The sequence below is a fragment of the Lotus japonicus genome, chromosome 3, assembly GCF_012489685.1.
Source record: "Lotus japonicus ecotype B-129 chromosome 3, LjGifu_v1.2".
NCBI lineage: Eukaryota > Viridiplantae > Streptophyta > Magnoliopsida > Fabales > Fabaceae > Lotus > Lotus japonicus.
Genome location: NC_080043.1, coordinates 79,746,773 through 79,818,861, shown reverse-complemented (window position 1 = coordinate 79,818,861; position 72,089 = coordinate 79,746,773). Strand labels below are relative to the sequence as shown.

At 37.7% G+C, this 72,089-nt stretch overlaps 4 protein-coding genes across 4 annotated transcripts in view; all 4 read right to left on the bottom strand.

Moving 5' to 3' along the window:
- Positions 1–2,435, bottom strand: part of LOC130746284 (exportin-2) — a 5,272-nt gene extending 2,837 nt beyond the window's left edge. The window contains exon 1 of the mRNA XM_057598854.1: positions 1–2,435. This exon is cut by the window's left edge and continues 605 nt beyond it. Within this exon, the coding sequence (XP_057454837.1) occupies positions 1–2,329 (2,329 nt within the window). The 5' untranslated portion in view covers positions 2,330–2,435.
- A 12,364-nt stretch (positions 2,436–14,799) lies between these two features.
- LOC130744800 (uncharacterized) lies at positions 14,800–15,894 on the bottom strand. The gene has a single exon (XM_057596952.1). It carries the CDS (start codon positions 15,892–15,894, stop codon positions 14,800–14,802), a length of 1,095 nt encoding a protein of 364 aa, XP_057452935.1.
- A 17,057-nt stretch (positions 15,895–32,951) lies between these two features.
- LOC130746283 (ethylene-responsive transcription factor ERF023-like) lies at positions 32,952–33,779 on the bottom strand. Its single transcript, XM_057598853.1, has one exon. The coding sequence runs from the start codon at positions 33,663–33,665 to the stop codon at positions 33,096–33,098; it is 570 nt and encodes a 189-aa protein (XP_057454836.1). The 5' UTR covers positions 33,666–33,779; the 3' UTR covers positions 32,952–33,095.
- A 4,072-nt stretch (positions 33,780–37,851) lies between these two features.
- Positions 37,852–54,215, bottom strand: LOC130746282 (beta-glucosidase 12-like). The gene is made up of 10 exons (XM_057598852.1): positions 54,140–54,215; positions 53,882–53,959; positions 53,660–53,747; positions 53,245–53,494; positions 39,537–39,652; positions 39,246–39,460; positions 39,105–39,136; positions 38,712–38,814; positions 38,515–38,611; positions 37,852–38,311 (listed from the first exon to the last, which is right to left on the bottom strand). The coding sequence occupies exons 1-10, from the start codon at positions 54,198–54,200 to the stop codon at positions 38,128–38,130; spliced, it is 1,224 nt and encodes a 407-aa protein (XP_057454835.1). The 5' UTR covers positions 54,201–54,215; the 3' UTR covers positions 37,852–38,127.
- Between the last annotated feature and the right edge of the window lie 17,874 nt (positions 54,216–72,089).

The window sequence follows — 72,089 nt, the reverse complement described above, 5'->3', positions numbered from 1 at the left end:
CAGCCCAAATGTGAGAAATATAAGGCTTAATAGCATCATACTCAAGACTTTCAATGACAGTGTTAAGCACGTAAAATCCTTGTTCAGATGTGCTTGAAGCTTGTATTAGAGTGTCAAATATGCCAAGCACTTTGGTCAGTCTATCCCCTTGGCAGATCTGATTTGGTGCCTTCTGAAGGAAGGCCTGGAGTAGACGCACAAGGGCAGGAACATTTGAGGCTCTTTTCCATGACTCAGGTGACAAAAGAATCTCAAATATTTGCATGTAGAGTGGTGGGATGGGGGGTCTGTTTAACTCAACAAGCTGGGCAAGCAACTGAAATGTGTATGGGAAAAACTCAGTTACATCATTGGATAATATTATTTGAAGTCTAGGAAAAAGGCTTGTCTCGAAAACAGATACAAGAGATGAGTCCCTCTCACAAGCCCGCCTCACAAGAATGGCCACTGACTCAAAGAGATAGTGATTGAAGATGGGATTTTTTGGATTTTTGCAAACTTCGGAAAGAAGAGAAGCCAGCCCCTCGATGCAAAATCGAGCAACATCAACCGTTATATCTGCAACCCCAAGAACCCTCATAATACATTTCATCACATATTGATTCTCTTCAGACTCTGGTAGCTTGAAGGTGCCGAAAAGATTGATCATCAGCATTTCGAAAAATGGATTGATATCTGCTGAAGTATAACGCGCTCTGCCACCTTCATCCTTCACCAACAAGAGTTTTTCAATGCAGCTTGCAGCATATGAATGAACAACATTGGACTCTGCAGCAAGGAAATTAACCAAATTTGGAAAGAACTTCAACGCCACATGCTTGGATATTTGAGTCCGGAACATAGTAAAAAATTTGAGTGCACCAGCCTTAAGCATAGGATGCTTATTCACATCTCTTTGCTGCTCAGGGGCAATCACAAGCTCAGGGACAATCACAGCTTCGAAAAAACTGGGAACATCAACAAGTTCTGTGGAGACATAACTGGTTCCAGCCTTTTTGGTTGCAAGAGACACTACCAAGTATATAGCACAATCCTTGTCCTTCCAATTTGCCACAGGGTTTGCATTAAAGGAACTTAATAAACTTTGTATCTGTGCAGAAACAATGCTTCTGACAGCATCTCCATAATGGGTTGCAATACCCTTAAGCAGCTCACAAGCAATCCTCCTCCGGGTATCAAGATCACTGCCTTCCATATCTCTCCTAATAAACTCAATATAATTCATCTCAAACAGCTCCTCATCATCTTCCCTCAACCTCACATTTGGGATCACAATCCCCTGGCAAATCTGTGGTATAACCCCATCACCAGCAAACAAAGCATGGTGAACACTGGTACTAACCGTGGTCAGAAACCTGATCGCTGTGATGGCGAGACGATCACGGCTGCTCGACTGGGACACATTCCCCAGCAAAGTCCACACAGCAAGAGCAAAATCATTGAGGAAGCCCTGGAACTCCTCCTCATTCTTTTCCATGTACAGATTAATATTCTCACAAACAGCAGCCCTAAGATCATCCACAAGCGCAACACCATCAGGACCACTTCCCTCAAGGGCAGGGTAGCTAGTAGTGAGGTATTTTCGGAACTGATTCATCCACTCACCCATGTGATCCTCAAAAAACTCAGGGAGCTCCTGAAAATTCAGCGAGTAAAATATCCTACAGCACAACCTCTGCGACTCGAAAAGGGGTCGCAAATTCGCCGCGGCCGTAGCCGGGTTCGCGGCAGCAGCATCGATCAACGAAGCGGTTTTAAGGAAAATCTCAAGTAAAGGCCGAGCAAAATTATCCAAACACGTCTTCAAATCAAGCAAGAGATCATTGGTTTTGTACTGGAATCGAAACTTCTTGAAAATAGAATTAGCAGTACGGAGAATACCGTTAATGGAAGCATAATCGGAGGCCTGCGACGCAGTCTGGAGGCTGGAGATGAGTTCCGGTAGAAGCTGCGGCCACGATTTGGGGAAATCGTGGTTGCTGATGATGGCTAGGGCTTCACTGAGCTGCGCCTGGATTTTGGGAGTAGCGGAGAGCATGAGCGGGACGATTAGGGTTTTGATCTGCTCCTTCTCAGGCTCGAGGATCGGGGCGTCGTCGGTGGACCAGCGGAGGCGGAGGTGGTTCTTGAAGGTGACGGCGGCGGCTTGGCGGATCTGCTCGTCGATGGAAGGTTCGGTGACGAGGCGGATGACGGCGAGGGCGAAGTTGGGTTGGGCAGCGGCATCGGCGAGTGAGGATTCGGCGCGGCGGCGAGGCTCCGGTGCCGGAGAGAGAGTGTGGAGGAAGCATTCGGAGAGGAATTGGAGAGTTTGAGGGTTCCACTCCATGGTTTCGTAGCTAGGGTTTGAGGTTCGAAACCTCGTTGATTTTAAAACGAAGAGTGAGTGAGAGAATGAAAGAGAGAGCGTTTGGGCAAGAGGGAAAGTGAAGAGTGATGAGGGCTTTTGAATCGGGGTTTAACTGTGACTGTGACCCAAATACAAAAAAAAAAAAAAAAATAGTAGTGGAAAATGGGATGGCAAAACAAGTTGGATGTAGATGAATCAAAATATTTCCTCAATTTTGTTTTAGAATAAAGGCATTTTAGTTTGGGGTATACATGATTTTGATACTTTAGTCCCTTTCCAAAAGACTTTTTTAGTAAATTTAGTTTTTCTCTTCATTTTTATATATCTAAAGAGTAACTGGTCCATAGGAATAATTGATTGTTTGGTATGATATCAAAGTCTCTATAACGAAGCATTCTAAAGTTAGATGATTATAACTTTTGATTCTTCTAATGAAAAGTTAAGTATTAGCATATAATATATGAGTTTGTGCATTTTCCACGCTTCAAGTTCAAACAAGCAAGTCTAAACGAGCTCTTGAATAAGAGAGTGTGTTAGAAATAATAATATAAAATCATTTATATGTCTCTTGTGCAATAACTTAAACTTTTGGAATAATTGGTTGCTTATAAAGAATTCATATTCCTTGCTAAGATTCAATGCAAATTCAGTTGTAAACTATAAAAAAAAATGATGAAAATCATCTATTATGTTAGCTTATTAAAATTTGGGAGGTCTAACTCAGTGAAAAACTAGCTCATTAGTTGAGAATTATCTTCTTGTATGGATATCTTTATTAGACCAAATACAATGGTTTGTTGAATTTACTTACTCTCAACACCACTTTTTCTCTTCCCAACACTCCACATCATCTTCTCTCTCCAATTCAACACTCATTCAACTTTTACCCACTCCAATGGTTTTTCATTCAACACCCTACCCCACCACTCACCCTACCCCACCACTTTTTATTTCATATTTTATTTAATTTTATATTTTTGTTTTTATGATTACATAAAATTACAATTATCGATTTAAATTAAATTAAAACAATAAACACTTAACAATTTAATTTTTTTAATATAGACTATAATTTATTTTATTTTCTTAACTTAAAATGCAAGATAACAAACTAAAAGCACACAACACACAAATAACGTAATTAGTACGATACAAATCATCTTCAATCACGAAACATTCCAAACTTTGCTCATATGTGCTTCACTAGATCTGCTTGTAGTTCGTGATGAACATTTGGATCACGCAACTCGGATCTAGCACGCACATGATTTGCAAAAGCGGGTAACACCTCAGTCGAGTATGGTTGCGGTGTATTAGATCCACTTTCCCCAGATTGCACAAAATCGGTCCAACGTTGAGAATATGCATCTCGTTCATCCTCAACAATCATATTATGTAATATGATGCATGACCTCATAATGATACCCAAATCAGCTATGTCCCACAAGCGAGCTGGTTCACGAATGATTTTAAAACGAGCTTGAAGCACTCCAAATGCACGTTCGATGTCCTTCCGACATCCCTCCTAATATTTTGCAAATAACTTATCGGGTTCACTTTGAGGAAGTCTAATCGATTTGACGAAAGTTGGATAAGAAGGGTAGATACCATCAGCTAGATAGTATGCCATATTATAGGGATGTTGATTCACAAAGAAATTCACAGTTGGAGCCTTTCCCTGTTCCACGTCATCAAACACTGGTGACCGATCTAGAACGTTTATGTCGTTCAACGTTCCCGGACATCCAAAAAAGGCATTCTAGATCCATAGATCATGAGATGCAACTGCTTCAAGAATAACTGTTGTGGTTCCCTTATCCCCTCTAGTAAATTGACCTTCCCATGCTTTAGGACAATTTTTCCACTCCTAGTGCATGCAGTCAATACTCCCGAACATGCCTGAGAACCCCCGCATTTCACTAACATGTAGTATTCTTTGCAGGTCATCTTGGGTTGGTGCTCTCAGGTACTCTTGCTCATACAATCGTATGATTCTTTTACAGAATCTACGTAAACACTCCAATGTTGTAGTACCTCCTATTTTGATGTACTCATCGACCGCATCTGCTGCCACACCATATGCTAACATTCGCATTGTTGTGGTACATTTTGCTAAGGGTGATATACATTCTTTATTGGCTGCATCAACTCGCTGGGTGAAGTAGTTATCACTACTTGAAAGGTTCCCAACGATTCGAAGGAAAACATGTTTTTGCATCCGGTACCGACGACGAAACATTGCATCGTCATATGTAGGCTCATTGGCAAAGTAGTCGTAAATTAGCCTTTGGTTTGCCGCTGCATGATCTCTATTGAGATATTTTCTACTACGAGGTGCACTATCTTCCAATATTTTGTTTCGACGCTCTCTAAATTGGTTGACTATATAAGTTTCTTCATCTTCACAATTTTGAACGTATGTTGCGAGATCAAAAGGATTTTCTGATGGATCCATTTGTTGTGAAATTTGAAGTAGATTGGAAGAGATTTGGGATATTGGTACATCAATGGATCTATGAGTCCATAAATATAAGTACATTGAATGGTGGACACTGACGGATTCGAAATAAGTTATCACCTAGAGTTAATTATCGGAAAAGGACTAGATTCGAATTGGGTGGTACATATCCAAACACAGTTACCCATACATTAAAGCCAAACACTACTGACTTGACACCACTGACAAATTATTAAAGCAAACACTACAGACTTGACACCACTGGCAGATTCGAAATAAGTTATCAACTAGAGTTAATTATCGGAAAAGGACTAGATTCAAATTGAGTGATATATATTCAAACACAGTTACCCATACATTAAAGCCAAACACTACTGATTTGACACCACTGACAAATTATTAAAGCAAACACTACAGACTTGACACCACTGACAAATTATTAAAGCAAACACTACAGACTTGACACCACTGACAAACTATTAAAGAAAACACTACAGACTTGACACCACTGGCGGATTCGAAATAAGTTATCAACTAGAGTTAATTATCGGAAAAGGACTAGATTCGAATTGAGTCAAACACAATTACCCATACATTAAAGCCAAAGACTACTGACTTGACACCACTGACAAATTATTAAAGCTAACACTACGGACTTGACATCACTGACAAATTATTAAAGCAAACACTACAGACTTGACACCACTGACAAGTTTGACCGAATACAGACAAATATTCGATTGAAATTAATTTCCAAATAGCTCTTGGGACAACTGCTTCAACAGCTCTTTCTTACGGTCATCGAGATACTATTCGGAACTTAGCTTTAGATACAAATTGATTTTCTTAGTATGAGTCTTGTCTTTCATCAATTGGTTAGCCTCTTGTTGCACTGATGCTATCTTCTCCAATCGTTCAAGCTTTTTCTCCTTGAATTGTTAGAATTCAGCCCACTCTTTGTCCACCTCCTCCAAGGCAGCTTCTCTACTTTTCTTTTTACTCTTTTTTTTAGCTGCCTCCCTACCCATTGGACGAGGAATTGATCCAATAGAGTCTGAGTCACATGCATCACTCTTGCGAGATCTCTTATATCCACTACTTCCTGAGCCACCATTTCCTCCTACTTGACTACAAAAACGTGGTTGATCACGGAGAGCGTGCCATTCTTCCATCAAAGTAAATTGAACATTCTTCCCACTTGCGAATAATTCATGCGCTTTTGCCAAAACAGCATTCTCCGACCAACCGCTTCCTTGCTCACGCTTAGCGCCATCATAAGCGCTGATCCATTTACCCAGTATTTTGTTCATATAATTCCAACGGTTTCGGCATGCAACTCCATCGCGCGGAGGATCGAATGAGCAATGCTCATTACAATACTCAGCAATATCTCTCCAAAATGTTTATCCTTTATGGTTTCTCCCAACAACACTGTTTGTTCCATATTTAATCCACCCATTAATTAGCACCAAATTTTGTGCAGTGTTTCATGCTGGTGACGGGGTTTTCTTGCTCTTAGGAGTTGAATCCTCTTGATTTGGAGTGACTTCATTAACAGCTGTCATGCCACCAAGAGTTATTTGTGTTGAAAATTCGTGAAATTCAAGTGCATCAACACTCGGAAAATTTTCATTCACCATTGGCATATAACCACTAAACGAGGGTGTTTGAGATGGATATCTCATAGATCCATAAGATGGATGAAAGTTTGGAACAAAGGATGACTGGTTGAAATTTGGTGCAAAACCAAAATTATGTATGTTTTGAGGACGTTGGTTGGAAAATTGATTTGGATCTTGATAATTGTTAGGATTTTGAGGACGTTGGTTGGAAAATTGATTTGGAACTTGATAATTGTTGAGATTTTGGTAGTTAAATGGATAGTTAGAAGAATTCTGGGTGTTGAAATGGTAATTGTTGGGATCAATTTCAAAACAAAGGCTAATAGAAAGATAATAAGATGATGAGAAAGATAATAAGATGGTGAAAAACTTGGTTTTTTTTTTCTGTGTCCAAATCAAACGAACCAAGTCTCTATTTATAGAGGGAAAAAAATCATGAATTTTGGTTAAAAAAGAATTTCCATTAAAAAAAAATTTCGATGAAATAATTGAGTTCAAAAGATAAAGATGATAAAAATCCAGCGACCCAATCAAAGCCAGCCACGTGTCCTGATCAAAGATTTCCGTCAAATTTTCTCTCTCCTCCAGTAGGCTCTCACGCGCCTTGTGTGCGCGTGGAGAGCACGCGCCTGGCGCGACCAATCTCAAAACGTCACGTGGCAGCCGGCTGCAGTCTCAACATTGTTGACTCCTCTCAACACTTCTCTCCTCCACCTCATCTTCAACAAACCTCAACCAACCACTACACACCCTTAACAAAATTCAACCTCCCTCTTAACAAATCATTGTATTTGGTCTTATATGTCAAATTAATATGAGACTTCTCAACAGCGTAGGTTTACAATATATGAAGTATATATGAACATAACAAAATACACACTTACTGGTCTCAATGCTAGTGAAACAAGGACCTTGGTCTTTGATCTGATATACACATGGTTTAGCTTAGCGTCTCCCTTTTGAGTCTCTCTCCCTTTTAGATTCTCTTCCATTTCAAAGAACAAACACTTGGAAGGAACACCTGGAGGAAGTAAAATCAAAAGCTTACACACCCAAAGGCAATGCAAACCAAATCCAAGTCAGAAGCATGTAGGCACTCGGACACTTCCATTAGGGGTGAGCGTGTGGTTAGTGGTTGGGCCGAGAGGCCCAGTTTGTAGGTTATCAAATTTTTGTTTTGGGCTTAGTTTAGGTTAATATGTCAACGCTGGTGGAAAACAGGTGAGCACGGCCCATATGCTTTAGAGTAAATAATTTGTGATTTTAGTGTGAAAAAACAGAAAAACTATAACAATCAATTTAAAAAGAAAGAAGCAATGATTTAAATGATGGTTACATATAGGGGATGATATATTTATATATATATATAAAATCTTTAACCTCTTTAACCTAGTTTCAAAAAATATATATCTTTAATCTCATATTATTTATAAGGATTTACGAATCATTGGAGGATGATAAAAATTATGTGCGAGTGGTCTAACCACAAAACTTCAAGGTCAAAATCAGTTTTAAGTTTTTAGAATTTCATGTTCAGTGGATATGTATGCCAGAATCAATTTTCGTTAGACACCCCTAAATTAAAATTAAAATTAAAATTAAGTTATCTTAAAATCAAGCTTCCTTAAGCAAATCAAGTCATCCACATCGCATTTCAAGGATCAGCCCTCAGGTAGTCCTTGTGACTGAACTCAATTCCCAAGTTCCACTATAACAATTTTTGCTTTTGATAACATTGGTTTAAGTGACACGCAAAAAGTGTTACTTAAAAATGCACCAAGAATCAGTTCGTGAATGTTGTCATAGAGGACTCATTTTAGGTAATATATTTTTTACAACACTAAATAAGTCTTTTGTATCTAATAATAGGGAATAATTATTACGTGATAATCATTGCATTTTTCACGCAATAGTTACCTTTTCTCACCGTATTATCATCGAGTATGAGAAACTGTTCCAAAGAAAAAGAAAATAAGTCACGCCAGAACAAGACCATCAAGAACTATTGCTTAAAGTTTTTCAGGGCACATTTTTCGTGTGTACGACTACACTTTTAAACAAATGCGTAAAGTAGGGGTGCACATGGGCCGGGTAGATCCAATGCACCCACCCGATCCAACTCAATCCAATGACAAAAATGCGGGTTAGATTGGGCAAACGGGTCAATCAGACGGATTTTATTACGATCCAATCAAATTTGGATCGGATATCGGATTTAATAACAATCCACTCAATCCAACCCGAAATCCAAACAAATAATAATAATATATTATTAATATATATTTTTAATAGTTTTACCTAACATACATGTAAATTTGAAAACCCTTATTTTATTTCACAATTTCACTTTTCACATTCTTTACTTTTTGTTTCAATTTTATTTGGCATGTCGGAGAATAGCGACATTTAAATTCCAAGTGTCATGCCATTGTCGTATGGATTAACTTGATTCCATTGCCGCAGTTGTTTTTCATGGTATTTGGCTCTATGTCATTTATGTAAATACTATTTCATGCTATTTAGTACAACGTTTTGTGTTTTTTTTATGCTATTTGGTACTATAACATATTTACCAATATTTTCTTTTTTCTTTTTTAAGTTTTAATATTTTTTTTCAACATTCCAAATTTATTATTATTTTAATATAGTGATCCAATCAACCCATCCGAACCAACCCGAAGATCGTCGGATTGGGTTGGTTCGGATCCGTAGGTGAAAACTCGCAAAATCCAACTCAATCCAAACAATTTTGATTGGTTCGGATCCTGATTAGCCTATAAATTCATCCAACCCAACCCATCTGCACCCCGCGTAAAGCAAACAAAAATGTTATAGTGCTCAAAAAGTTTATCGAGGTGGCTTAAGAGCCTTTAGCATCAAGAACCTACCCGAAAGAACCACCAGTGTTGTAGCATACTTATTTGATGATTTCATAGCAAAGCTTGAAGACTTTTGCTTTATTTGGAAGAACTTATCTTATACCTTATATACACAAGTTTTTGACAGAGCTTACCTAAAGAACTTATAACATGTCATAAGTTAATTTGAGCTTTATTTTCATAAACTGCTCTAATTAGCTTGTAAACTAGCGGAATTACCCGTGCCCTGCACGGGTGACTTTTGTTATTTATAATTTAAATTTCGTGTAATATTATATTTTGTATCTTTTTAGTAAATATATCTTAATAATTGTTTCAACTATATGTTCTTAATATTGATAATTGTGTATTAATCTACCATAAAATTTTACTTATTTAAATATAAAAAAATTGAAAATTTTTAACTTATAAGACTTAGATTCACTAAAATTTTTGTATATACATTAAATCAGTATTTTTAATTTTTTAATACATGTTTAATTATTAATATTCGATTGATCATTTTTCATATCAATATTTCTATTTATAATAACAATATAAATAATAATAATAATATATATTTTGATTTAAAAATTTAATTTCAAAGAGAAATCAATATGTAACAAAAAAATGAAACCCCACTTCTAATAAAACGCAAATCAAATCATAGGAATAAATCACCAGATTAAATAAACCAAAATAATAGATAATTTACCAAAATGATTTAGATCCAAAGACTTCTCTTATTTTTGAATAAAGTCTCACGTGACTATTACTTTTAAGTTTGAATCCGTTCCCCTTTTTTGTCTTTGGCTCTTTTTTTTTTTTTGAAAAGTTGTCTTTGACTCTTTGATCATACCTTTGGTAACAACCGGCTACCAGGGACGATGGAGGAAAAATCCATTTTATCAATCCAAGCAGATAAATGGAAGGATTTCCGTTTTTCCCATTCATGATTTAAAAAAGGGATGAACAATATATAATTGTGAATCGACAATAGAAGAATGAGTAAATAATAGAATCATGAAATAGAGATTTTCATAACGGAACTTTACCAATTAAAATCGCTCAAACCGGTCCAAAAAATCAAAACCAAAAAAGCTGAAAACTGCAAAAATCGATATTTTCTTCCCATGTTCAAAATCGAACCGATCCAAACCAAACTGAAAGTATTTATTTACTTAAATTTTGGCATACATACTTAACCATTTAACCATACTTATAATGTTTTTTTTATCTTTTTAGTAAATATATTTTTAACAAATGTTTTAAATATATATTCTTAATAGTGAATATTTTGTATTAATTAACCTAAATTTTTAGTTAAATAATTATGAAAGAAATTAAGAATTTTTTAAAATACTTAAATTCACTCAACGTTTAAAGTCAAAATCTTTTTTCAATTCATTTGAATTTTAAACTATAAAGTTGTGAAATAAAATAAAAGAGGAATAACTTTTTTTTGTTAAATAAATAAGAGAGAGATAATTTTATTTCGAAAGGTAGAAGATATAATATTAAGACTGCCAAATGTTTTTTTGAAATTAAATTTTTTTTTTTTTTTTGAAAGATGATATGAATATTATTATAAATAGCCCGAGTGAAAAACCAACTCAAGGCAAGAAACAGATACAGACTGAGGTTCACAAAGACATAAACATCGGATACAAACTGAGCTGAAAAGAACCCACCACCAACCCGCAAAACGGCATAGAGAAAATCCCAAGAAAGAGCCTCATTAAAACCTTACTTGGAAAAACCCAATGGGATAAAAACCAAGCAAGGAAAAAGAGTACCACAATCTTGAGATAGCCATTCTACAACTGACCCAAAAAATAGATGTAAAAAAATTAATGATGCTCAGCCCAAGGAACCGATCAGCAAATCCAAATTGCGAAACGTCAAACACGTTGTATTTTCGTACAGGAACATCAGCTCCAGGAAAGGCAGTAAAAACAGCAACTGCAAACACCAGCGTTTTATTTCAGCAACAATAGCAACAGAAAAACCAACAACAGCATCAGAAATGACAGCAATAGCAACCAGCAGCAAAGCAGCAACAACAACAAAACCGCCCCATCAAGCTTATTATTTTCGGACTTCAGCAACAGCAGCAGCACCAGCAATGGTATTATTTTCGCATTTCAGCAACAGGCAACAGCAACAGCAACAGCGCCAGCCAGCATCAACAGCAACAGCAACAGCAACAGCCAACAGCAACAGCAACAGCACCAGGAATTTCAACAGCAACAGTAAAAGAGAAACAACAGCAATAGTGATAACAGCCAGCAAAACAGCAAAAACAGCAACATCGTTGGTTACGTCAACAACGACATCAATTACAAAAATTCCATTTGTGACACATCCGGCAATCTATAACTCAACATCAATTTCAGCACCCAAGAATTTACAGCAACTACCAAGTGCACCAACTTGCTCATCAGCTTTTATTAGATTTCCTGCAGCAAAAAGAAAACTAAAACAGTGAATTGCACCAATGTATCTAGCACCCTGAGAATAGCCAAACCGGTTCCATACAAAAGCAACCCTGCTTGGCCAACTCATCTGCCTCCGCATTCCCTTCCCGTAATATATGATTCACTCCAATGCACTTGACCAGTGGCATCAAGTAATCAATCATGTTCAACTCATTTGTCAGCTTCCAAGGTCGCTGCTTTTCCCCTCTCACCCAACCAACTGCAAGAATAGAATCACTCTCCACTTCCACTGAAAGAATCATGTATTGCTGACAAAATAGGAGAGCATACAAAATGGCCAACACCTCAGCCTCATCCGCTCTCTGAACCTCAACTTTCCTTGAGAATTTACCTATCACACTTCCCCCACTATTCCTTAAAATTCCTCCAATTCCAGCACTACCAGATTGAAAAGACCCATCAACATTAAACTTTAAATTCATATCGTGAGGGGGTTTCCAAGGTACCACTTGACGAACCCCAACCTTCCCTTGAATATCAATTTTTGTAAAACCTCTAGCAAATTGATCTGCCCCATATGGACACTCCTTCCACCAAGCTTTTAGCCAGGTGAACAACAGAAATATATGAGACTCCCATGCTTCGTCTGCATCAAAAACTTTGTCATTAAAAATCACATTATTTCTAGCCAACCATAATACCCAACAAAGCGCATAGGGAATCAAATCCCACAAAACTCTTGAGGTTGTTCTCCGCATTGATACCCAAGCTTCCAACAGATCCGAAATCGATTCTGGCATCACCCCCCAGACTCCTTCCCTAAATAACACTGCTGTCCATAAAGGCCAAACCTTAGGACAATGCATAAAAAGATGTGGCAACGTCTCAGGTGCAATCATGCAAAAAACACACTCCACCCCCCCCTCCAAAACTACACCACGACGCTGCAAATTCTCTTTGGTAGCAATTCTGTTCTTCTGGACCTGCCACAAAAATAAAGCAATTTTTGAAGGTAAAATAGGCCTTAATACTTTAGGAATTGACCAACCATCCTCTGTGAACCATCGTGCCTCAACTACAGAGCATAGAGATTTAACAGTAAACATCCCCATATTGTCATGCTTCCATATCATGATGTCTGCTTCTGCTCGGGCTCCCTGTTTTGGAACCAACTGATTCAGGACACAATGTAACTCTTCATACTGTTGCCGTTCCCAGCCAAAAAATTCCCTCAAAAAAGCTAAATTCCATACCCACTGAGACCCTGTAACCACCCCACACTCCCTGATCGTAGCTCTCTTGTTCGCTGCTAGAGCAAATACACGAGGGAACACAAGCCTGAAAGGACCTGATGCCGCCCAATGATCTATCCAGAATAAAACACCTGCCCCCCTTCCAACTTGACAAGCTAAGCCATCTCTGAACACACTCCCAACCAGCCCACTTTCGCGCCAAACTGCACACACATCAGCTAGAGGGATAGACATATTTGTAGATGCTAAAATATCCAAATTAAAAGATATTAATTCCATAGGCAACCCATATTTCCCACAGAGCACCCTCCGCCACAAGGCATTCTTTTCCCTCCCAAAACGCCATATCCATTTCAATAACATTGCTTTATTTTTCCACTCTAAAAACCCCACCCCAAGACCACCATATCGAGATCCCTTACACAAATCCTCCCATGCTATCCACATAATTTTACTTTCGCCTAAAACACCTCCCCACAGGAAACGACGCATAATCCTCTCTATTCTCACTATAATCCCCTTTGGTGCTCTATAAAGTGCCATGTAATACAAGGGGATGGCATTCAAAACAGATTTAACAAGTACTAACCTGCCGCTTAGTGACAAATAACGTGAATTCCAAGTGCCAAGCTTGGCCGCCAATCTGTCCAGAACTGGGTTCCAAAACGACAATCTCCTAGGACTACCTCCTAGAGGCGAACCAAGGTACATAAAAGGTAATGATCCAACCTTGAAATTCCACCAATTTGCTGCTGATTGTACCAGTGTTGGGGGCGCTTTCACTCCATAAACTTCTGATTTTCTGAAATTTATTTTTAAACCTGAAACAAACAAAAAAGTTTCTACCACCAAAGCCAACTCCTCATACTGGTTCTGATCGCAATCTGTAAAAAGCAATGAATCATCAGCAAACTGTAAATGATTGAGACGAAGCCCTGGAGCTATTTCCACCCCACATGGGATTTCCCTTCCTGCTAGCTGATTTAACATGCAAGACATCCCATTTGCTACGATGTTAAAAAGAAGAGGAGAAAGAGGATCACCCTGCCTCAAGCCCTTTTCAATTGAGAAGAAATCAGACGGTGAACCATTTACCAAAACCGCCAAAGTAGCTGAAGAAATACAGCAGTGCATCCACCTAATCCATCTTTCCCCAAACCCCATCTCTTGTAAGAGCTCCAACAGAAAATCCCATTCAACACTATCATAAGCCTTTGCAAAATCAATTTTAAATAACAAACCTCCTTGCGTCCTCGAACTCATAGAATGGACAATCTCATTTGCAATCAACGAACAATCAGCAATCTGGCGCCCTGCTATGAAAGCAAACTGATTCTGACTTAGCAGCCTGGGAAGGATTGAACTCAGACGTACAGATAACACCTTAGATAACAGTTTGTACACACTGCCAATCAAGCTGATGGGTCTGTAATCAGAAATATGTTCCTGATGATCACCTTTTGGAATAAGCGCAATGAAAGTCGAGTTCAATCCCTTAACAAGATGCCCTGTATGGTGAAAATCATTAAAAAATTTAATCAAATCTTCCTTCACTAGATTCCAGAATTTTTTAAAAAAATCCATGCTAAATCCATCAGGTCCAGGAGCTCTATTTCCATCACAATTTTTTATAGCCTCCCATATCTCATCAAGTGAAAAATCAGCTTCTAAGAATTGATTTTCTGATTCAGACACCTTTTTCAAGTTCTGATTCTGAAAACAAGGTCTAGTAACAGCTGCCATCCTGAAAAAATTCTGAAAGTGATCCCGCATAGCCTCTTTAATTTCCCCTGGGGTAGTTAAGTCTCTTCCCTGATAATTTAACTGGGTGATATTTTTTTTACTGTTCTTGCTTTACAGATGCGATGAAAGTACTTTGTATTCCGATCACCCTCCTTCAACCACCGCACCCTTGATTTCTGACGCCAAGTTCTTTCCTCCTCGCGGTATGCTTTCCATAAAGCTTCCAAAATCTCCCTCCTCTCCTTAGACAAAGCCTCCGCCCCCCCTTGCTCCTCCATTGCCCCCATCACTTCCTGCAATTTATTCTCTAAGCACATAATTTTTTCCACCCCCCACACCCCTTTCCCCTTGCGCCACTCTCTTATTTTCCCCTTCAAACCCTTTAATTTTTGCTGCAAAATATATCCTGACCAACCTTGGTAAACTGCAGACCTCCACCAGGTTTCGACCACCTCATAAAATCCATCATCATCCACCCAATGATTAAAATAGTGGAAAGGTTTAGGGCCAGAATCAGGTTCACCAAACACCAAACCTACTGCTCTATGATCAGAAACATTCCATGCATACACAGATTGTGAAATATTCGAAAAAGATAACATCACCTCGTCCGACACAAGCCATCTGTCCAATCGACTCCATAGGCCATCGTTACGACTTGAGTACCACGTGAACTTGCCATTTAGCAGGGGCAGGTCTGATAAGTTGGTTTCAGTGGCAAATTGTTGAAAAACCACATCGCCTACATCAAGAACTCCTCCTGAAGACCTCTCCGATCCTAGTAAAACAGCGTTAAAATCGCCCCCAAGAAACACCATTCCTGTATGACTTAGTACATGTACTTTCAAAGCCTCAAAACATACTCTACGTTCCGCCAAAGAATGGGGGCCATAAACATTCCCCACCAGAATTGGGAGCTCATAATTTGGTATTTTTACAGACAAAAAAATAAAATTAGTGTCTGTCACCACTGACTGAACTTGAAAGCTGCTTTCCTTCCACAGACACATGAGGCCACCTGCTGCTCCCACTGACTGAACCTCGACATGATTCATCTGCAAACTTTGAGTCCACTGTTCAACTGTCCGTTTCCTCTGTTCATTCAATTTTGTTTCTTGTAATAGAATCAATTCTGGTTTCAATTGCTGAAGTGCTTTTTTGACAGCCTCCATTTTCGTAGTTCCACCTAGCCCACGCACATTCCATGTGAGCCAAGGCCCCGGCATATCAATTGAGGTGGGGGTGATTTTCACGGACTTGAGCTTCTAAACCTCTCAACATCAAAGCTTCTGATCCGCGTGGTTTTAGTCCCAACTCCTTTCCGATCAACCATGCTCTCTGCGAACGCGTTGTCACCCCATCTTCACCAGGAATTGGCTCGAGAAAACCTTTCGGCAATGCTATGGGTTTATTCTTACTCCCTTTTGGACGACCCCTCTGCGAACTTTTTTGAGATGAATTTGTATTTGGAGAATTGAGGGGAGTTGGAGCGCTTGATACTGTGGGTATGATCGACAAGGATTTCTTTGGCGTCTGAGGTTCCTTGCTCTCACGTGGCATCACCTTACTTGATGAGGGGGAAGAAACTCGCCGAACAATTTGATGAGAAGAGGTTCTGATAAAAGTTTCACGTGTTACGTGATTTTCATCTTCTAGTGCAGAAGTTGGCGTGTTTGTGTTGGCTGTACAAAGTCCCAATAAGTTGTTTTTGCTGCTTAGGAAGGGAGCCAAACATGACCTTCTTGTTTGTTGGTGCTGAATAAGTTGTGGGTCCCAATAAGTTGCATAAAAAGGCCAACTATAATTCTGACCCAAATCCTGTGAGTTAAAAGAGTATCCTGTAACAGAAAATTTGTTATTAATATTAGTAACAGAATTTTGAAAATCATTAATACAGATTTGATTTTCTTTTAACAGGATTCCTTCTGAATTTAAGTTGCTCCTCCATCCCTTTAACTCCTTCAGCGTATAACCTGATGCCAATAAAACCTGTAACTCCTCCTTGACTTTCTCTTCTGAATTGAATGGATCATTGATGGCTTTTGAATTTGAATTCACGGCTGTTCCTCCTTGCTGTTCTGTTTCCGGCCGCTGCTGCTCAGCCACCGCCACCGCCGATGAAGAAGGTTGAAAATTCCCCTTCGCCGCGCCAACACCTTGTTGAGAAAATTGCTCTTCATCGTCCAGTTCTGCACCCATACCTGCGTACCTTGTTTGAAGCCCTTCCAATTTGTCTTGCCTATAGACTTCATCTTCTTCATCTGTTTCAACTTTTTGAGCAGATTCAAAGTTTTTTTCTGGCGAGAATTGAGGGTCAATTGCTTCAAAAGCGTCTCTATCACCATCATCCACAGGATCCTCTTCTGAACTCAGATCGTCCTCCAAATTATATATCTTCACCGGCATAGATGGCATGCCCTCAACCATTCCATAATCATAAGCAACCTCATCCTTCTCTATCAGGATAATGCTCGAAGTGCCATCCACATCTACTGTCATAGTAAAACATTGCAGTAACGGGTGGTGCATTCGGATTAGTATACGTGCGAAATCAACCCGATGATGCAATTTTGTTGATGTATCCTGATTAACATAAGTTCCCAATCTGTTACCCACTGCTGCAAAAAAATTCTCAGACCATAGCCCCATCGGAACTTGCCATAAACGAACCCATACCATATGTTCCACACCAAAAGTGGACTTGGTGCATGGTTTTAAGTCCCTTAATTTCTGTTCGAGGAAGAATCTGCACTCTGTTAACGTATCCTCCATCTCTGCCTTATTTTCAAATTCTAACAGGACTTCATTGGCTCCAAGCGGAATGAAGCGAAAATTGTACATACCGATCTGTGCAAGTTCGTCTTGTATAATGTCAATTGGCTTTGTTTCTAGTGTGCGAGCATGAGCACAGCGTTGATACCATAGATCTTTTAATTCAGCAGCCGTCAAACGCAATTGACATCCTCCTATGGTACGTGCAACCTCCTCTGTTTCACCAACATCAACCTTCTTGACCTGTATTTCCCCATGCTCAACATTCTGGACCTGTTCTTCATTATCCTGGTTGATTTGCTTCAACTTAGGCCGCCAAACTTTGCGTTTTTTCTGCAGTAGCTGATCTCTATCCTTCGTGGGGGCTTTCCGTATGTTGGCACCTTTCACCACAAGATAATTTCCATCAAGTCGCATCCCATTGAACCTGCGTATAGCCTCCCTTGCCTCATCGTCAGTTTGAAATCGGACAAAACCGTAATGGAAACGCTGTTGAAATTTTTTCTTGAATTGCAGAAAGACATCTCTCACTTGCCCTGCCCTTCCAAAAATTGATTTCAATTTTAGCAAGGTGATCCTGTCATTCAATCCACCAACATAAACCGAAAATGACAGCCCCTTTGATTTCAAATTCTGTTGATCTTGAGATGTCTGGTAACGTTTTTTTTGTTCCTGTTCCAGGACCTCAGGTGAACGCTGTTTGCTCCATTGATCACGGCGAACGTAGCCTGGCTGTGACCCCCATTCACGTGGAGAGCTTTCAGCCTCCTTCCTCTGATGCCCAGGCCTTGTTGGTCGCTGATACCTTATTGGAAACCTCTGCCTTCCATACTGTACGTTGCGTGTTTGACCTGTCGAGGTATGCCGCAGTCGCTGCCATTCAAAATCGGGCCGCCATGGATGCCTTTCCCCCCTAGACGTCTGCCATTGCTGTGGCCGGAACCACCATGATCGGGGTTTCCAAGCGTTACTTCTCTCCCTAGTCCCTCTCTCTCTCATTCTTTTTTTTGAAATTAAATTCTTAAATCTTAGATAGATTGACTCATTGACCACCAAATTTCTTAAAAAAAAAGACAATTCAATTCAATTATATCTAGTCTATGGAATTTTCCTCTTGTAACCAAAAAAGTATCTAGTCTATGGTTGTTCAACAACCTCCGTCCCTGTTTTAATGTTCTTTTTTCCTTTAAAAAAATGTATTTTATTTTATCTGTACATTTTTGTTTTTTCATTATGATTTCTCTCTCACATTACAAAATGGCCCCAAAAAGCTCATCCTTTTATCTTCCATCAGCATTTTCCAGAATCGACATTTTTTATCCTATGTTTCTCTCAATCGTAAAATTCATCAGCCCCAAACCTGCACCATTTCTTTCTTCCATGGATTCTCTAGCTTGGAACTGGTTTTGTTTCAATACAATTTTGCTTACCCAAAAAAAATGTATTGCTAGGTTTATATTTGGTGAGACCCAAAAGACTTGGAAAAAAGAGAGAATGATTACGCCATGTCCATCTCTTTTTCTCCAACACTTCAATTTGTCTTCTTAATTTCTTCATGCTTCTTACTTCCATGCGTTTTCTTTATTTCATTCATTTTGTGCTTATGAAATATGAACAGCCTTAAGCAGCTTGTTGAATGGTTGTGCTTCGCTCAATTTTTTTTGATGCTTTTAACCAAGTTGCACTTCCTCCACCTATGATGTGTCTAATATACAGAAACATGGAAGGAAAATGATGGCTCTTGAGGACATGGTTGAAAAGATTGTTGATAGGAGGCAGAAAAGGATGATCAAGAATTGAGTTTCTGGTGCAAGTTCAAGAGCAGTAAAACAGGTGATCTTTCTATTTCTTTATTTTTAGTTCAATAAGTCCTTATTTTCAATTTGTTTTCCTTCAATAAAAGCACTCAATCTGAATGATAGATACTGTAAACATGCATACATAAATGTACTCGAGCGTAATGTCTAAAGTCTTGAAGTGGAAATTGAAAGGCTGATGAAACAAATGGTTAGATTATTGTGTAATACTAAAAAAGATTAACAAATGGTCTTCATTCATAAAGAACAGCAAGGAGCGGAATTGCGGTGTAAAACATGAACTGCACATAAGAGACCGATCCAGAATCTTCTGACACAAATCCCTTGTTGCTTCGTGCATGCTTTCTTGACCTGCATAAATTCACATCCAGTATAATTAAGTGAATTTTGTAATATTTATTTAGTAAAAAAAACAATTAATACTATTTTCATAGAATACTATATGCCTATAATGTCCCCGAGAGTTAGTTCAAGTGGTAAGAGTTAGGGGACATAAGGGTTGGGAGGGGAAGGTCCAGGGTTCGAATCCTGAAAGGGAAATTTGAAGGGATTTTCTAACTTACTAACAACTAACCACTAACATTTGCCTATAAAAAAAAACTATATGACTATAATACAAAGAATCATGTACGTTATATACTTACGATTGTTCTTCCTTTCCTGAACCTATTAAACTCAGATGATGCATGAAAAAATATAATATACAACCCACTTAAACACCCAAAAATATTTTACATGTTAGAATTAACAGATTAACACATAAATTGTTTATAATACCGAATGAAAATGAATCTATATTACTCTATAAACCATACCTTATAGAGTTATATTTGAAAATACTTTCTCGTACACAACATTAATTGTTTTGTCAGAAGGTAGATCATCATGATTTTCTATTAGGATCAGTAGCCCTTGTTTGTTTTTTACTCTAGATATAGCAACATATAATTGTCAATGGCTGAAGACTCGCCTCGGAAGATATAATCCTACACATCCAAGTATTTACTAATAAATAAAATACGAATTTTTTGGTAATATATGTCAGTACCTTTGTACATTTTCATTTTAGCCAACTGCATAATAAGAACCACTGGACCATCGTGTCCTTCAGCAACATATTTTAAAAATTGTTGAGCAAAATCTTCCCATTGTTGACTGTAGTATCTTCTTTCTTGAAGTCCGATAGTTGTCATTTGGCTACGACAACACCTATGGCATCTGCATCAAAATATCAAAAGTGATGATCTTTATATTTATTTAAAAAATACAAATACTTTTTACACATACCGATCAATTCCTCGTCTTCTTTAAGATTTTCAAATATTGAATCATATGTGGCGAAGCTAAACCCATAATAAGGAATTTTTTGAGCTTCTATAGGTTTCACTTTAGTTTGCAACTTGAAATACAACCTGCATGGATGAGTGCAAGGTGTGTATTTGTAATTATTGACAGCGACGCTGAGAATGACAATTTCATAGCACAACCCCTCTTTTAAGGCTGACTCAAATTTTACAACGTGGCTACTCCACACTGTCGCCTGAATCTTGTCACCCTGGAAATTGTTGGATTTTCGTTAAAAAAAATGAATGAAAGATTTTTTTTTTTTTGAAAACAGATCAACATGCTCATATCTTAAAAAACGCACGGGCATGAATTTGTTTATAAATTTAAACCTTAGCATCCAGGAGGATCCTGTCAATTTCTTTAATATCAGGTTTTTTTTTAAAAACATTATTCAAGTATAATGTTCAAATCCTTAATTTCATATAATTTTTAAATGTATAATTTATATCTTTTCATTATTTATTTAATATTTTATTACAATATTCAATTATTATTTTTAAAAGCTATTCAATCAATTTTAGCATTAACGTTTTTTTCTTGAACGTGGTTGTTTAAAATAGGAAAAATTTGAAATTTATGTAGTGATTGGAGAAACTTAATAATGAGTATGGAGAAACCTAATAATGATTGTTTTAATGGTTGTTTAAAATAGGAAAAAAAATTGAAATTTGAATGACTTTTTTTAATATAGTTGTATTTTAATATATTAAAAGAAACGACATATGAATGTCAATATTTTTTTCATAAATATATGTTTATTTTTTAAATTAATGAATTATTATTTTAATATTTTTGTTTTTTGGTAATATTTGTAAAAACAAATCTGGATTTCATGCTATTTTTTCGTTAATATCAGTTTTTTTAAGACATTATTCAATTAAAATGTTCAAATTCTTAATTTCATATAATTGTTAAATGTATAATTTTTCATTATTTATTTAACATTTTAAAAAATTATGCAATTATTATTTTCAGATCTTTATGTTCGTATTATTTAATTCAATGAGTGTTAGGCATTATTTTTGCAATGTTTTCAAAATTATGGTTATAAAAGAAAACTGAAAATTAAAATGTAATTAAATTAGACCACAATAGTTAAGGTGAGTTATGATTGAATGTTGTGTCAAAAAAATAGATTGATTTTTTTTCTTGGAGGGAAAATTGATAACTTTGGAGGTGCTATGTGTCATAAGTTTCTAGAAGAAAACCTTATTTTCATATATATATATAGATATATAGATGTGAAATATAATTGAATAGCCCAAAAACAACTTTACTGGCGCTCGTCTCCTCTCATACAGCAGCCACTAGCTGCTCCTGCGTCCAGTTCGTTGAATTCCAAAACTGCTGTTAACATCTCTGACAATGATTTCCTGCTCATGCATTTTCCCATATGAAATCAATGTGTTTTGATGTTTCTATTATTGACAAAATGTTATATTCAGTTCCAGAAGCAGTTGAAAATGCTCAATTTTTACCATTCTGCTCGTAGTATATATATGATTTTGTCCTGAAAACCACTCTGTTCAGTTTTTTCTCATTCCTTTGACAGTTTCCTGTCGCTTAAGCATTCACCATTCTGCTCATATTTTGTTCCGATCTTAATTCTTGAAATGGAACAAAATGCCTAGCTTGTTAATAGGCAGAAAACAAATAACCTCCAAAACAAAACTGAGATAAGAGAGCACACAATAATACTTGACAGGCCCTGCCTTAAGACTTGAGACCGAGACGACAAATTAAAGGACTTGTACGATTCTTTTCGCAGATGAGAACATATTCATTATAGGGGTTAGGATAGTAATTCTCAATTAAAACAGCACGAACCAACCACCACACAGGCAATCCTTTTTTGCAAACAGACCAAAATTATGCATTAATGTTAAAACAGCACGAAGTTTTTGTGTTTATCTCTTTATATATAGAAAAGAGAAATATACACAATATTTCACTTGACATTGTCATTTCACATGAGAGGATCTGAATCCAACATTTGGATATACAAACAACATATAACTTCTTGTGATCTAACTTCTAATATTTCTCGCAAATATACTAACAAATTTAACCTGCAAATCTACTTACAAATTCTCATGAAGGGAAAAATTCTAAAAATATATGTACACGAAAACTCAAATGAAATTTTGAACGAAAATTCACATTAAATTGATTTGCGAAGGTTTTACTTTTTTAACTTTTTACATTTTGAGGTGATCATTTTAACAGTTAAAAACCGCAAAACGTCTATGTCAAATGGATAGCGACAGTGTAATGTAAGTATGTGCAAAAATTAATTTCCTTTTTACTTCAAAGGGTTATGAAAGTCTTGTCATAAAGTTTTTGAGCTTCAATTTTGCTCCTTTGGATTCGAAATTGTTGTGAATTATTTGTTTCAGCACAAAACACACTTAAGTGGTATCATCTTTTGACCTTGAAAGGTACGTATGTGAGGGCTCGCACATGGAGTTAAAATGCATTCACGGATCGAGCATTAAGATGGATGGGTCCATTCTTTTTAGAAGCTTCACAAATGATCACAAACTTGCTGTTACAAGCTGAATCATGCCATTTAAACTTGACAAGTTAGGGTGTGTGTTGTTTTGTGGTCCTTCCTCCTAGTCGTGGCTCATAAACATTTGTTTCTTCTCTCCACATAGACGTGTAACGTTTGGCATTGTCATGGACTCATGAGTTGCAATTGCAAATTTGCAATGATTTCGTCAGAGAATCTTCCAATGCCTCCATGATTATACTCTGTCTGCCGTTTTTCTGGCCCAGAGTATGTACCGGAGAAAACAACAACTCTAATATGATTTGATATAAGAGCTAAAAAGAAGAAATTGAACTCATATATTTACACGCATCATATTTTCTTTGAACTCTATCTAGCTAGCATAGTGCACACATCTAAACAACATCGCAACAACGTAGCAGGCAAAAAGTGATTTTTTGCGGATTTTTCACATATTATAAATTGTGTGTTTATTTTATGGGTTTTAAACGGCCACAAAAATGACATTCATTGTTGCTGTTGCTGCAGTAGGCTTTCGCCGCTGTGTTTAAAATTCTTGCTGAGGGCCATTTCTGCCTTGGCAACGTGATTCTAGTGCCCATGATTGTGTTTGTCTTTCCCTTTTGGCTCTTTATATAATTTTCAAATTAAGATGTGCATCTTTATTAGGCGGCATGGTATTTAATGAATTGTCACATGAATTATGTTACTTATTGAAGGCGGACTTCAAAAAAAATTGAAAGAGCTATTTTAATTACTTCCCTCAAGAAAGGGTTTAAGATTTGCTTGTTTTAAAGTTTCTTTTTCTGAAATTAACAAAATTTCTTAAGAGAAGAGAAGATAGGTACAAAAGTTATTACATTATTATAGACCAGATACAGAATCGCATTTAGGATCTCTTTCATCCAAACCATAAAGCCCAAAGAAAAAGAAAGTTTGGCCAAGCCATCATCAAATCTTGTCATGGGGGAACAAAAGAAAAAACAGAAGAATCAAAACCAGCAGCTAAACTAAGACAATCACAAATAACTGTGCCAATATAAGAGGAGCTTTCAAGTCTCAAAAAGCGAAAGGCAATCAATCTTAAAGTATACCATACAGAAACCAGGATCAAAAGTTATATATAGAGAGCGCTCAACGAAACCTAAGAGCCTCTGCCACAACCGGAGATAACGCTTCCACCGGAGAAGATGTCGCAAATGCTAGAACCAGCCCATGAGAATCACAAGCCTCATCTATGATACATGAGGGCAAGGCAGACATTGGTTGCATCTGAGTTCTTCCCCTTTCTAGTTTGTTTCTCCATGACTTGGGGTCAACATTTAATTGGTGATGGTGTGAGGCATGACATGGTTGAAATTTGGAAAAAAGATGAGGGTGATCTAGACATCTAGCTCTATCAACCAGCTGTCTAACAAATGGTTCTTCCTTAATTCGGGTGTTGTGTGGGCACTCCAAACAACTTCTTATTGGCACAAAAGTTTATTATTCACCATAGTTTAAACTTGAAGGTGCCTTAAGATCGAGGAATTACGATAACTCAAAGTGTTAACAAAACAAATTAAAATTACTCATATGAATGTCTTTTGTTTTGTGGATATTAGAGATGATCATGGAGAAGCTTGGGTTAGCATTGTAACCATCAATAACGTGCATGCCGAGTTTGGACTGAATACAAAATTATTTCCAAATATAGTGCGTATCTTCTCCACCTTAGCCATGTCACGAATTGCAAGCAGATGTCAGAACTAGTTGCTCCTACCATATATCTCAATAATTCAATTATTTACTCGATGAGTTGGGAGACGTTCACAATCATGAGATGCTTGTATACTATAAAGTTATTGACCAATCATTGTATATTTACTCGGTGGAGCACGTTCTACTAGTTCAATTTGGCCACCAACAACCTGAGATAGAATTTTAACCTAATTAACTCAAACGATTTAGGCATTTAGCTGATGAGCAAGGAGATATATATCACGACAACCTTTTTCAGCTCGGTGTCAGTGTGTCACTGTTGATATGATTAAGCACTGTAATTAATCATTGCTATTGACATATGTCGAAGATTTCTCTTAGTATTGTCATATGGAAGTCTAACTAGTGTTTTTTTCTCGTGCAAGAACATGTTTATAATATTTGATATATCAATTAATCATGAATGTGATTATGCGTGTTTGTTTAAATCTTAGATAATTATGGCAAATATTTTAAAATTCGGTTTTAACATCTGTTTTAGAATTAGGAAACACGTGTCAATAAAAGAAAAGTTATCTATTTCTTTTATAATATATATTAATATTAATATATAGATGAGGAGATGACTGATGCAGTATCTTAGATAATTAGGAAAAATCTTTTAAATTTTAATGGATTATAATCTCAGCATTGCATTTTTTTTATATTGTGGATCATGAGAAAAAATAAAATGAGAAATCACGGGATTCCTGTAAATATTTAGTAAATTAGGCTTGAGACTTTTTCTAATTTAAAGAGATAATAAAAATGGTTTCAAGATTTGTTTTGGAAATAAATTTAGTAAGGAGTAATCTAGGTAAATATTAGATAATTAGGACAAATCTTTTAAAATTCGGTTTCAAGATAAAATAACACAACATAAAAGAATCTATCAAATGGAATGACATGTGAATTTTTTATTGATTTTTCATAAATATTTTTGCTAGTTAAAAATTGCCGCTACTGTGTGCCAAATAGATATTTCCAAAAAAACCATACATTCACATATTACTACTAGCGGAATTACCCGTGCCCTGCACGAGTGACTTTTGTTGTTTACATTTCGTTTAATATTATGTTTTGTATCTTTTTAGTAAATATATTTTAACAATTGTTTCAATCTACCATGATATCTTACTTATTTAAATATGAAAAAAATTAAATATTTTAAATTATAAAACTTAAATTCACTCAAACTTTTGTATATATATTAAATCAGTATTTTTAATTTTTTCATACATGTTTAATTATTAATATTTAATTGATTATTTTTCATATCAATGTTTCTATTTATAATAATTAAGAATATCAAAATGTTAATTTCGAAGAGAAATCAATATGTAACAACAAAATGAACCACTTCTAATAAAACTCAAATCAAATCATAGGAAAAAATCACCACATTAAATAAACCAAAATAATAGATAATTTACGAAAATTATTTAGAACCAAAAGCTTCTCTTATTTTTGAATAAAGTCTCACGTGACTATTACTTTTAAGTTTGAACTCGTTTCCCTTTTTTGTCTTTGGCTCTTCGATCATACCTTTGGTAACCACCGCCTACCAGGGACAATGGAGAAAAAATCTATTTTATCAATCCAAGCAGATAAATTGAAGGATTTCCATCTTTCCCCTTCATGATTTAAAAAGGGGTGAAACAATATATAATGGTGAATACAAAATGAAAGAATGAGTAAATAATAGGATCATGAAATAAGGGTGTTCAGAACCGAACCAAACCAAATAAAACTGCTCAAACCGATCTAAAAAACCGAAAACCAAAAAAACTGAAAACCGCAAAAACCGATATTTTGTTAATGGCTCGGTTTGGTTTTTAGTTCTTATGTTCAAAATCGAACCGATCCAAACCAAACCGAAAGTATTTCTTTATTTAAATTTTGACACACATAAATTACCCATTTAACCATACTTATACTGTTTTATTCCATGTATACTCAAACCTTTACAGTAATGTGTTTAACCTTTTTCAAGTTAGGAGACATATGTCTTCTTTTCATTCAGGGAAAGTGAAACCCTCTTGTTATGCTTCTTTGCCTTTTACTTAAAACAATACGATTGTAAAATTGCTTGATAGTCAACTTAGATAGAGTTAATTAGATATTGTCCATGAAATGCAGTAGTGTTACAAATTACAGTCATCTCTTAACAGTCATAATATCAGTGCGTACTTAATTCATTTTATACAATATTGATGATAGTGAAAATAATGATATCTTGTCTCTGTAACTTTTACTGTGCTTCTTGTTTTATGATTTTATTTTCTATTTAGTTATTTATTTGAAGATTTTTAGTTTCTTTGAAAAACTGAAATCCAAGTCAATCGAAATTGATAAAAATTGGATCCGATTGGTTCGGATTTGAAAAACAAACGATTGGATGATTAAATTATAAAACTGAAACAATCGGATTGGATGAATTTTTCCTTTAAAACCGAACCGCGAACACCCCTATAATGAAACATGAAATAAATCATTTTACACAAAAATAAAATGGAGTGACAAGAGAATAATGTAACCAATAATAAACTTATAATATTGCGATCATACAGTGGTGGTGGAGAATTATAAAATAAAAAATGGAAATAAAACTCTGAAAACAATAAATTAAAATAAGATAAACACAAAGCCACAAAGAACAGGTGAAAGAGAATGTTATATATTAAAGAAATAATGTAAGAAATGTCTCAAAAGAGCAAATTAAACAAATTCTAACCAATGCGCATGCATAGCAAAATTAATTATTTTGCATTAAGATAGAAAGCATTACCTTGCACATGATCGATAAATTATTTTTCTCTATAGTTGTTTCAAATGAAAGAAAAATTGAAGGTGAATGTTCCTTAACATATAATCGAATAACGAATTGAGAAACAGAAAAATAAAAGGGAGGAAAGAGGGAGTATGAAAAATATGGAAGAAGGTTGAAAATACTTACCATGGAATAGACGAACGGAGAAAAAAAATAGGATGTTTTTTTCATAAGAAATCCCAAAGATAAGAGGAAGAAGTATATGATGAATAGAAAATGGAGGAAATTGAAAGTCCTTGCTTTGTTGTCGAGGAGGTATGCACAAAATGATGTTGAAATTGTTACTAATGCTATAAATTTAACATGTAATTTTATTTCCAAAACCACCCTCATCACCTCCTCGACCACCCTCCATCACCGTCATCACCACTGCCACCACTACCATTCTACTGCCACGACTTGCCACAACCACTGCCACCACCACCGCTACTACCACAAACACCATGAACCCTTCGCAACTGCTATTGTCGTTGTCGTCACTGTCATCGTCATTGCCGCAACCATTGTCCCATAACACTACCATTATCACCACCACCATTACCACCACTTCCACGACCACAAACTTATCCACCTCTGACTTATGTTATATAAAATCTAAAGTTTGTGTATTATTATACTTTTTCACCTTTTCATAATTTGTAATTGCACAAATATATAAATACTGTTGATAAGCATAAATATATACATGTTTGTTACAAATATATACACGTATGAAAGAAATGTCTAAAATTGGTTCTTCAAACGCCACCTGGACAAATAGAAGATTTGGATCATCTCATGTGACATGATTTTTTTAAAGCTTAAGCAAAAATCCATTGAAGTATAAAACATACATGGGGAGCAATCTCTCCCATGTGAGGTTAGACACAAATAAGATACAACGTTATTCCAAACACCAAAAACAAAAGAATACATACCCATATATAACCTTAAGCCAATTTAAATCAACTCCTGACAATAAGAAGACAGCCAGGAATAGCAGCCCTTCAAGGATTGTTACCACGAACCAAAAGCAAGTTCCTTACCCAGTTTCACCATTCAATACAACAACACGCATCCCATCTTTATTAGTCAATGTAATAGATCGATATGATATTAAAATTTAGAAACAAACATGTGAAAAGGGGTAACACAGTAGGTATGGCGGATAGAGATGAGAGAAGAGGCTTACTTGATATAGTCGCGAAGAGAAGATCAGAATCTAGAGACGGAGAAGGGGAAAAATTATGCATCATAATTGTAGAAGGTTTCAAAGAGACAATGTACCTATAGACTCTTTGAATACACAAAGTAAAAAACGTTGAAAATGTGTTCACTGGTGGAGACAGATATAGTCTTTTGAGTAAGGATTTTAAGATGAATATGAATGAAATTGTTTTTGAAAATGTATCACTGGAAGTGTAGGTCAAAAGTTTGAATTAGTTCTTAATGAGAATTGATTATCATGACTGAATGATTAGTGGGAATTGATGAGATCTCTTTTCTTGGTTGAATTGATGAGTTTATTTGATGATTGAAGAAATTAAAATTTACAGAAATTTGTCATAAATGTACGATAAGAAGTTTACATTTTAAGGAAGATAATTTATATATAGTACAATTTGAGTTTCTAATTATCTTTTTTTTTTCTGACACATATTGTCTAATTATCATAATTCTAGATTATTGTTTGATTATTTAAAGTTCAATTTTTCATATTTAATAATATTTTAATTTTACTTTAATATTTATTATCAATTGCACAGTGTTAAAAAATTAAGTTATTAGGAAAATATGCATAAAAAATTAAATATATACTTTTAGAACCACAAGGGGTGGCACAAGTGGTGAATGTGCATTTCTTTAAGGGATTTTGTCTAGGCATCTAGCCCGTGTTCGATCCCCTATGAGTTAAAAAATAATTACTTTGTGGTCAAGGACATCACTACCATATCCCGAACCAAATTAGTCACGTGGGGTCCCTTTCCCGTGGAGACTGGTGGCCAAATGACAAAATACACTTTTAGCATTTTTTTAACGTAGCATGTTCTTAAAGATATATACTTATCTATTAATTACAATCAATAATATTAAGGCTAAAAAGCACTTTTGACCCCTGATGTTTCAAGTTTGTGCAAATTATACCCCTGCTCTATTTTTGTCGATGTTTCTACCCCTCATGCTTTCAAACAGTGCACCGTCTACCCCTCCGTCAGTCAGACACGTTGAAAAACTAACGGAATGAGCTGACTTGACTTTTTTTTTTTATATTTTTTGGACCTGCCACGTGGAAATTACAAGTGAAATTGGAAAAATGGGCATGGGAGATTCAAACTCAAGACTTGTAAGTAGCAAAACATGCATTTAACAAGTTCAGTTATATACATAATTGATATATACATCAAGCAAATTTAAGTTATATCATTTCCTTGATCATCATCAACTTCATATACTCATCTTCATCTCTCCAATCCACTCAGGAACCTCTCCTGAGAAAGCCTGACTGACGGAGGGGTAGACGGTGCACTATTTGAAAACATGAGGGGTAGAAACGTCGACAAAAATAGAGTAGGGGCAGAATTTGCACAAACTTGAAACATCAGGGGCCAAAAATGCTTTTTAGCCTAATATTAATTAAATTTAAAACAATTAATGAATGAAATTCAAATTTTAAATGGGAAATTAATATGATAGTTCTCAACAATATATTTTGATTTTGAATTTGAATTTTAAAATTGTAATTAATTCTATTCATCAATTCTAGGTATTAATTGGAGTCATTAATTACACTTATAAGGGATAAAATGTTTAGAAATGATGAATGTCTAAAATGAGAAGTTTTTTAATTTGGAAATTTTAGTTTGATGGTTTCTTACAAAAATATAATATGACATAAATTGTAGACATTATATAAGAAATAAAATTAAAATTGTATGATGATAAAAAATGAAAATATTTTCTATAAATTTAAATTTCATAAAGACATAAAATATAGTTTCAACAAAATTTAAATTAAAAAAATGAAGTTGTAAATTAAATAATCAAAATAATTATGAATACTAATTAGTAGTATTTAATTTATTGATCAAATTACGTCATAAAAAAATTATTGATTAAATTGTTTTGAACGTTCAAAAACAGAATATTTCAAAAAAAAAAAACATAATATTTCAATATGAGATTAATTTCTATGCACTAATCTTTTTCTGATGACCAAAAAACACAAAACACATCATTATTTTATTTGAAATCCATTAGTATTAGTATTCAATTGAATCACCTCAGCTACAATATACGTGTTTCAAAGTTTTTAAAAAAAATCAATACACATATTTCGATATGGTTGTAGGTATATGTGATAAAAAAACATTTTTAAAATCTCTAATTTGTTAAACGTAAAACTAAAAATTTAATTTATATTTTTTCATTATTTTCGCAATATCTTCAAGTGCATTGTTTAATGTAAAATTGATAATTAATTAAATATATAATTTTCAATTATTTTTGCAATATTTTCAACTTCCAATTATGATTTCATAGGTAATGGTTACATAAAAAACTGAAAATATAATTTTGAATTAAATAAGATGATAATAGATAGGATAAGTCATTATTGTATGTTGTGACAAAAAAGTAGAAAGGTTTTTTTTTCTTGGAGGGAAAATGGATGAATTTGGGGGTGCCATGTGTCATAGGCCTTCTAGAATAAAACCTTATTTTCATATATATATATAGATATAGATTAGTGCTCTATAATTTTAGGTGATTAGATTAATTAAAATAAAATGTTGGATATACATTCAAATTTTTACAACTCAAGAAATGACATTAAGAAGCTAATAAATGTCCGTACTAATACATGTGAGATTGGCATTATCGTCAATATTTTCTTTAAATATTTATGAATCCTTAAAATAATCTTTGACTTTTAAAAATGAAATTCCTAACCTTAGTTTGATGAAAACAAATATGTACAAGTATAAGTTTAATTAAACTTGTCCATAAAAGGAAATATGTAAGGAACGTAATAGCTAGAGCTCTCCATTATTGAAAAGGAGATGGCCTCAACAAATTGATCGGTTGCATTAACTTGCACGCATGCAGAGTTAATTGAGGAGATATTTTCAGTGAAATTATTAAGGCAAAAATTTGATGGATAGGAATAGGATCTACTCCCTAGTCCCTACCGTTGGTCTTTGATCTGAAAGAGACTACTTACCATTCAAATATACTTTTTACTTCAACAAATTAAATTATTAAACAAAACCATAACTTCAAACAAAGATAACTATGCTTAATTTAAATCATGAGTTAAACAATATATTCTCAAAACCGATAGTTATGAGATTAATTAACCTTTCGTTTCTCTATTAGGAGATTGACCAATTGGTTTTTTTTTTTCACACGAATTAATCGACCGCAACCGCTTGTTTGGAATGAAGTGCAGAACCACTACATCAATTCACTTATTTCATTGTATATACTTTTTCTGCAAGAACAATTTTAAAATGTAAAACTTTATTCCATTGAGTTAAAATGGAATTTTAAATAGATTAATTAACAAAAAACTTTAATTTTAGTTAATTTTAAAATAGACTCAATATTATAAAAATTAAAAAAATCATTTTAATAGATTAATTACTTTTTAAAGATATAAATTTAAATTTAAAAATAGTTCCAAAAAAAATTTAAATAAAAAAATATTAATGTATTTTTTATTCTAATGAGTGTTTTTATTTTTTATTTTTTATATCATATTGTGTAATTATGATATCTACATCAAACACAATAAATTATAGGATAAAAAGTACTATATGATGTTTTTATTTTATCTTGTCTTTGTTAAACTCATTCTATCATACTTTATCATATTATAACTATCATTTATTTCCACCTTCAAGTAAGAAAACAATATATTATAATTTATGTTTAATTAATTTACACTTCAATATGAAAAAAAGAAATGGAGAGATGAGAGATAAAAAAAAAAAGTAGAAAATGTGATGAGTGATAGATTAAAAAGAAGATATATAAATAAAAAAGTAAACGTGTAAATAAGATGAGAGTGTGAATAAATAAATAAATAAATAAACTAATGTGATGTGAATTCATGATTGATTAGACATGATCACATGAAGCTACAAAGTGACATAAGTTAGTTTGAAATAAGAAAAGAAATAAGTTCACGGGACACGTGTATGCGTTTTTGAGTTAATTATAGCACAATAATAGTGAGTAAAACAATTGCTATTAGTACTGATAAATGATAATCTCAGTCATAATGAATATTTTGATCAGAAAACATAGAGTAGGTTATATAAGCAATTAATGTACACTAACCAAACCACAGCTAGCATAAATAACCATTAATACACATTACAGGCACGCCGTGAAAGGTTGCTGCGGTGGCACCTCAACCTCCGGCAACGCCGTGATGTCACCGGAAGAACTCCACCAGCTGCCGTTCATGAGCTCTGGCAGCTCTATCTCACCCCAGAAGTCCTCTGCTACGCTGCCGTCGCTATCCGAGGTAACAACGCTCTTCTCCGGCGACACGGCGGAGGCTCTCTTGGCCATCATGCGAGCTGCCTTGGCCGCCGCCGCCTGGATGTCCCTTGCAGTGCAAGAAGACGGCGGAGGCAGCGGCGGAAGGCGGTGAACCTCGTTGGGGAAGTTGAGCTGCGCCTTGCGTCCCTTCAGGCAGTAGGCGGCGACGTCGTAGGCCTTCGCCGCCATCTCCGGCAACGGAAACGACCCCAGCCATATGCGAGACTTCTTCCTCGGCTCCCGAATTTCAGACACCCATTTGCCCCATCGCCGCTTCCGGACGCCGCGGTAGACTGGGTGGCGCGTTCCGCCGCGCACGCTGTCGGATTTCTCCACGGCGGTGGTCACCGCTGCTTCTGCCACGTCATCTTCTGCAGCACATTGCAAATGATGCTCCATTCACAAAATTTGTATGAGCAACGCTTCTTTTTGTCTCTGAATTAACTTCTAGCCTTATAATATAAGCTTCTCATCAAAGCAGTGTGAAATTACCTAACTACCCCTATATAGAGAGAGAGGGTCAAAAGTTTTTCTCTATTCAGGTTAAAAAAATTTAAGGCGATTGAATAATGTTGATTTCAAAGTAGAGAAAATTGTCGAGTTTAATAAATATTTACATCACCTTAAATATAAACATGAGAATTCAAACCTGCAACTTCTGAAGTACGAGACATGTCATGCTCTACTAAATAAGTATTTGAGAAATAAGTATTTGAGAGGATGAAAAGTTGCTGATTTTATTTTCCTACGTAAAGGACCACCAGCATGCAATTAAAGATGGCATTGGCGTGTTAATTTTCAGTCCCTCACAACGCGCAACACTATGACACTTGACAAGTGATGCTACATTTGGGCATAAAGTATTTGCATTGGTTACATTAAAATTGACTATATGATAAAAGATAAATCCTATACATGGAATTTAGATTAATGGTGAATATGAACCGCACGGAATGATTGTTGAGACTGATTTTAACATTTGAGCGCGCAATATGATATGATCAATGATTTGTTAAAAGGTATCATTCGTGTAATGGTAAAATTGCTTGCACATTTGGGTTTGTTTAAAAGAAGCTTCTTGGCTCAGAATGACTATTGAGTGTTGATTAATTTTGTCCATAATCATGGGGGAAATATATCTAAACTCGGCAGCTATTTTTCTTTGAATAAATCTTTGTTCACACTACCAATATCACTCACATTAGAGAGCTAATAAATAATAGAAGGAAATAATGACATGAAAAAATATTAAAATAATATAGAGGAATACAAGATGTAACCCACGGGAAATAATTTTGGACAGGACACTTAGCTTGAAAAAGTTTGAGATTAACCCCCCAATTAATTTATTTAATTTGAACATGAAACGACATGACTTGACACTTTCCAGAATAAAGCCCCATTTTTTAAAACTTGAACCAAGATGTACAAAACAATGCAAATAAATTTGACCGAAAAAAAGACATGCACATAAATTAAAAAAATTACATCACATCCATGAAACGCATATAGGAACCATTACTTTTTTTTCTAGCTAATCATTTGAATGCAAATGATGAGTTTGAGTTTTTTTTTTTTACATCCAAAAGATAAATTATACCTATTAGAGATTGATCTTTAAACCTTCATCTTCTAATCCATATATATGTCTCTTAATTCTTACTAGTTGAACTATCATTTGAAAACAAATGAGTTTGAGTTGAATTGAACGAGATTGAAAAGTAGCAATAAAAAAATTAAAACAAAAATGTAAGTTTAGTATGAAAATGTTCAAACGGGATTCTTCCCCGAAATTAATATAAAAAAATGTTCAAACGGAAATGTGATCAAAATATATGATTAAGAATGAAAGAGATCGATGCTAGAATTGTATCTTCACTATCTTGATTAATTTTGACATGTGTTGAAAATATTTGAAGAAACTCTATCACGGAGGGAAGATAATTTATAGTGTATTAAACCCTCCATTCCTTCATATTTATCACAATTTTGAGAGATTTTTTTGAATTTTGATATTCAAGAAAACATTCTCATACAACTCCGTTAAAATATATAATAAGTTAAATATTGAATATATTTGTCAAGAAATAATTAATTGTGAGACATGATTCATATATGTCAGGATATTATAATATTACTATTTGATTCATGTAAGCAACCCTAATTTAATAATGAGAAAAATACTTTAATTATTGTGGTTGTTATAGATTTAGATAAATGCAGTTGAAAATTGGTAAAGAAAAAACTAAGAGGAAAAAAAATCTCCCTCATTGATTTAGACATTTTAACAAGGAGCTAGCAAGTTGCAATGACAAAGAAAGGTGAAATTTAAAACGAGGGGGAAACAAATTGGACCCCTCATGATAATGACCAGACCGTGAGGCCCACACCAACAAGCGGCGCGTGGTAATACCACAAAATGTATGGCCACTGTCTCCTATCCTACGGCCAAGGGAAGAAGTTGATACAAAGTTCATAATTACAAAGAGACATGGTGGCTTTATAATGGCCAAGGGTGAGAAAAATCAGAAGTAACACCCTATTTGACACTCTTATTTGTTTTTGTACAAAGTTGCTAAAAGGAATAACAAAAACGACAACAACACTAGAGTATCAAGAAATAGGCTATTTGACACTCTTATACTCTCTCTAATTAGTTAACGTTTATAGGCTTAATAGCATTTTTCGTCTCTCACTTATCACGATTTGACAATTCTGATTCCTCAAGGAATTTATTAGTCTACAACGTCTCTCACATTTACTAACTGTTGCAGTTTTGGTTTTTCGTCAACGTTCATCTAATATTTAACCGCTTTTAATTAAAAGGACTTTTTTTTTTCCCGAACCAAAACAAAAATGAGCATGTTTGGAAATAAGTTATGAACACACTCCAAAACACATCTAGTAGAAGTTATAAGAGTGTGTGCTCACTTTAAAGGGTTTTCCTCAACATGGTGTGGTAACACAGTACCAAAACCCACGACATTCAGTTGTTCCTTTTTTTGTGATTGCTTTTGTGTTTTTGGTGGGTGTGGTGGACATTTTATTGGTGACTAGCAATTAATGGTGACATAACAAAAAGCCCATATCTCACTATTGTTGTAGAAAATGCTATATAGTTGGCCACTTAGCTTGAGTTTGAGAGAGTTTTGGAAAGCGGAAAATGTATGTAGATACACGAATTAATGGTCAAATTAGTCCATGTGTTTATAAGTGAGTTTGATTTTAGTCTCTCTGAGAAAAAATGACATTTAGTGGCGGTAAAAAACCGCCAATAATTGTAAAAATGACCTTCACTAATCGTCATTTTTCCTCAGAGGGACTAAAATCAAACTCCCTTACAAACTCAATGACTAATTTAACTATTAACCCTACATATACTCATTTCAGACGCTGTAATTTTTTTATTACAGTGTCAACCAATTAGATACATATTAAAGATTTGCGAGATATAATTCTTTTAATTTAGAGTAAAGTACACTCAACCCCCTCAATGTTTGTTAGAATTACACTCCACCCCATTCTTATCTAAAATCTACACCCCACCCCATTTTATATAGAGGCAAATTTAGTGACGAAAAATATTATTCATTAATAATTAGTTATTATTTAAATTGTTAATCAATAATTTCAAAAAATATTTTCAATATAATCCAATAAATTTAAAAATGTAAACATTACAGTCTCTCTCACTCTCTCAATCGTGTTCTTCTTCCGTAAATTCACAATGCAAATTTTGCAATAGCACACCTGACCGGTTGACAAACATACCTCGAACACAGTGAAACATGCTTGTGTTTTCATATTTGGTAATAATTCAATTTGAATTAAAATAATCTCTTTATACCTCTAATTTTCAAAATTGGATTGTAGACCCTAAAAGCAACACAAATGGGTGAAGAAAATTGAGAAACAAAATTAAGAAATATGAAGTGGATCGGAGGTTATTAGAACCCTCAACAGTGCGGTGGGGCACCGTTTTTAACAAAATCCAACAACATCTTAAACCAACAGAGCGTTCACTCACAACTTAAAGGGGTGAAGTTCACAAGAAGTAGTTGAACAAGTGGCTTTGGGGATGTGCGATTCACGTTCTGGGGTTCAGGTCGCAACAAAACTTTGAGGCATGATGGTGCCATGGGGTTTCACATTCTGGGACGGTGACCACCGTGTTAAAGGGAGCAAAGACTTGGTGGTGAGCGTTTGTGGTGAGAAATATGATTTGGAGATAGATGAGACGTGGACTTAACAGACAGAGTTGATGGTTTTTTTAAATTTAATTCAGTAAAATTATTTTCATAAATTAATGTATGATAGTGTATATGCATTAAATTTATTTAAATTTTAACTAATTAGTAATTATTTTTTATTAGTGACGAATTTGTTTTCATCACTAAATTTTGCCTTTATAAAAAATAGGGTGGAGTGTAGATTTTAAAAAAGAATGGGGTGGAGTGTCATTTTTGCAAACCTTGAGGAGGTGAGTGTATTTTACTCTTTAATTTATTTAATTTAATTGGTTGACCAAGAAAAAAATTTAAAATTAAACTCTTTTTAAAACGATATCTATCTAATTTATGCCATCTCAAAACAACAAGATCCTAAGTACAGAACCATAAAAGGGATCTCTATAGGTGGGTTTCTCTCCCTCTTTAGAGGTTATTCCTTACTATGTCAGAGTTTATATTCTTCCTCTCCTCTACAATCACCATGATTATGGCTTCATGTGTTTCCGAATGAGTTTTCAAACATGCACGAAGTATTAAAGTTTCATTTAAAGTATATTCTGATACCAAATTGGCAAAATGGAGGACCTCTTACTAGTAATTCATTAAACATTCATGTCCATTGATCTGCATCTTCACTGGGACTTCAATTCTTGATGGAGAAACCTCTTAAACCATCTAGCTGAGTCTTTTGGATATCTCTGTAATCCATCAGTATAATTAACATAAACAAGTCCAAATCGAACAGTGTAACCGTCTGACCACTCGAAATTATCCAAAAGTGACCATACAAAGTAGCCTCTAACATCCACTCCTTTCCTACCAAATGCATAGATGTACTCAAGTTAGAATATCTAAATTTGCAAAACTTATTTAGTGTATGTTAGGAAATTCTTCTACAATTGATTATAAAGTCAAAACTAAGGAATGGAGAAAAAACTTTTGTGAGTTTTAAAATTAACTAAAGAGAAACCAATTCAAACATGCAAAGCTTATAGAATGAATTAATTTCATATACTTACAATATGGCACTGTGAACATAAGAAAGATGTTGAATGTGGCAGTCTATTCTCTCTTGGTCATGGAGTGATCCTTTTCCATCGTTAAACTCATCATAACCTGCAAGTCATTTCAAGCAATGTCATTAATAGAACTTACCAAATTAATTTATGTGACCAATTAATAATTACATCATAACTATTCTGCAAATTTAAAATACCATTCTCTGTTATGTACATGACTGGATTGTTGAACTTGTTCTTGAAATAGAGCATGACTTCTTCAATTCCTCGCGGATAGAGGTATATCCACACTGAGGCTGCCTGTGAAATAATCTCCATAAATTATGCTTTCATAGATTAGATCATTCGAGAGTGAAATTTTGAAATCCTTGAGCTATAGAAAACAATCTTCAAAGGAGAAGAAAATAGTTTGAATTCTTATAATCGTGCCGCAAAGCTAGCTCAGGATTGAGAATTTTCCAACAATTTATAAGAACTTCTTTGACCAGCTGTTAACTAATTAAGTAATATGTAATAGTTCTGAGATTGAATTCTTAAGGTGAATGATGTTGTGATAGAAGGAATTTTTACAAGTAATTTATAGTACTTACCCTTGGACCAATAGGAACTCCATCACGCTCATCTGATGAAAAACCATTTACATATGTAAATATAAACCATAAATTTGAGCAAGATTAGAAATGCTACATACATTATTATTAGCCACAATAATTTAGTTCATGACATCTTACAAGTAAGCTTAGCACAGTAATCTGTGAGGTATGTTCTGTTTTGGCTGGGGCATTCAGCATCAGCGGCATATGCTGTAGAGTAATAGTTGATGCCAATGAAATCAAAAGAGTTCTTCAACATTGCTGATTGCTCTTCAGAAAACTTTGGCAGCCTTTCTCCCAAGTAGGAAACCATTTCAACCGGGTATGAACCTGAATTCAGTGGTTTCATCAACCTAATTGGAAACAAAATGGTGAGGTGAGACATCAAATTAATACGATCACCAAAATAAAAATGATGTAATTGCTTACCAATCCACCGTGAAAGCTTTGACCCTAGATGCTGCATCAATGTCTGCTGTGGATTGAGACAATGGTATAACCCAATCTATGCCTTGAATAATACCAATTTGTCCCCTTTGTGTACTCTGAAAAAACATTTTAAAAAATATGATTGACTATAAAGGCTAATCTTAGGTTATGAAAAAAAACATGTTTGGTCGCCTTATTCACGTAATATTATTTTGGGTTAAACCTGAAAACCGTCCCTGAACTTTAAGTGAGATTTGATTTCCGTCCCTCGTCGGAAAATCTTCCTAAAGACGCCCTCAGACTACCTTTTTTGTCCGGAAACCGTCCTTGCCGCAGATTTACCTCCGACCGTCGTGCCCAGCTGGCAGTTTTGGGCTTACGTGGACATGCCACATCATTTCATTGAATGACATGGATTTTTTATAATTAAAATAAAACTTAAAATAATTACACCTGAATTAACCCCCAAATATCCTTAATTAACACACTAACCCTAAAAATAATTATTAACAAAGAACCCAGAAACATTAGATTTCATCTTCTTCATTTTCATCTTCAAGTTCTTCAAAGATAAAATCCTAGAAAACTGAGAAAAAACCCCTCTCTAGCGGCTCCTCTGTTTCCATCTCAATACACGCCCCTCCGACCGCGTCTTCTTCTGGTCCTACGGTTTTTACCTCTCGCGCTTCCTTCACATGTTGAGGACCATCTTCGTCATCCTACGACGTCATAAGCTCGTGTTCTTCCATCTCTTCTACCACTCGATCTCCGCCTTCACGTCGTTCTTTCCCCATTTTTTTTCCAGTGTTCTTCTTTTTTTTTTCCTGATTTTTTCCTTCTTTTGTTTGTTTTTGTTTATGTTACCTGTTTTGTAAATAAATTTATCTTTTGTCTAAAAAAATGTTATGTTAGTTTAGGGTTAATTTGAGAGGATTTGTTGGGTTGAAGGTTACAATGTTCTTGAAATCTGGATTTTTGAGTTGAAGATAAATGTTTTGTGGGTTGAAGGTGAAGATGACTATGTAAGATCAAGTTTTGATCTAGTAGTACAACTCTATGTTTTGATAATTACAAGTTAACCTTTTGATATGAACAATTATGGTACTCTAACGTGTTTTTCTGAGTGTGCTATTTACAGGCTCTGACCTAAATTCAATCCCACACAAATCAGAAGCACTGTGCATAAAGAGTGACCCAAGCAACGCTTTCGCATTGACCATGTTCAATATGAACAGTGGAAAAGCTTCAGAAGTTCTGAAGCTACACAAACTCTGATGTGGACTCAGTCACTAGAAGCTCTGAAGATCCAGAAGTTCTGATAACCAAGAAACACTGAAGGTTCAGATGTTCTGATGGTGTAGAAGACTCTGAAGATACAGAAGCTGAATAGTGGAAACTCTGATGTCCAGAAGCAAGAAACTCTGAAGACCATGTACTTCCCTCTGAGTTCAGAATCAAAAGATACAACGGTCAGAGGATCTGTGCTTTCCCTCTGACTCTGATCAACCGGCTTCACAAGTTCCAACATGAAGCATTCCCCTGATCAGAAGTCTCCTAGGTTTAAAGGTCAAGTCACTATCCAAGTACAAAAGCAACTGTACCATCCTGACGACCTACCTAACGTTCTCAGCCACAACAGAAGCTGAAATTTCCAGAACTGCCCTCCAACGGTAGCATTTCCATGCAGCGTTCAAACCCTAATCCTTGGAGTATAAATAGAGGCTGAAGTCTGAAAGATGCGGTTGGAAGAATTTACACAAGCACAAGCTATATTCAAAAACCTTCAAGCATTCTTTCATCTGAAATTCATTGTGTTTACTATTAGCTTTTTAGAAGCAAATCACTTGTAAACATTCTTTGATAAACAGTTTGTTTAGTTCCTTTAGGAGATCAAGGTTGATCGGATCCTAGAGAAGACTAAGAGAGTGAATCTTAGTGTGAGCTAAGTCAGTGTAATTGTTAGTCACTTGTAGGTTTCAAGTGCAGTTGTAACTCTTACCTGATTAGTGGATTGCCTTCATTCTAAGAAGGAAGAAATCACCTTAACGGGTGGACTGGAGTAGCTTGAGTGATTTATCAAGTGAACAAGGATAAAAATCCTTGTGTGCTTTTCTATCTCTTATTCTTAGCACTTAAGTTCTCGAAAGATTTGTCAAAATCTTGAAGGTGGAAGTTTTATCTTGAAAACGTTATTCAAACCCCCCCTTTCTACCGTTTTTCATACCTTCAATTGGTATCAGAGCGCAAGTTCTGATTACCACACCTAACAATGTTCAGTGATCCGGGCCGGTGTGAAAAACAATGGCTGCCACCACCAGTGAAACTCAAAGAGATGGTTACAATGCAAAACCTCCTATGTTCGACGGTCAAAGGTTCGAATATTGGAAAGATAGACTGGAAAGTTTCTTTCTGGGTTTTGATGCAGATCTCTGGGATATTATTGTGGATGGCTACGAGCGTCCAGTTGATGCAGATGGCAAGAAGATCCCAAGGTCAGAGATGACTGCAGATCAAAAGAAGCTGAACTCACAACATCACAAAGCAAGAGCAATTCTTCTAAGTGCTATTTCTTATGAAGAGTACCAGAAGATTACAGATCGTGAGTTTGCAAAAGGCATTTTTGAATCTTTGAAGATGTCTCATGAAGGAAACAAGAAAGTCAAAGAATCAAAGGCATTGTCTTTGATCCAAAAATATGAATCCTTCATCATGGAGCCAAATGAGTCCATTGAAGAAATGTTCTCCAGATTTCAGTTGCTTGTAGCTGGCATACGACCTCTCAACAAGAGCTACACAACAAAAGATCATGTCATAAGGGTCATCAGGTGTCTTCCTGAAAGCTGGATGCCTTTAGTGACATCAATTGAGCTCACAAGAGATGTTGAGAATATGAGTTTAGAAGAACTCATCAGCATTTTGAAATGCCATGAGCTGAAGCGTTCTGAGATGCAAGATTTGAGGAAAAAGTCTATAGCCTTGAAATCCAAATCTGAAAAGGCTAAGGCTGAGAAGTCAAAGGCTCTCCAAGCTGAAGAAGAAGAATCTGAAGAAGCATCAGAAGATTCTGATGAAGATGAGCTGACTCTGATCTCCAAGAGACTCAACCGCATCTGGAAGCACAGGCAGAGCAAGTACAAAGGCTCTGGAAAGGCAAAAGGAAAGTCTGAATCCTCAGGCCAGAAGAAGTCATCAATTAAGGAAGTCACATGCTTTGAGTGCAAAGAATCAGGGCACTACAAAAGTGATTGTCCAAAGTTGAAGAAGGACAAGAAGCCAAAGAAGCACTTCAAGACAAAGAAGAGTCTGATGGTGACATTTGATGAATCAGAGTCAGAGGATGTTGACTCTGATGGTGAAGTCCAAAGACTCATGGCTATTGTCAAAGACAAAGGAGCAGAGTCAAAGGAAGCCGTTGACTCTGACTCAGAATCAGAAGGAGATCCTCACTCAGACGATGAAAATGAGGTATTCGCTTCTTTCTCTACCTCTGAACTGAAACATGCTCTGTCTGATATCATGGATAAGTATAACTATTTAATGTCTAAGCATAAGAAGTTGAAAAAGAACTTATCTGCTGTTTCTAAGACTCCTTCTGAACATGAGAAAATTATTTCTGAGTTGAAAAATGATAATCATGCTTTGATCAATTCTAACTCTGTGCTTAAGAACCAGATCGCTAAGTTAGAAGAAATAGTTGCTTGTGATGCCTCTGATTGTAGAAACAAATCTAAGTATGAAAAGTCTTTTCAAAGATTCCTAGCTAAAAGCGTAGATAGAAGCTTAATGGCTTCAATGATCTATGGCGTAAGCAGAAATGGAATGCATGGCATTGGCTATTCTAAACCAATTAGAAATGAGCCCTCTGTGTCTAAAGCTAAATCTTTGTATGAATGCTTTGTTCCCTCTGGTACCATATTGCCTGATCCTTTACCTGCTAAAGTTGCTAAAGCCCCTCTTAAAAAGGGATCATTCTCCATGTCTAAATATCATGCAAAAATTCCTTTACATTATCATGTTGAAAAACCCAAGGTGATCAGAACCTCTGGGGTAACTAACAAGAAAGGACCCAGAAAGTGGGTACCTAAGGACAAGATTATCTATGTTGCAGATATCCTTGATAGCTCCACTGAAACACCAATCATGGTATCTGGACAGTGGATGCTCGCGTCACATGACGGGAGAAAGGCGTATGTTCCAAGAGCTAAAACTTAAGCCTGGAGGCGAAGTTGGTTTTGGAGGAAATGAAAAGGGTAAAATTGTTGGTACTGGTACTATTTGTGTAGATAGTAGTCCATGCATTGATAATGTGTTATTGGTAGACGGCTTAACTCATAACTTATTGTCTATAAGTCAATTAGCTGACAAGGGTTATGATGTTATCTTTAATCAAAAGTCCTGCCGGGCTGTAAGTCAGATTGATGGCTCTGTTCTTTTTAACAGCAAGAGGAAGAACAACATTTATAAGATCAGATTATCTGAGTTGGAGGCTCAGAATGTGAAGTGCCTTCTTTCTGTTAATGAAGTGCAGTGGGTATGACATAGACGGTTAGGGCATGCCAGTATGAGAAAGATTTCTCAGCTGAGCAAGCTAAACCTTGTCAGGGGCTTACCCAATCTGAAGTTCGCTTCAGACGCTCTTTGTGAAGCATGTCAGAAAGGCAAATTCACAAAAGTCCCTTTCAAGGCAAAAAATGTTGTCTCAACCTCAAGGCCGTTGGAACTTCTGCATATCGACCTTTTTGGACCAGTGAAAACTGAGTCTATAGGTGGCAAGAGATATGGGATGGTCATCGTTGACGACTATAGCCGCTGGACATGGGTAAAGTTTCTAACCCGCAAGGATGAGTCTCATGCTGTGTTCTCTACCTTCATAGCCAAAGTGCAAAACGAGAAGGCTTGTAGGATTGTGCGTGTCAGAAGTGACCATGGTGGAGAGTTTGAGAATGACAAGTTTGAGAGTCTGTTTGATTCCTATGGAATTGCACATGATTTCTCTTGTCCCAGAACTCCTCAACAAAATGGTGTTGTTGAGAGGAAGAACAGAACTCTTCAGGAGATGGCTAGAACCATGCTCCAAGAAACTGGCATGGCTAAGCACTTTTGGGCAGAGGCAGTAAATACAGCATGTTACATTCAGAACAGAATCTCTGTGAGACCAATTCTGAATAAGACTCCCTATGAATTGTGGAAGAACATCAAACCCAACATTTCTTATTTTCATCCTTTTGGTTGTGTTTGTTATGTTCTTAATACTAAGGATAGATTGCATAAATTTGATGCTAAGTCTTCTAAATGTCTATTACTTGGTTATTCTGAAAGATCTAAAGGTTTTAGATTTTATAATACTGATGCTAAGACTATTGAAGAGTCTATTCATGTTAGATTTGACGATAAGCTTGACTCTGACCAGTCAAAGCTAGTTGAGAAGTTTGCAGATATGAGCATAAATGTTTCTGACAAAGGCAAAGCTCCAGAGGAAGCTGAGCCAGAGGAAGATGAACCAGAAGAAGAAGCTGGTCCCTCTGATTCACAAACTCTGAAGAAGAGCAGAATCACTGCAGCTCATCCTAAGGAATTGATTCTGGGCAACAAAGACGAACCAGTCAGAACCAGATCAGCCTTCAGACCCTCTGAAGAGACCTTGCTTAGTCTGAAAGGATTGGTGTCCTTAATTGAACCCAAGTCCATAGATGAAACTCTTCAGGACAAGGATTGGATTTTAGCCATGGAAGAAGAATTGAATCAATTCTCCAAGAACGATGTTTGGAGCTTAGTGAAGAAGCCTGAGAGTGTCCATGTAATTGGAACAAAATGGGTGTTCAGAAACAAGCTGAATGAGAAAGGAGATGTAGTCAGAAACAAGGCGAGGCTAGTTGCTCAAGGCTACAGCCAGCAGGAAGGAATAGACTACACTGAAACATTTGCTCCAGTAGCAAGACTAGAAGCAATCAGACTGTTGATCTCTTTCTCAGTGAATCACAACATAATTCTACATCAGATGGACGTTAAGAGTGCCTTCCTAAATGGATATATATCAGAGGAAGTCTACGTTCATCAACCCCCAGGTTTTGAAGATGAAAAGAAACCAGACCATGTGTTCAAATTGAAGAAATCACTCTATGGTCTGAAGCAAGCTCCCAGAGCATGGTATGAGAGACTCAGCTCATTCCTCCTGGAGAATGAGTTTGTAAGGGGTAAAGTAGATACAACTCTCTTTTGCAAAACTTACAAAGATGATATCTTAATTGTGCAAATCTATGTTGATGATATTATATTTGGTTCTGCTAATCAATCTCTATGCAAAGAATTTTCTAAGATGATGCAGGCTGAATTTGAGATGAGTATGATGGGAGAACTCAAGTACTTTCTGGGAATACAAGTTGATCAAACACCAGAAGGAACATATATCCATCAGAGCCAGTACACTAAAGAACTTCTGAAGAAGTTCAATATGCTGGAATCTACAGTGGCAAAGACTCCAATGCATCCTACATGCATTCTGAAGAAAGAAGATGAAAGTGGTAAAGTATGTCAGAAGCTCTATCGTGGCATGATAGGTTCTCTTCTATACTTAACTGCATCTAGGCCAGATATATTATTTAGTGTTCACTTATGTGCTCGTTTCCAATCAGATCCAAGGGAAACCCACTTAACTGTTGTTAAGAGGATCCTAAGGTATCTGAAAGGTACCACTAACCTTGGCTTGATGTATAAGAAAACATCAGAGTATAAGCTTTCAGGTTATTGTGATGCTGATTATGCTGGAGATAGAACAGAGAGAAAAAGCACTTTTGGAAATTGTCAATTTCTGGGAAGTAATTTAGTCTCATGGGCAAGCAAGAGGCAATCAACAATTGCTCTATCAACTGCAGAGGCAGAATATATCTCAGCAGCAATATGCAGCACCCAGATGCTCTGGATGAAACATCAGCTGGAGGATTATCAGATCCTTGAGAGCAATATCCCAATCTATTGTGATAACACTGCTGCAATATCATTGAGTAAGAATCCTATCTTACATTCAAGGGTAAAGCACATTGAGGTAAAGTATCACTTTATTAGAGATTATGTACAGAAGGGCGTACTTCTTCTGAAGTTTGTTGATACTGACCATCAATGGGCAGATATCTTTACAAAGCCCTTAGCAGAGGATAGATTTAATTTTATTCTGAAAAATCTGAATATGGACTTTTGTCCAGAGTGAAGATGGATCAGAACCTCTGACTATGATACTTCTTGATCAGAAGAAGGTAACTCCATCAGAGTGTAAGTACCCATTGGTGCTGACTCTGAAGCTGAGACAGTAACACGTGTGTCAGTATCTCTGATGCATAGTTCCTTGTGCCCCTGTGACAGTCTGTCATGATAAGTGTAGATGTGCTTCTCTCCTGCGTGTGATATGTGTATTTATTGTTACTATCATGTCTTTAATTTTTAACCGTTGATCTTAAAATGCTTTTTGAATCAACAACGGTTATTTGATAAAACCCACTATCACACACGATCTCCTACACTTTCGGTTTTTACTCTCTTTCTTCTGTATTTTCAAAACCGCTTACCCACGATCTCTCTCTCGCTCTCTATTCATCTTCAACCTTCATCTTCTACCCAAAACCTTCAACCGCTCCAACAATGGTGAGACAAACCAGAAATGAAGCCGCTGAAGCAACAAGTTTCCCTCACATGGTAGTTGGTCAAGCTACAGGCCAAATGGGTCCTGAAGCTCCTGATCAAGGTCAAGCTCAAGAGCAAGTCATTCTGATTGCTGAACGGGGCTGTGCCGTTCATTGTGTGTATGCTCCTGAAGAACTTCAAGTACTGGCAGAATGGAGATTCGACCTCGACAATCTTGCTACAAATGGGTATGATCTTCGTCCTGAAGTCCGTGTTCAAGGCTGGGAAAATTACTTCAACAGGCTTCGAGGACCGGTGTACGACAAGTTGATCAAGGAATTCTGGAAACATGCTGACTACGATGACACTCAGGTGGTATCCTACATTCTTGGAAGGAGGATCATAATTACAGAGAAGTCATTTGTGAACCTACTGGGTGCAGAGACTGCACATGGGTATCGATTTCAACTCACTGAATCGAAGCTGAAACCCAAAACGAAGGATGAGACCAACAAGGCCCTGTACACCACATACAAACCGGGCAAAACTGATTACAAGGTGGTGGATCTTCATCCCAAGCTCAGAATCTGGCACAAGATTCTGCTGCACTGTATCAACCAAAGGCCAAAGGGCAGTTCCCCAGATTACATCAATTTCAGCCAGAAGGCGATGTTGTTCTTCATCCAAGACAAGCAGAAGATCTGCCTTCCCTACTTCCTGTTCTCTTACTTGAAGGAGTGTATCAAGAAGTCCAGAACTACTGCCTCCATTAAGTCAGCAATCAAGTATATCCCTTTTGGGAGATTGCTATCAGATCTCTTCATTGAGAGCAACCTGGTGCAAGATCTGGTCCATGCTGGATGCGTAGAGGATCTGACCACCATTGTCAGTGATGTCTTCACTGCCAATTCTCTGAAGAAGATGGGTTTGGTCCAGAAGAAAATCGCCCCTGCTCATGAAGACACATCTTCTGAAATCAGAAAGAGTAGGGTGCCTCTGAATGACTACCCTCTGTGGACGTAGGCAGACAATCCTGAAGCTATTAGGTGCTATGTTGAAGACCTAAGGGCTCAAGGCTTTGAAATTGATCTCGATGAATTCTTCAGAAGACTGCCGCCAGCTCAAGAGTTTCCCTCTCCTACCAAGAGGAAAGTTCAGAGGAAGATGGTCTTAGCCGAATCCTCTTAGGAATCTGATGGCTCTCAGAAGAAGAAGAAGAAGGCTGACCAGCCAAAGAGGAAACATGATGAAACCATCAAGCCTGATGCTGGTGGTGATGGTAATGTTGGTCCTAATAAAGATGGTCCTTCTCCTCCCAAGAAGAAGAAGAAACAAGTAAGACTTGTGGTGAAGCCTACAAGTGTGGAACCTGCTGCTTAAGTGATCAGAAGGATTGAGACTCCTGTCAGAGTGACTCGGTCTTCAGCACGATCATCAAGTAAGTCTGCTATTGCTTCTGATGATGATTTAGATACATTTGATGCACTCCCTATCTCTGCTATGCTGAAACATTCCTCCAACCCACTCACTCCTATCCCAGAGTCCCAACCAGCCACACAAACTACCTCACCACCCAATTCACCAAGGTCTTCATTTTTCCAACCTTCTCCAAATGAAGCACCTCTCTGGAATATGCTTCAGAACCAACCTACAGGACCCTCTGATCCAACCTCACCTATTACCATCCAATACAACCCATTAACTTCTGAACCCATCATCCCTGATCAACCAGAACTTAACCAACCAGAACCTGAACCCAGAACTTCTGATCACTCTGTCCCCAGAGAATCAGAACGTCTGGTTGCCAGAACCACTGATACAGATTCATCAAGTGTCTATACACCTGTATCATTCCCAATCAATGTTGCTGACTCCTCCCCTTCCAACAACTCTGAATCCATTAGAAAATTCATGGAGGTTAGAAAAGAAAAGGTGTCTACCCTAGAAGAGTATTACCTCACTTGTCCAAGCCCTAGGAGATATCCTGGCCCTAGACCTGAACGTCTAGTTGACCCAGATGAACCTATCTTGGCCAATCCCTTACATGAGGCAGACCCTTTAGCTCAACAAGCTCAACCTGACCCTATTCAACAAGAGCCAGTTCAACCAGAACCAGAACAATCTGTGTCTAACCACTCTTCGGTTAGATCACCCAATCCTCTGGTTGAAACTTCTGAACCACACCTTGGAGCCTCTGAACCTCATGACCAAACCTGTGACATTGGCTCTCCCCAAGGTGTCTCTGAAGCTCATAGCAGCAATCACCCAACCTCTCCAGACCAATACCTCTCCATAGTTCCCTACACTCACCTCAGACCCACCTCTCTCTCCGAGTGCATCAATGTGTTTAATCAAGAAGCTTCTTTGATGCTACGCAACGTGAAAGGTCACACTGACCTGAGTGAGAATCCTGACTCTGTTGCTGAAGAATGGGATAATCTGAGTACTTGGTTAGTTGCTCAGGTCCCTGCTATGATGAGTCATCTCATTGCTGAAAGGGATCAGAGGATAGCAGCTGCAAGGCAAAGGTTTGCAAGAAGAGTGACTCTTCATGAACAAGAACAAAGACATAAGCTTCTTGCAGCTATTGAAGAGGCCAAAAGAAAGAAAGAACAAGCAGAAGAAGCTACACGTCAAGCAGCAGCTCAAGCTGAAAAAGCCAGATTAGAGGCAGAGAGACTTGAAGCTGAAGCTGAAGCCCGTAGACTGGCACCAGTAGTTTTTACTCCGGCTGCTTCTGCTTCCACTCCTGCTAATCAAGCTGCTCAGAATGTTCCTTCCAGCTCCACACCGTCAAGCTCGTCCAGACTCGACCTCATGGAACAACGTCTTGATACTCATGAGTCTATGCTACAGGACATGAAGCAAATGATGATGGAACTTCTGCGTCGATCTGATAAACCCTAGTTTTAGGATCTCTTCGCTTTTCTTTTTCTTTAACTTTGTTTTATTTTGTTAACTTCTGTTTCTTTTTCTTTAGTTATTCTACTTTGTTCGTTTGTGATTATCTATGCATATCTATATATTTTTTTTGTCACATATGTTTGCAAAAATCTTTTTATTCATAATCTCTTTATGTTTACATCATACAATTTTTTTTTCCTATAGTCTAGAATGGAGGATCCTTCCTCATTCTCCTGCACTCCTGGCGCTGCTCTGACCTCTCCCTCTCCAGACGATCCAGTGAATACTGGATGTTGTTGAGATTGACGTTCTGCTCATCCCTCTCCAGAATTTCTTCTGAAGTCTTGAGCTTCTTTTCTATGATTTCTTTCTCTTCCAGCAGCTTCAGTTCAAGCTGGCTGAGTTCTTGTACTTCCTCTACGAAGGCAAGGAATTCCTCTAAGTCATTCTTCAACTCTGGATGCAGGTCTTCTTCTAGTAGTGACCTCGTCAGCTCCGATATGGTTTTTGTACCCTCTGGATGCCTTATATTAAGGAACAAGTCCTCCTCAAAGGCCTTCCTTCTGAGCTCTTCAAGTGCTTCCCTGTATGATGCCATTTTTTTTCAAATTGATCGAGTTGTGAAGCTTACCCTCTTTCTCCATCGCTTTATATAGGCTTCACTTTCTCCCTGGAAGTTAATGCTTCTTCAGTTTCTCGAGGTTTAATTCTTGGTAACTGACCCCTTTCTTTACTCCCTTGGCCGGTGGTAAACGTTCTCCTTTTGCATTAACTTTTCTCTTTAATTCACCTCACTCTGACTCATGCATCGTTTTATTTTTTTTGAAACTTAGACCTTCTCTAAGGGGGAGTACCTTGTACTTCAAGCTAAGTTTTTCACACCCCAGGCTTTTTGCTTATGACAAAAAGGGGGAGTACAACCCAGTTTTTGATGTGTAAGATGTGTTAGTGTGACTTATTTTTTCTTTTGGAGAATTTAAGAGTTCCACCTTTATGACCATAGATGTGTCACTGGGCAAATACAAGGAATACATTTCACTTCTTCTGAAGAAATTTAAGTTTGACTCTGACCCAAGACTCTGATACCTTGTCCGTTGACTCTGAATACTTATGCGCTCTGATTATTCTTATTTGTCTATGTCATAAGTTTTTCACTCTGAACTCTTATATTATTTAGCTCAGAATCTAGACTTTTCTAACGTTTTCATCAAGTATTAGATTCAGGGGGAGCTAAGCTCAGAATCAAGCCGTGACTTGAATTCAGAATGAGCAAGATAAACTATTCACATCAGGATAAGTCTTACTCTATATCCCTAAACTCTGAGTGAATTCAGTTTAATGTTTAAGAATTGTTCATCAAAAATCTTAGTTTTGTCATCATCAAAAAGGGGGAGATTGTAAGATCAAGTTTTGATCTAGTAGTACAACTCTATGTTTTGATGATTACAAGTTAACCTTTTGATATGAACAATTATGGTACTCTAACGTGTTTTTCTGAGTGTGCTATTTACAGGCTCTGACTTAAATTCAATCCCACACAAATCAGAAGCACTGTGCATAAAGAGTGACCCAAGCAACGCTTTCGCATTGACCATGTTCAATATGAACAGTGGAAAAGCTTCAGAAGTTCTGAAGCTACACAAACTCTGATGTGGACTCAGTCACTAGAAGCTCTGAAGATCCAGAAGTTCTGATAACCAAGAAACACTGAAGGTTCAGATGTTCTGATGGTGTAGAAGACTCTGAAGATACAGAAGCTGAATAGTGGAAACTCTGATGTCCAGAAGCAAGAAACTCTGAAGACCATGTACTTCCCTCTGAGTTCAGAATCAGAAGATACAACGGTCAGAGGATCTGTGCTTTCCCTCTGACTCTGATCAACCGGCTTCACAAGTTCCAACATGAAGCATTCCCCTGATCAGAAGTCTCCTAGGTTTAAAGGTCAAGTCACTATCCAAGTACAAAAGCAACTGTACCATCCTGACGACCTACCTAACGTTCTCAGCCACAGCAGAAGCTGGAATTTCCAGAACTGCCCTCCAACGGTAGCATTTCCATGCAGCGTTCAAACCCTAATCCTTGGAGTATAAATAGAGGCTGAAGTCTGAAAGATGCGGTTGGAAGAATTTACACAAGCACAAGCTATATTCAAAAACCTTCAAGCATTCTTTCATCTAAAATTCATTGTGTTTACTATTAGCTTTTTAGAAGCAAATCACTTGTAAACATTCTTTGATAAACAGTTTGTTTAGTTCCTTTAGGAGATCAAGGTTGATCGGATCCTAGAGAAGACTAAGAGAGTGAATCTTAGTGTGAGCTAAGTCAGTGTAATTGTTAGTCACTTGTAGGTTTCAAGTGCAGTTGTAACTCTTACCTGATTAGTGGATTGCCTTCATTCTAAGAAGGAAGAAATCACCTTAACGGGTGGACTGGAGTAGCTTGAGTGATTTATCAAGTGAACCAGGATAAAAATCCTTGTGTGCTTTTCTATCTCTTATTCTTAACACTTAAGTTCTCGAAAGATTTGTCAAAATCTTGAAGGTGGAAGTTTTATCTTGAAAACGTTATTCAAACCCCCCCCTTTCTACCGTTTTCATACCTTCAGACTAGTTATGAACTTTTTGGGTTTCTGGATATGAAGATGGTAAGGATTTATATTTTTTACTAAGAATTTTTAATTCAGAAATTTGAATTAGGTCCCTCGATATAAAGAAAAGATTGATTTTGGTCCCTCATTTAATGGCATGGTAGTGCCACATAAGCCCGCCGGTGCCACATAAGCACGACGGTCGGAGCTTCATCGACAGCAAGGACGGTTTCCAAACAAAAAACGTAGTTTAAGGGCGACCTTAGGAAGAATTTTCAGTGAGGGACGAAAATCAGATCTCACTCAATGTTCAGGGACGATTTTCACGTTTATCCCTATTATTTTTATCAATAATATAAATAAAAGGAAATGCAATGATATCTAGAAATACCCTATAGCACACGACTTATTAATCCGCTGGCATCCTGACCTCTTTAAGAGAATATTTTCTAATAAATAGACTTGTAATTAGGCTAGCAGGTCAGGTCAAACCTTAAAATTTGGCCTATGGCAGCCCACTTATCAGGTTCAGTCGCAAAATCACAATGAAGGTCATCCTATTTCCACCCCTAATTGCTAGTAATTAAATTAGCAACGACCTACCTGGTAGTTTTCCCGGTAAACTTTGACAACAGTAGCGTGTGCAAGAAGCTGATAGTGGGAAACAAGGTAGGGTTCGGTTGCAGAATCACCTTGTGTGTAGTTGAACCATTTAGAGCATCTACCAGGGGCATACACGCCTTTTGCGTAAGCCTCTCTTGAGAAAATATATGGCCCATTTAACGTGATCCAATTCTTTACTTTGTCACCAAATGCCTTGAAACAAACTTCTGCATAGTCCGTGAAATCCTTCCTAATAACAATAACAATGGTTCTTAAACAACCATTTTCTGAACCAATCACAATGAGTGTGTTGATGTGTTAAATTGAGTTCTCAAAAAATGTGTTGCTAGCACTTCTCTTTCGTTTATGCAATGCATGAATTTTTTTTCTTTGAATGATATTCATTATTACTTACACAATTTTTGGGCTCAAAAAGCCACCATATGCATCTTCTAGGCTTTGGGGGTAATCCGCATGGAAAAGAGTAACATAGGGCGTAATGCCTGTTCAAAACAACACGAGTATTAGTTAACACCCGTTTAATAAAGAGAGGTTAGATGATAAAAGGGTGACATTAACAAAGAGAGAACAAAATGATAAGAATGAAACAAGTTATCGAAGAAAAGTAATTTCAAACCTTTTGATAGAAGTTCGTTGATGAGGTTGTCGTAGTATGCGATGCCTTCCCTATTTATTCCACTTGATAAGTTTCCACCTAATACACAATCAACACTCTATTAGTGATTTGTTCTCCCTCAATGAAATTATCTTCAATATTCTCTCTTTTCTCGCACGTGATTTTTTCAACTAATCAACATGCTTTTTTGCAAACATTATCTAATTTGGCACTTTATCCATAATAATAAAATGACTGTGATATGATATAAATTCTCACCTGGAAGCAGCCTAGACCATGAGATGGAGAATCTATAAGCATCAAATCCTATGTCCTCCATGATTAGTATATCCTCCTAAATAAAATAAAAACACTTCATAAGTTGCATTGTATTGCTTTCATTTAATATTGAAATGGTAATGATTTCATAACATATGTATGTACAATATTAAACGGGTAAATGGTCACTTTCGTCCTCAAAAGTGTTAACCGACTTCATATTCGTCCCTGAATGAATTTTATAAATCTCGCGGTCCTTGGAAGTGGCTAACGCTAGTCAATTTAGTCCTTGGTGTTAAAAAAACTGACGGACGTTAACGGAGAAGCTGACATGACACATTTTTTTGCCACTTAGACAATCTTTTAACTGTCAATTTAGTCCTTCTATTGAAAAGTTAATATTATCTATCTAATTTTTTTTTCACTTTTGGTCCATTTCTTCTTTCTTCCATCATCTTCATCCCCCTTCTTCCATCATCTTCACAAAAAACTCTTCCCCTTCTTCATCAACCCATTCATCAACTACGTCAACCAAAAAATAAAAAATTTAACGTTTTATGAAACAAAATAATAAAAAATTAAATAAAATTGAAAACCCAGAACCTTCTAACATCTCCATACTCCAAACTCATCCCTAACTCTCTGCGCAGAACTACTTCTTCCTCTCAAACCCCAAACCTCTTTTTTTTTTTTTGGAAAATCAAGTAAAGTGTCTGATACCTTTAATTTATTTTCCATTTAGCTTTACACATAAACCCCTCTGTTTGAAAGTGCCCCAATTTCACGCCATCCAATCCCAAACATCTCAGAAATCCCAATTGCAGATGTGATAATGAAGCATGACATAGAAATCCTAATATGTGCGTGATAATTACAGACCTTGAGGAGGAGCACTATGTTGGCCATGTGGGTAATGAAGCTAATGGCAAAAATGACAATGAAGAAGATGATGGGCTAGAGAATGCATGTCAGATCTAGATTTTCGAATTGTGGGTTAGGGTTTTTTTGAATTTGGGATTTTTTTAAATTTTAATTCACTTTTAAAATTATTTCTGGGTTTTTAAGTTAATAGGTGGTGTTATAATTGGTGGTGCTGTGAGGCTATAGGTTCAATGTTGAAGAAGATAATGGATGAAGATGAAGATATGACGTTTCTGGGTTTTTGAGATGAAGATATTGAAATTTCTGGGTTTATCTAATGAAGGTGATGAAAGAAAGAAGAAAGGGACCAAAGTGAAAGAAAATGAGATAGATAATATTGACTTCTCAACATAAGGACTAAAATGACAGTTAAAAGATTGTCTAAGTGGCAAAAAAACGTGTCATGTCAACTCCTCCGTTAACGTCCGTCAGTTTTTTTAACGCCAATGACTAAATTGACTAGCGTTAGCCACTTCTAAGGACCGCGAGGTGAATAAAATTCATTCAAGGATGAATGTGAAGTCGGTTGACACTTTTGAAGACCAAAGTAACTATTTACCCAATATTAAACTGAATGATTACAAATAAAATGTGTGAAAAAAGAAACAATTTTTTATTGAAATGGAAAAAAAAAAGAAACAAATTAAAGTGGATAAAAGTTGTGATGTTTTTTATAAAAATTATTTTGTCACTACTACCACCTTATAAAAGAAACAAATTATAAAAGTTTTCTCTTTTTAAATTTGAACGAAAATGTTAGGTTTCGAAGCCCAAATACCTTAAAACGATGATATGAATCAGGCTTAAATAAGTTTTTGGTCCCTATCCTTTACAAAATGCCTGGTTTTCGTCCCTCGCCGGAGCAAAGGTGGGTTTTAGTCCCTAACCTTTGCCAAAAGGTTTGGTTTTTATCCCTCCGGAGCTCTGGGTCAACGCCGGAGCTCCGGTGACCCATGTGGCAATGCCACATGGGATTAATGATGCCAGGTGTTATTTTTTTTTAAAAAAAGGAAATTAACTCAATAATTAAAAACCTTTAGCTCACTAATTAAAAATCCCAAATACCCTAAACTAATCCCTCACCTAAACCACCACCACTCTGTTTTCACAAAATTTTCACAGCTTTTTTGTGCTACCCAAATACAACTTTCAGAAAGATCAAATACAAAAAAAGATGAATGAAACCCATGAACTTTAGCCGACAAAATTTTCACAGATTAAACTGATTTCAAAGGTTACCACACACACTCTCCTCCTCTCATTGCATTTCTGGTTCAACTAACACCACACAAAAACACTCACATAATCACAAACATCTTTCTGTCTCATTCAAATTCTCAATTCTATTGATCCTCAAACTCGATCGTGTCCCATGGAGGCAGCATCATCATCATCATTGTGTGCCCAAGACCCATTTGTGTTTTATTCCCATCTAGGTCTTCTCTTCTTCTACGTCAAAGCTTCGAGCTTTCTACTTCTTAGTGATGGGTATGGCTCGATCTGGGTGGGGCTAAGGTTGGGGTGGCTCGATCTGGGAGAGGTGGGGTCGGGGGGTGGTGGCTAAGTGTTGGGGGCGGTTCGATCTGGTTGGGGGTGGCTTGATCTGGGTGGGCTGGGGTTGGGGGTGGTGGCTAAGTGTTGGGGGCAGCTGATCTGGGCGAGGTTGGGGTTCGAATCATCTTCATCTCCATGTTCATCTATTTGTTGTTTTCTGGGTTACAAGTTGCCTCTTCATGATGTTAATATTTGACTTTGATTTATAGACTTGTGTCTGGATATTGAGATTGCAATACTTCCGTTTCAAAATACTTGATCTGGGCTTCGTTTGCTGTTGTTCTCTTGGTGAAAATAATTTATTTCTGGGGTGCCACAATAAAGAACAAAATCTGGGTTTTGATGAAGAGATTTGTAATTAATAATTAGGTGAAAGATTTAAATCATATGATGTTGAAGATGATAGGATGAAGATTTAATTTGGGATTTAAGTTTGATGAGTGAAGGATTTAATTTAGGTTAAATGGGTTTTTTATTATTGAGTTAAATTTCTTTTTTTTTTAAATAACACCTGGCCTTATTAATCCCATGTGGCATTGCCACATGGGCCACCGGAGCTCCGGCGTTGACCCAGAGCTCCGGAGGGATGAAAACCAAATCTTTTGACAAAGGTTAGGGACTAAAACCCACCTTTACTCCGGCGAGGGACGAAAACCAGACATTTTGTAAAGGATAGGGACCAAAAACTTATTTAAGCCTATGAATCGATGGCAATATGTCCGTCGCTTTGATCCCTTATTTTATCTGTTACAGACATAAAAAAAAAGGATGATATAACCATGAGCTTGTTGATCTTAAATATTTTAAGACGACATATGTCAAGTGAAAGTGCAGTGATGTATATAGCCGAGGGCCTGAGGCATCAAAATAGATCGGTAGGTTTGAACCTTTTGTTCCTACATGACCCGATGTCCCGATCAATTCTATCAGAAACTCATCCTTTATTTTCACTGTTGATGAACTCTTTGACAACATAAAAAAACTAAAAGCTTTGTATGTGTAAGCATCATCTGCAGGCTTTGGAATTGATCTATCTATGAATTTAGTCTTTTATTGACTGAAAGTGCCACCATCTCTTTCGAAATTTGAACAATACTGCAAATGATTTCCTAAGGAATGGAAAATGGAAGAGGGATAGATGGTCACTTACTTGGGTATTGCTTCGTGAAAGTATCCCAAATACTTGGACCTTTGCCGCCTTCACTCACTGCACCTTCATACTGTGATGAACAGAAAGCAGAACAAATTGAAAAAGAATAATTGAATCGAACCTCTCACGCTCTCTCAAAAACTTTCTTCTAATTGTTCAATCATCATATATAATATAAAATGGATTAATGTGTATATGCTTAACATTGTATTTGAACTTTACGCAAACGAATCATAAACTCTCTCAAAAATCAATTATCTCAAGAACGAACTTAAGTTTAAGTTTTTGGAATTTTATATTATTATTTCCAACCCTCCCTTGCAAGAGTTAGTACAGGCTTGAAGCGTGAAAAATGCACACTCACCAACCATGTGCTGAAATTCAACTTTTTATTAAAAGAATTAAGGACAACAATGATCAAACTCGACCGCTTGATCATAAAAGGTATTATCTGACTATGTACAATGGTTGCCAACATTCAACACTCTATTTTTCACTTTCAACATCCCCATTGGAGTCATTCAATAGTTGAATGGGTTTTTCATTGCAAGTAGTCTAAGACGTTTAAATTGTTGGTAATGATCTCATGAATACTTTTATATTAGTATTTGTAACATAGTCAATACCTGGTTATACACATTATGCTATGTTTATTGGAACAACTACTGGCAAGTCTAACCTGTGTTAAGCTAAAATTACGAGCACTACGACTCTCGACACCATGGTGCAAAGGTGAGTTCTCGACAACAAGGGTTATGGCGAAACCGGCAACTCAGCATACGGTGTCCCTCAAAGTCAAGTTAGTGAGAGCTATATCTCGACAAACTCAGCAGATGAAGAAATCTCGACCATCTTAATGGAAGAGGCAGTTACCGAGTAACAAGCAACTACAAGCACGTGCATATACCCACGATGCCACGAATAGCAACGGTTGCCCACGACTCAGAACCATCCACGCGGTAATAAAGTCACGTGCGCGAAGACCACCGGCTAAACGTGGGGCATGGCGCCAAAATTCAAAACCCACGAAGCCATCATGCATCCAAGAAAAACCGCCAAGAACGTGGGCAGGAACAGCACTATAAATAGAAGAAGCAGCAGCAGAAAGAAGGGTTCCCAACTGAAAACTCTGAAAATTCACCAAAAGCTCTAAACGTCCGCATCAATGAGACTCAGAGAGCAAAACGTGATGATGGAGGAGTATGTTGCAGAACCAACACTTTAGTTTTCTTGCATTTAAGCTTGTTAATTCCCCAGTTCTTCTATGCATTTCCCTGTCGAGATCCTTATCTCTTGTAGTTTTTATGTTATTTCGATATATGTGATTTCTTTGTAATTGACCCGTGTTTAATGAAATTCAGTTTTGTTTAAACCAACTTGGTGTTGTCGAAAAAGCACTTACACACACAATACTTTGGCAAAGCGTTTTCTCAAAAGGACCCCGAATCTAAACTTCCTTTAGTCGAACTAAGAGGATATTTGTTTACCAAAAAACCACGTAAACAAATTGGCACACCCAGTGGGACCGTTTTTGTGAAAACTAAGTTTTACAGAAGCGTTTTGTGTGTTTTGTTTGCTGCATGCTATTTGGTATTTGTTACTTGCCTTGATTGTGATTTATATGCACCTGAGAAGTGGTAAGACTATAAGTATGGCGAGCAATCGAGGAAGAACCTCTCCTCAAGGGTCTAACGTGGGTAATCAGAGCAGCCCTGGGGGAAGTAGTGGTAACAATAATGAAGAAGTGTCTACTGGAATGGGGCATGGCACCACTATGCCAACCCAGAATGTAGCAATTTCTGCAGTTGCAGAAATGCCTGTATCTACATCAGTACAGGCACAAATTGTTCCTACGGTTACGAGGGAAAACATGCCTTATGGTATGCCTACGTCTATGATGCAAGGCATACAAGGCACGTATTCGACATTCCCTGAAAATGTTCCTCCATTCAGCATACCCCCTTTTGGGGCAAATGGAACAATGCTGAATTTGGGGAGTCGAGTTAGCCCTCCTATTCCTGGATCTAGTTCACAAATTTATTTATCTACAGGTATGAATACTGGTTCACTTCAAGCCATTAGGCAACAAGTAGATGATAGTAACCATGAAATGGTTAACATGTTATCTCGACAGATAGGTGAGCTAATCAACCCTGTGCTCCAAAATAATAATGCCAATAACCAGCATTTGGCACGACAGATGGATCGTTTGGCGACAGCCCTGGGGGCACCAGTCGAAATCCAACCGGCACCAGGGATTAACCAAATCCCGTTGCCTAACCATGTCCCTGCCCCTGTGCGCTATCAGGCACCGCAACACCAAGAGATGAGGGCAAACCCTTTGTACGAGGCAGTGCAGCCACCATTGCAAAATGTGTATATGGTAAACAGGGAAGAACACGTTGATGGTGTGCTAGAGAGAATTCGACACCAGAATGCTGGGGGGCAACAAAATGTTGCTGCTGTGGTGGAGCAATTGTTGAACCAACATGGTTTCAACGTGGGTTTCGCGAATAGACCCCATTTTGTGTCAGCCTTTACAGAGGAGGTTCTCGAATCAGAACTTCCTCGAGGCTGGAAGGTCCCCAAATTCACTAAGTTCTCGGGGGATTCAGGAGAGTCCACTGTAGAACACATAGCCAGGTACCAAATCGAAGCAGGAGACTTAGCCATCAATGAAAATTTAAAAATGAAGTACTTCCCGAGTTCTTTAACCAAGAATGCATTTACCTGGTTTACCACCCTCGCTCCTAGGTCAGTCCACACATGGGCTAAGTTGGAAAGAATTTTCCATGAACAGCTCTTTAGGGGAGAGTGCAAAGTAAGTTTGAAGGATCTGACTAGTGTTAAAAGAAAGCCAGCAGAGTCTATTGATGATTACCTAAACAGGTTTAGGATGCTTAAATCTCGATGTTTCACCCATGTCCCCGAGCATGAGCTAGTTGTCTTAGCCGCGGGTGGTCTAGAGTATTCTATTAGAAAGAAAATCGACACTCAGTATATTCGAGATATGTCTCTACTCGCAGACAGAGTGAGGCACATCGAATTACTAAAGGCCGAGAAGTCTGAGGAGAGGGCCAAGACCACTAAGTGGCCAAAGAAGGAAAAAGTGGCATACCTAGATGCTGATCCAGTATGTCAAAGTCCGTGTGTCTATCGAGAAGTCCCTGAAGACGTCGAATTAAACGATGTCAATCTGGCTGAACTTCAGCCAGGTGATCCTTATATTTGTAAAGCATTGAAACCGCGTGAAAACAAACTTGGGGAGGAAAACCCCAAGAACACGATTCCTGCTGTGAAAACTTATACTTTTGATGTGACCAAATGTGATGCAATTTATGATATACTTGTGTCTGATGGTTTGCTTGTGGTCCCTAAAGACCAAAAACTTCCTTCTCCTGAACAAAGGAAGGGGAAGAAATATTGTAAATATCACAACTTTTTTGGTCATTGGACCTCACAATGTGTTCGGTTCAGGGATCTTGTGCAGGGGGCATTGGACTCGGGAAGGCTCAAGTATGACGAAAAAGCCAAAAGCCAAATGAAGATTGACTCCGACCCACTGCAGGTAGCTGAAGCCAACTACGTGGAACCTTTCTACATTGGCATGGTTGACATTTCTGAGAAGCTGAATCTGGGCCTGACACTCGAGGAAGCAAAGGAGGAAAACATGGCTGTCGAAGAACCAGAAGTCGCGACAGAGGTGAGCCTAGAGGAGGTTTACCCCAAGGCAGGAGAAACTCTTGTCGAGTTTTTGTCACGAAGCAAAGATAGCGAGAAGGAGGTCATGCTTTGTCCTCGATGTAGTGCCGTTTTCGACAAGTCAGCAGCTAAAGCCTATTAAGATTCTGAGATGAAGAGGCATTACCAGAGCAAAATGCCTGTGTCTAGAAGGTTGAAATATCCCCACGAGGAGTGGGTTGAAAGAGATCAAGAGCTCGATGGCCACAAAGGCCAAAAGCCAAGAATCAAGGACAAGACTTATGTCCCTAATGCTGGTTTGCCAAAGAATCAATGGTTTAGGCCAACACCCCCAAGACCAAAACCATACCCCAAGTGGCAGAAAATAGACTTAGGCCAGGGGTCATCTTACATCAACAATTCCCGTGTGTCGCGGAACTATTCCTATGGCTCTGGGAATTATTATGCTCCTGAGCAAATGACTAGGACTCAATTCAGACGTTTCCTGAGGAAAAGAAAAGCTGAGAGAGAAAGAGGTGGCAAGTTCTGTTCATTATGGGACATAAAGCCAGAAGACAACCCTCACAAGGAACCTAGTGTGGCGTCAATCATCAACCAGCTCGACCACGCTATCAAACAGGGAACAGTTGTGCCCCCAAACCCGGCCAAAGAAAAAGGGAAAGATGTGGCTGAGGACGAGGATGAAGACATGCTCGACGATTTCGATGATAGCGATGGGGAAGATCTTAACATCATCTGCATAGTATCTATCTTACCCGCTGAATTCGACAGGATCTCGGAGGTCACCGAGAATGAAGAAGACTACTACGACGAGGAGGAGCCAGATGACAACCCCTTGTGCTACTACGTGATGCAAAAAGGATCCGTCGAAGACGAAAGAGCTATTTTCCAGAGGCCAACGGAGCAGATGAAAAGCCACTTGAAGCCGTTATTCGTTTGGGCCAAAGTCGACGAAAAAGGAGTCAACAAAGTTCTTGTCGACGGAGGGGCCACAATCAATTTAATTCCTAAGTTTATGCTCAAGAAGTTAGGCAAAACTGAAGCAAACTTAATCCCTCACGACATGGTCCTTTCTGACTACGAAGGGAAGACAGGTTCTTCTTTAGGAGCAATTATGATGAACATAACCGTAGGAACGGTGGCCCGTTCCACATTGTTCATCGTGGTGCCCTCAAAAGCCAACTACAACCTGCTATTGGGGAGAGAATGGATCCACGGCGTGGGGGCAGTGCCCTCAACCCTGCACCAACGTATTTCCATTTGGAAAGCAGATGGAGTCGTCGAGAACGTGCAAGCAGATCAGAGCTACTACTTAGCGGAGACAAGTTACGTCAGCAAGAAGAATTTCGAAAAGAGTTTAGCCACAATTTCTCCTCTAGACACAGTGGCCTCTCAATATTTCAACCCGTATTCGGAGTACTCGGTGACGTTGGATCCCATCAGGGGTTTAAACCTTAATGAAGCATACAAACCTGATGCCATGAGTGGATGACACAGCGATGAAGAAAAGGATGCCACAACTGAGTGGCAAAACAAAGTTAAAGATGATTAATTCGAGCCTAGCTCGAATTTCGGCTTACGCAGCCGAAAACAGAATAAGGACGGCCTTGGAGGCCGCAAGGATAGCCAAAGAAATGGCTACTGACGAAGCCAATGCCTCAATTCTGCCTGTCGAAATGACATCTCAGGAGGAGGCGAAAGCACATAAGGATAACACGTGCATAAGGAAAAACGAGCAGAGCGTCGATGAATGCGAATTCGAGGACCTTTGCAATTTGAGGCTAGATTGCATCTACGATGACGGCCCATTAGGCTTCGAAAAGCCAGTGGTCGACGTGTCCAAGAAAATGGAAGCACAAGACCCTTTGGAAGAAGTGGACCTGGGTGATGGCTCAGATAAGAGGCCAACATACATCAGTGCTCTTATTGACCCAGAATTAAAGGATAAGATGGTGAAATTACTCAAGGAATTCAAAGACTGTTTCGCTTGGGATTACGATGAAATGCCTGGCCTCAGTCGAGAATTGGTGGAATTGAAGTTACCCATCAAAGAAGACAAGAAACCAGTCAAGCAATTACCCAGGAGGTTCCATCCAGATGTGTTGGTAAAAATCAAGGAAGAAATCGAAAGACTCCTTAGGTGTAAATTTATCAGAACGGCTCGATACGTGGACTGGTTAGCCAACGTGGTTCCAGTGATAAAAAAGAACGGCAAGATGAGAGTTTGCATTGATTTTCGAGATCTTAACGCTGCCACTCCAAAAGACGAGTATCACATGCCTATTGCTGAAATGATGGTGGATTCAGCTGCTGGTCATGAATACTTAAGCTTGTTGGATGGTTACTCAGGCTACAATCAAATCTTCATAGCAGAAGAGGATGTGTCGAAAACAACTTTTCGATGTCCTGGTGCCTTGGGAACATACGAGTGGGTGGTCATGCCATTTGGGTTGAAAAACGCTGGCGCGACCTACCAAAGGGTAATGAATACCATTTTTCATGATTTTATTGAAACTTTCATGCAGGTTTACATTGATGACATTGTGGTGAAATCCCCATCAAGGGATGACCATTTGTTGTATCTAAGGAAATCCTTTGAGAGGATGAGAAAATATGGCTTGAAGATGAATCCTCTTAAATGTGCCTTTGGTGTTATTGCAGGTGACTTTTTGGGTTTTGTGGTGCATAAAAAGGGCATCGAGATCAACAAGAACAAAGCCAAAGCCATTCTCGACACAAGTCCACCAACCAGCAAGAAACAACTGCAATCATTGTTAGGAAAGAATAACTTCCTAAGGAGATTTATTGCCAACCTCAGCGATAAGACCAAATCATTTTCCCCACTTCTTCGACTCAAGAAAGAAGACACGTTTCGTTGGGAAGCAGAGCACCAGAAAGCATTCGATGAACTCAAAGCGTACTTGTCCAGTCCACCTGTAATGGCACCACCTATAGGGGGAAAGCCAATGAAGCTGTATATCTCTGCCACAGATGGAACCATTGGAAGCATGTTGGCTCAAGAAGATGAAGATAGCAAGGAGAGAGCCATATTTTACTTAAGTAGGGTGTTGAATGATGCAGAAACTCGATACACCATGATCGAGAAATTGTGCTTATGCTTGTACTTCTCTTGTGTAAAGCTGAAATATTATATAAAGCCAATTGATGTAATGGTTTTTTCTCACTATGATATAATAAAGCACATGTTATCTAAACCTATCTTGCATAGTCGAGTTGGTAAATGGGCTCTGGCCCTAACCGAATATTCACTCACTTACGCCCCACTAAAGGCAGCTAAGGGGCAGGCAATTGCTGATTTCCTAGTAGATCACACTTTGCCTAAAGAAATTGTAACTTATGTGGGCATCCAACCTTGGAAGCTGTTTTTCGACGGTTCCAGCCATAAAAATGGCACTGGAATTGGGATGTTCATAGTATCCCCAGGGGGCATCCCCACGAAATTCAAGTTTAAGATTAAGAAGAATTGCTCGAACAATGAGGCCGAGTATGAGGCATTGATATCAGGCCTCGAAATCCTGATAGCCCTTGGGGCAAAGAATGTTATCGTAAAAGGAGACTCTGAGTTGGTAATAAAGCAACTCACCAAGGAATACAAATGCATCAGCGAAAATCTAGCTAAGTACTACACGAAAGCTAATAATCTGTTGGCCAAATTCGACGACGCTAGGCTAGGCCATGTTTCCAGAGTAGACAATCAAGAGGCCAATGAATTGGCACAAATCGCGTCAGGATATATGGTCGATAAATATAGGCTAAAAGAGCTTATCGAAGTCAAAGAAAAACTAAACCCCTCTGACCTCAACGTCCTAGTCATTGACAACATGGCACCTAATGATTGGAGAAAGCCAATTGTCGATTACTTGCAAAATCATGTGGGTACCACAGACAGAAAGACGAAATACAGGGCGATGAGCTATGTCATCATGGGAAACGAGCTATTCAAGAAAAACGTCGATGGAACACTACTGAAGTGTTTAAGTGAAGACGACGCGTTCGTAGCAATCTCGGCCGTTCACGATGGGTTATGTGGTGCCCACCAGGCAGGGATCAAGATGAAATGGATTCTATTTCGACAAGGGATGTATTGGCCTACTATTATGAAAGATTGTATGGAGTATGCCAAGGGGTGCCAAGATTGCCAGAGACACGCAGGGATACAACATGTGCCAGCAAATGAATTACACTCAATCATTAAACCTTGGCCATTTAGGGGATGGGCTTTAGACCTAATTGGCGAAATTAACCCATGTTCTTCTAGGCAACACAAGTACATAATAGTGGCTATAGATTACTTTACCAAGTGGGTAGAGGCAATTCCTCTACAAAATGTTACCCAGGACACGGTGATCGATTTCATTCAGAATCACATAGTGTATCGTTTTGGGTTACCTGAGTCACTTACTACAGACCAAGGCACAGTATTTGTAGGCCAAAAAGTGGCATCATTCGCGGAATCTTGGGGCATAAAACTCCTAACCTCAACTCCCTATTACGCTCAAGCGAATGGTCAAGTAGAAGCGGCCAACAAAACATTGATCTCCTTGATTAAAAAACATGTTGGTCGAAAACCTAAAAGATGGCATCAAACATTGGGCCAAGTGCTTTGGGCTTACAGGAATTCACCTAAAGAAGCTACCGGGGCAACACCATTTCGACTAGCGTACGGCCAAGAAGCGGTATTACCAGCAGAGATGTATTTGCAGTCAGTAGAATCCAAAGGCAAGAGGAAATTCCAAGTGAAGATTATTGGAATATGATGCTTGATGAATTAGTCAATCTCGACGAGGAAAGACTATTGGCGTTGGATATCTTAACCAGGCAAAAGGATCGCGTTGCTAAAGCTTACAATAAAAAGGTTAGAGCTAAATCTTTTATGCCCGGTGATTACGTATGGAAGGTTGTCTTACCAGTCGATAAAAGGGATAAACGCTACGGAAAGTGGGCCCCAAACTGGGAAGGCCCTTTCACAGTCGAGAATGTACTTTTAAACAACGCTTATGCGATTAAAGAATTAGGAGGTCGAAATCGACAAATAACGGTAAAAGGCAAATACTTAAAAATGTATAAGCCAACGTTGCATGAAATAAGCATCGAATAAAGAAGCAAGAATAAGAAAATAAATAAAGTAAATTGCCAAACTCGAATGTTTTATTAATTGGAATAGAGCATTTACAACTATGGCAAAGAAACTTTAAAAAGGGGGATTGGCCCTATAACTATCGTATTTAGCCCTAAGAGGCTCCATGCGCCTCAAGACATCTTCTTGTTGGGATTCCAGTCTCGATTTCTCCTGTCGAAGATCCAGCTCCTCACGGGCAGCGGAAGAGAGCTTGTCCACCAAGACTTTCAGAGCTCCCACACTCCCCTCAGGGTCCGCTTGGTTCAGAGCAGCCTTCAACTCTTCAAATTCTTCCATCTTCTCCTCAATTTGGTGTTCAGCAAAGAACACTCTTGCAGTAAGCTCCCGGTGCTCTTCATACAGGGGTACAACTTCATGCAGGAGGCCCAGGAACTCCAGGAGAGGGGTTTTTACAGAGGCAATAATATTCCTCTGTAAAAGCTGGTTAATGAGCCTGGTAAGCTCTTCAGCCAGAGAAAGGGAGGAATGCAATTCCCAAAACAGGTCTTCGTCAAAGGCCAAGCTCCGGATCTGGTTAAGAACACGACGGCTAGCCATGGTTGAAAGAGTGTGTAAAGGCAGGAAAAGAATTCTGGAAAAAAGGCAAGGAAGAGCTTGAAGAAGTTACTGAAGAGAAGTAACCAAGAATGCTCTATTTATAGTATAACCACAAAGGAATGCATTAATTAATGGCAATCAGTTGCCAACTCTTCATCTTATGGTCATAGGCCATGTAGATTACCACTATCATCGTGAATAGCTTTGGCCTTTAATGAACAAAGACTTACATTGAATCAAGAAAACGTGGTATAAGATTGCAATAAATGGGTTCATTCCCCAGAAACCAAGCAACGACTACGTAAGGGGGTGCAAGGGAGTTTGAACGGTGCAACAATAAGTGAATAGCCGTCAGAATAAATGCGTAGTGGAAACTGAAAAGACTTGGCAAATTAAACGTCAAATTATATGGCCTACGTGCCAAAACCATTGTCGAAATATTACATTGGCATCGAAAGCCATGGTTAAAATAATGCCATCATTACATATTGATAAGAGAGAATCCTAAAGCAGGGATTTAAAAGAGTTCAAACGATCAGCGAAGGTAGCAATCTTGGCATCGAGATCCTTCTTCACGGCCTGGTCAACCTCCAACTCCTTGATAACATCTTTTGTCGAGATGATAAGAGCCTTGGAGTCCTTAGTAAGCACATCCAACTGAGCCTTCACAGCAGTGTAAGATCAAGTTTTGATCTAGTAGTACAACTCTATGTTTTGATGATTACAAGTTAACCTTTTGATATGAATAATTGTGGTACTCTAACGTGTTTTTCTGAGTGTGCTATTTGCAGGTTCTGACCTCAACTCAATCTCACACAAATCAGAAGCACTGTGTATAAAGAGTGACCCAAGCAACGCTTTCGCATTCACCATGTTCAGTATGAACAGTGGAAAAGCTTCAGAAGTTCTGAAGCTATACAAACTCTGATGTGGACTCAGTCGCTAGAAGCTCTGAAGATCCAGAAGTTCTGATAACCAAGAAACACTGAAGGTTCAGATGTTCTGATGGTGTAGAAGACTCTGAAGATCCAGAAGCTGAATAGTGGAAACTCTGAAGTCCAGAAGCAAGAAACTCTGAAGGCCATGTTCTTCCCTCTGAGTTCAGAATCAGAAGATACAATGGTCAGAGGATCTGTGCTTTCCCTCTGACTCTGATCAACCGGCTTCACAAGTTCCAATACGAAGCATTCCTCTGATCAGAAGTCTCCTAAGTTTAAAGGTCGCGTCGCTATCCAAGTACAAAAGCAACTGTACCTTCCTGACGACCTACCTAACGTTCTCAGCCACAGCAGAAGCTGGATTTTCCAGAACTGCCCTCCAACGGTAGCATTTCCCATGCATCGCTCAACCCTAATCCTTGGAGTATATAAAGAGGCTGAAGACTGAAAGAAACGGCTAGAAGCTAGAAGCATTCACATACACAAGACATATTCAAAATCTTCTAAGTTTTCTTTCATCTGAAATTCATTGAGTTTACTATTAGCTTTTTAGAAGCAAATCTCTTGTAAACGATTCTTTGATAAACTAAGAGAAGACTAAGAGAGTGAATCTTAGTGTGAGCTAAGTCAGTGTAATTGTTAGTCACTTGTAGGTTTCAAGTGCAGTTGTAACTCTTACCTGATTAGTGGATTGCCTTCATTCTAAGAAGGAAGAAATCACCTTAACGGGTGGACTGGAGTAGCTTGAGTGATTTATCAAGTGAACCAGGATAAAATCCTTGTGTGCTTTTCTATCTCTTATCTTTTGCACTTAAGTTCTCGAAAGATTTGTCAAAATCTTTAAGGTGGAAGTTTTATACTGAAAACGTTATTCAAACCCCCCCTTTCTACCGTTTTTCATACCTTCAATTGGTATCAGAGCGCAAGTTCTGATTACCACACCTAACAGTGTTCAGTGATCCGGGCCGGTGTGAAAAACAATGGCTGCCACCACCAGTGAAACTCAAAGAGATGGTTACAATGCAAAGCCTCCTATGTTCGACGGTCAAAGGTTCGAATATTGGAAAGATAGACTGGAAAGTTTCTTTCTGGGTTTCGATGCAGATCTCTGGGATATTATTGTGGATGGCTACGAGCGTCCAGTTGATGCAGATGGCAAGAAGATCCCAAGGTCAGAGATGACTGCAGATCAAAAGAAGCTGTACTCACAACATCACAAAGCAAGAGCAATTCTTCTAAGTGCTATTTCCTATGAAGAGTACCAGAAGATTACAAATCGTGAGTTTGCAAAAGGCATTTTCGAATCTCTGAAGATGTCTCATGAAGGAAACAAGAAAGTCAAAGAATCAAAGGCATTGTCTTTGATCCAAAAGTATGAATCCTTCATCATGGAGCCAAATGAGTCCATTGAAGAAATGTTCTCCAGATTTCAGTTGCTTGTAGCTGGCATACGACCTCTCAACAAGAGCTACACAACAAAAGATCATGTCATAAGTTTCATCAGGTGTCTTCCTGAAAGTTGGATGCCTTTGGTGACTTCAATAGAGCTCACGAGAGACGTTGAGAATATGAGTTTAGAAGAACTCATCAGCATTTTGAAATGCCATGAGCTGAAGCGCTCAGAGATGCAAGATCTGAGGAAAAAGTCCATAGCCTTGAAATCCAAATCTGAAAAGGCTAAGGTTGAGAAGTCAAAGGCTCTTCAAGCTGAAGAAGAGGAATCTGAAGAAGCATCAGAAGATTCTGATGAAGATGAGCTGACTCTGATCTCCAAGAGACTCAACCGCATCTGGAAGCACAGGCAGAGCAAGTTCAAAGGCTCTGGAAAGGCAAAAGGAAAGTATGAGTCCTCAGGCCAGAAGAAGTCTTCAATCAAGGAAGTCACATGTTTTGAGTGCAAAGAATCTGGGCACTACAAAAGTGATTGTCCAAAGTTGAAGAAAGACAAGAAGCCAAAGAAGCACTTCAAGACGAAGAAGAGTCTGATAGTGACATTTGATGAATCAGAGTCAGAGGATGTTGACTCTGATGGTGAAGTCCAAGGACTCATGGCAATTGTCAAAGACAAGGAAGCAGAGTCAAAGGAAGCTGTTGACTCTGACTCAGAATCAGAAGGAGATCCTAACTCAGACGATGAAAACGAGGTATTCGCTTCTTTCTCTACCTCTGAACTGAAACATGCATTGTCTGATATCATGGATAAGTATAACTCCTTATTGTCTAAGCATAAGAAGCTGAAAAAGAACTTATCTGCTGTTTCCAAAACTCCTTCCGAACATGAGAAAATTATTTATGATTTGAAAAATGATAATCATGCTTTGATCAATTCTAACTCTGTGCTTAAGAACCAGATTGCTAAGTTAGAAGAAATTGTTGCCTGTGATGCCTCTGATTGTAGAAATGAATCTAAGTATGAAAAGTCTTTTCAAAGATTCCTAGCTAAAAGCGTGGATAGAAGCTTAATGGCTTCAATGATCTATGGCGTAAGCAGAAATGGAATGCATGGCATTGGCTATTCTAAACCAATTAGAAATGAGCCCTCTGTATCTAAAGCTAAATCCTTGTATGAATGCTTTGTTCCCTCTGGTACCATATTGCCTGATCCTTTACCTGCTGAAGTTGCTAAACACCCTCTTAAAAAGGGATCTTTCTCTATGACTAAATATCATGCAAATATTCCTTTAAAATATCATGTTGAGACACCCAAGGTGATCAGAACCTCTGGGGTAACTAACAAGAGAGGACCCAGAAAGTGGGTACCTAAGGACAAGATTATCTATGTTGCAGATATCCTTGATAGCTCCACTGAAACACCAATCATGGTATCTGGACAGTGGATGCTCGCGTCACATGACGGGAGAAAGGCGTATGTTCCGAGAGCTGAAACTTAAGCCTGGAGGCGAAGTTGGCTTTGGAGGAAATGAAAAGGGTAAAATTGTTGGTACTGGTACTATTTGTGTAGATAGTAGTCCATGCATTGATAATGTGTTATTGGTAGACGGCTTAACACATAACTTATTGTCTATAAGTCAATTAGCTGACAAGGGTTATGATGTTATATTCAATCAAAAGTCCTGCCGGGCTGTAAGTCAGATCGATGGCTCTGTTCTGTTTAACAGCAAGAGGAAGAACAACATTTATAAGATCAGATTATCTGAGTTGGAGGCTCAGAATGTGAAGTGCCTTCTGTCTGTTAATGAAGAGCAGTGGGTATGGCATAGACGGTTAGGGCATGCCAGTATGAGAAAGATTTCTCAGCTGAGCAAGCTAAACCTTGTCAGGGGCTTACCCAATCTGAAGTTCGCTTCAGACGCTCTTTGTGAAGCATGTCAGAAAGGCAAATTCACAAAAGTCCCTTTCAAGGCAAAGAATGTTGTCTCAACCTCAAGGCCGTTGGAACTTCTGCATATCGACCTTTTTGGACCAGTGAAAACTGAGTCTATAGGTGGCAAGAGATATGGGATGGTTATCGTTGATGACTATAGCCGCTGGACATGGGTAAAGTTTCTAACCTGCAAGGATGAGTCTCATGCTGTGTTCTCTACCTTCATTGCTCAAGTGCAAAACGAGAAGGCTTGTAGGATTGTGCGTGTCAGAAGTGACCATGGTGGAGAGTTTGAGAATGATAAGTTTGAGAGTCTGTTTGATTCCTATGGAATTGCACATGATTTCTCTTGTCCTAGAACTCCTCAACAAAATGGTGTTGTTGAGAGGAAGAACAGAACTCTTCAGGAGATGGCTAGAACCATGCTCCAAGAAACTGGCATGGCTAAGCACTTTTGGGCAGAGGCAGTAAATACAGCATGTTACATTCAGAACAGAATCTCTGTGAGACCAATTCTGAATAAGACTCCTTATGAATTGTGGAAGAACATAAAACCCAACATTTCTTATTTTCATCCTTTTGGCTGTGTTTGTTATGTTCTCAATACGAAGGATAGATTGCATAAATTTGATGCTAAGTCTTCTAAGTGTCTATTACTCGGT

What these genes read in the sequence shown, in the direction of transcription:
- LOC130746282 (XM_057598852.1), bottom strand. Translation starts at nt 54,200, where the DNA reads ATGGAGGACATAGGATTTGATGCTTATAGATTCTCCATCTCATGGTCT. An exon ending in ATGGTCTAGGCTGCTTCCAG is followed by an intron (nt 53,960 to 54,139) that starts GTGAGAATTTAT and finishes ATTGTGTATTAG; the next exon opens with GTGGAAACTTATCAAGTGGA. An exon ending in GAGTTCCTATTGGTCCAAGG is followed by an intron (nt 38,815 to 39,104) that starts GTAAGTACTATA and finishes ATTATTTCACAG; the next exon opens with GCAGCCTCAGTGTGGATATA.
- LOC130744800 (XM_057596952.1), bottom strand. Translation starts at nt 15,894, where the DNA reads ATGGAGGCTGTCAAAAAAGCACTTCAGCAATTGAAACCAGAATTGATT.
- LOC130746283 (XM_057598853.1), bottom strand. Translation starts at nt 33,665, where the DNA reads ATGGAGCATCATTTGCAATGTGCTGCAGAAGATGACGTGGCAGAAGCA.